The 53,050-nt window shown below is 40.1% G+C and overlaps 3 protein-coding genes and 1 long non-coding RNA gene across 5 annotated transcripts; 3 read left to right on the forward strand and 1 right to left on the reverse strand.

Annotated features, from left to right (window-relative positions):
* Positions 1 to 395: 395 nt before the first annotated feature.
* On the reverse strand, positions 396 to 2,364 carry LOC119742185. The gene is made up of 3 exons (XR_005272831.1): positions 2,143 to 2,364; positions 797 to 940; positions 396 to 610 (listed from the first exon to the last, which is right to left on the reverse strand). It is a non-coding gene; the product is annotated as an uncharacterized LOC119742185 (long non-coding RNA).
* Positions 2,365 to 6,897: 4,533 nt separating this feature from the next.
* On the forward strand, positions 6,898 to 46,836 carry LOC119741092 (probable methyltransferase TARBP1). 2 transcript variants are annotated; one of them, XM_038216761.1, is made up of 22 exons: positions 6,898 to 8,118; positions 8,571 to 8,685; positions 9,147 to 9,216; positions 10,288 to 10,439; positions 10,935 to 11,085; positions 12,144 to 12,276; positions 13,497 to 13,677; positions 14,869 to 15,083; positions 31,701 to 31,903; positions 32,430 to 32,527; positions 32,912 to 33,082; positions 33,724 to 33,881; positions 34,732 to 34,960; positions 36,085 to 36,270; positions 36,962 to 37,158; positions 38,335 to 38,409; positions 39,358 to 39,481; positions 42,775 to 42,888; positions 43,742 to 43,891; positions 45,177 to 45,263; positions 46,250 to 46,437; positions 46,647 to 46,836. In XM_038216761.1, the coding sequence occupies exons 1-22, from the start codon at positions 7,016 to 7,018 to the stop codon at positions 46,819 to 46,821; spliced, it is 4,275 nt and encodes a 1,424-aa protein (XP_038072689.1). In that variant the 5' UTR covers positions 6,898 to 7,015; the 3' UTR covers positions 46,822 to 46,836. The 2 variants fall into 2 exon arrangements, with proteins under 2 accessions (XP_038072689.1, XP_038072691.1); XM_038216763.1 differs by lacking the exons at positions 42,775 to 42,888; positions 43,742 to 43,891; positions 45,177 to 45,263; positions 46,250 to 46,437; positions 46,647 to 46,836 and having other exon boundaries at positions 39,363 to 39,399.
* LOC119741093 (beta-3 adrenergic receptor-like) lies at positions 19,078 to 21,427 on the forward strand. The gene has a single exon (XM_038216764.1). It carries the CDS (start codon positions 19,648 to 19,650, stop codon positions 20,608 to 20,610), a length of 963 nt encoding a protein of 320 aa, XP_038072692.1. The 5' UTR covers positions 19,078 to 19,647; the 3' UTR covers positions 20,611 to 21,427.
* Positions 46,837 to 47,311: 475 nt separating the features above from the next.
* Positions 47,312 to 51,262, forward strand: LOC119741354 (probable methyltransferase TARBP1). Its single transcript, XM_038217103.1, has 6 exons — positions 47,312 to 47,320; positions 47,473 to 47,683; positions 48,469 to 48,666; positions 49,181 to 49,305; positions 49,425 to 49,561; positions 50,460 to 51,262. Exons 1-6 carry the CDS (start codon positions 47,312 to 47,314, stop codon positions 50,620 to 50,622), a joined length of 843 nt encoding a protein of 280 aa, XP_038073031.1. The 3' UTR covers positions 50,623 to 51,262.
* The last annotated feature ends 1,788 nt before the right edge of the window (positions 51,263 to 53,050 follow it).

The following is a 53,050-nucleotide window of genomic DNA, read 5'->3' on the forward strand; positions in this document are numbered from 1 at the left end:
GGTATTCATCATCTGCAGGGTTTGCAGGGTCGACAGGGTCGGCGGGCTGAACAGCGTTGGCAGGGTTGGCAGGATTCTGCACACACACACAAAATAGAAACAAATAAATGTAAAGATTTTTCCAGATGGTGGACAGCCGATGATGACCAACCGACTTATTTTTGGATTATCTGTCACTTCTTTTTGGATCACTATTGTGCATGAGAAGGTAAACAAAATGTACTGACATTTCATTTTTGTGTTCCGCAAGCGTACTGCGATTAATGCTTCAAAGGCAATTCTGGTAAAGAGTACACTACCTGCAAACAACTTCCAGTGTACAAGTTTGTATATGTTGGATAGATATTACACTGTTGTCTTCAGCCATTAGTGTGAAGTCGACATTAAGATAACTTTGCCTTATATAAAAGAGTTGTTTTCTTACTCTGTAGGCCCAGGCCTACTTGTTAATTTTACAGGCAACTTAAATACTGTTCACAGTAATTTGATGTAATTAATATTACCCTGAATCTTGTCCCTCCGGGCTTGTTAGTCGGGCAAACTTCCAGAATGAAGCTATGTCCTCCCCTCGCCTTGGCCTCTGCTACTCGACGAGTTGTCATGCAGGCCCCTAATAAATGATAGAAACCATGAATTTTATGCTATATCAAAATGTACACGAGAAACTACCGACATTTTAAAAGGAAACAGCAATTCGTCTATTTCGACCAAGGTGTATTTTCAACACATTAAAAGTTAATTTCACCATCTTACAGAGATACATGTATAAAAAGGTCATGTATGTTGAATTACTTACAGCAACAACCTTGAAGAGATGTATGGGTTGGTCTTCAAAATAATTAGAAACTTCTTCCCTCGAAGACTGCTGAAGTTAAAAGTTAAAACATGCCACATCCAGCAGCCAGTGCACTCACGTATAGCAAACCTGTGTACTGCCTACCTGGAGAAAGTAACGATGTTTGTTAAGGTTGAGTAATATGTAAAACTAATAAAGTTTGAACACAGTATAAATATGATGTCCCCGTGCTCTTCAACCCACATAATGTCTTATTTTTCACACACAAAAACTAGTCTACAAATGACCCTAGTTTTAGAAAAGGCTTTTATAGTTCGCGTATTTTTCATTGATCTTGTAACAGTGCTGACCTGGCCCTGAACCCTACTCCATACACTTTGGTCAAACTCCCATAAATCACGCCAAACCCTGGGAGCTATACAGCCCGAAAGCCCGGATTGAAACTGTATACACTTGTTATGTACAAGCCAACGAAAGCCAGATGACCGTTTATACGTGTACAGTCCTGGTACGTGAACTTTAGGCCCGACCCTTGGGACTGAAATAATAATGCGCGTTGCTAATAGTATTACAACCGTACACTGTGTCTTTGAGCGGGAATTTTATAACGGACTGTTTATGCTTAAATTTGCGCTAGTTTTAGTTGAGAGAAAATCAAATCAGATCTATAAATTAAGAGATACCCCAGGTAACAATTTCACGGTTGTTGGCTCGGATATCATGGGTATGTCAATACAATATTGTTACAGTTTGATTAATTCATCAATTTGAAAAAAAGGACAAACATAAGCCTATACTATAGTACACAAATCAAAAGTCTTCTCGATATAATGTATACACTTCCAACATTTTGCCATTTGCTAAAACAATATCTGTTTTATCTAAAATTATAACTATCGAACAAATAACTTTCCAACCTAAAATGTTGTTTAAAAGGTCTAACATGTCTCACATGAATTCGAGTAAATCTGATCCACATGGATGATGTATATTATTTCCTTGGAATATTACCAAGATTTTATTATTAAATTGAAAACCAGATGACTTGAACGTTTCTTTCAGTGTATGATCCTCCAAAACTGTTCGCATTGACGAGCCTCCAATCTCAATTGAGGCACATATTTTCACTCTTTATTAATCTACATTTATTCTGATCGAGTCTGAAGAACATTTTCAACATTTATAAAAAAAAACAACAAGATGATAGGCATAGGAAAATCTTCATTTTTTTACAGCGACTTTGTTCGAAAAGTTGTTTTACTTTAATTTGATCCAATTTCTTCAGATTTTTAGACAATGTGTTCGACACAAGAATGAAGCCAAGATACAGAAAATGTCATTCCTACCTTCTAAGAAATGCTGTAGTGAAAATAACTTGCTTGGTGACCATGGCTAATTCACATCAACTGGACGGCGAGTCGGCGACCGTTAACTAGTGAGCTGCTGCTGCTAGATCGCTGACTCGACTGAGCAGAGCGATTCAAATAAGCTATCACGCGGTCTGGACGTGGAATTTCTGCTGACGCGCATGCGCCATGGTAATATTTTCTTTGAGAACAGGAATCATATTTCAAGTAACGTTGGTGTGTGCAATAAATATATACATTGAGTATACAACAATTAATATGAGCGGGAAACAGTCGCGCTTTGACCACGATCTCATCCATCTTAGACCATTATAAAAATATATGGAAACATTATATTCCTACTACGACAAAACAAACATGATGATGTTCGAAATTTCATGAGTTACATTATTAATGCAAGGCGGCACCCAAATGTTAATTATTATCAAATAAAACATCATTAATTAAAACATTATGTCCACTTCACATTCAGTAAATCGTAATCACAATGTTTTTGTCAATACCACAACAGCATGGATCATAACCCACAGCATAATTACAACTTAAATTCAGTGTCAAAACACCTTTATAAAACGTTACAGCAACGTGAGGTTCACAACATAGCAGCAACGCTGTGAAAATACCAAACTGCAATGTCACGACAACATGATATTTACAACTTAACAACGACATTATGATGAGACTTTTATGCAACGTCATCATAACGTCATGAACACAGCAACGTGGTGTAAATTTTTATCTACAACGTCATGACGACGTGAGATTGACAACATACCAACAACGTTGTGAAAGTACCCACATACAATGTTATTACAGCGTCATGATTATAACATCACAGCAACGTTTTGAAATACCAAACTACAACGTCGTGTCAATGTGATTTTCACAACTGAAAAAAAAAACGTTATAAAATAACGTAGATGGAACGTTAACTCAACGTCATGATTATAACCTCACAGCAACGTTGTAAACATTCTAAATTACAACGTTCTGACAACGTAACATTGACAACTTAAAAACAACGTCATGAAAACACCTACATTCAACGAAACCACAACGTCATATTTATTACTTTATTACAACGATTGTGAAACGACCACCATACAACGTCAATACAATGTCATATGATGACTTTCGTACAACGTTGTACAAATTACCGATATACAACATTTTTACAACCAACAATTATACAGTCAAACGTTGTGTCAACGTTGCTTGAATGTCATCGTGACACGTTACCGAATGACAACATTTTTACAACTTTGCACAACGTTGTGGCAACGTGATGTGTTAGCTGGGTTGCAAATACCTACCGATGACGGCATGTCCATTGAACGGTGCGAGCCGTGGTGCATGCATGACCAATACCTGACGATGAGGGCAGTATGTCAAGTTAAAGGTGTATGCAAACTGGCAAATAACTACCGATGAGGGCAGTATCTCAAGTTTACGGCCCATACACAAAACCTGACGATGAGGGCAGTAAGCCAAGTTACACCACACGTGCTTGCGCTGGAAACAGGTCAACTCGTACGCGAACCAACTCGTACGCGAGACAACTCGTACGCGGATTGGTCAACTCGTACCCGAGACAACTCGTACGCGAACCAACTCGTACGCGTGCCAACTCGTACGCGAGCCAACTCGTACGCGAACCAACTCGTACGCGACCAACTCGTGGTTTCGAGGATTGGGTTGGCATGGTTGGGAAGAATTTGGGAATAGTGACGGAAGAATCGGGTAGTCCGTAGTTCAGTGTGTGACCGTTGTGTGTGATTGGGAGTGAACCCGTGAATGATGATAATAAAGTAACTGATTTTCAGTTGTAGTTAGACGAGTGTTGTATCGTTTTGTGCATACCTGTAGCCTTGTCACGTCAAATTTAATTCCATAAATTAATGCAACGATGTACCAGTTGCATTTTTCGGGTTTTTTTTAATCAATGTACCTGTCAGTCAATTAATTGCCACCATTGTCAAACTGACCCAATTGCAACGCTCTGGACTACCATGGATCTGTTCTCGCGGTTCGGTGTCCTAAAAGAACCGGCGGGTTTAGAAGTCGGCATCCTTCATCCTTTGTATCGTAAAACCATCAAAAGAGATCGATCAGACTTGTCAACTGCCTGTCACTCAACTTTCATTGTGGTTCACAACCATTGATCAATTAAAAAGCAGACACGCGGGGACATCCGTAGGCCTAGCAATTTCTATTTACAACTGAAATGCTTGGTATAACCATGGAGGTATGACACATAACACATCAGGGTTCGAAATTAGCGGTATAGCCAGCTAACCAAATGCTTGTCAAAACAGCGGCGGCCGGGGCTAGACAAACTATTCCTTAACCAGGCCCGGGCGTGCGAGTGAAAAATTATTGGGATACGGCAAAGATCAACGAACAGAAAGAAAAAGAAATCATAAAATTCAAAAAGGAAACCCCCTTAATTTGTGTCTTATTATCAACTGTTTTAAAGGGTTAAATTATCTGATCTGTTAATCAAAAACACCGACAAAATTCCCTCAGAATTGCGCTTGAAAATACGCCATTTTGTATCTGATATAAGAAAAAAATGCGGGCTAGTAGAAATGCCCGTGGGCCAGTAGCCCGGCAGAAAAGGTAAAATTATGCTGACCGTACCGTACCGAACCTAATTTCGTCTGTCCATGTGAGCCAAACCAATAGTCTAAACTCACGCGTACGAGTTGGTCCGCGTACGAGTTGGTCCGCGTACGAGTCGGTTCGCGTACGAGTTGGTCCGCGTACGAGTCGGTTCGCGTACGAATTGTCCCGCGTACGAGTTGGTCGCGTACGAGTTGGTTCGCGTACGAGTTGACCTGTATTCCTTGCGCTATGCATGCATGCTATGCCGATGTACTTGTACTTGCATGACTCGCGTGCTATATAATGCTGCTGCTGCATGCGCTAGCTAGCGCTTGCTTGATCGAGTGCAGGGGGCCTGGTCTTGATCTTCTCGAATATTCATGATCCCACGTACGTAGGTTATCATCAATCATGGAACAGAACATACGGTCCTAAATGTTTTCATGTTATGTGTAAAGTGTATCGATAATTGATCCTCGATGTACCGGTGTAAATATGTAAGGCATGTAAGGATTTATTTCAAGCAAGAGAGAACTTAGCCCGACTGCGTCTGGCCGTACAGTACTATCGCAAGCTCTGTAGTACGGCCAGACGCTGAATGCTTCCAAAAAGACTGAATTTTTTTGGCCGCCGATGTAGCGATTTTGCTACATCTTTCGATCGCAATTATCTTTTCATCCAGGGCACAAATTTCCAAAGTTAAGGTTCGTAGTCGTAGAGCAACTCATACCTTTTCGAAAAAACGTTGTTTGGTCTCAATATTTTCATCCATCTGGCCACAAGACGAATTTCAGTCATCAGATTCCACAAATATCGTCCCCCATGCGATCCCCCATGCGATTTCAAAATGGCGGCCGCGCTGTAATGTATGCAATATGCAGGCGCGCCCGCGCAAACTCATGAATATGCATAACAGTCTGTGACGTACGACTTCGTGTTTTTGGACGTGCGTGCGGCGGGGCCGTACGTCCAAAAACACGAGGTCGTACGTCACAGACTGTTATGCATATTCATGATTTGCGCGGGCGCGCCTGCATATTGCATACATTACAGCGCGGCCGCCATTTTGAAATCGCATGGGGGATCGCATGGGGGACGATATTTGTGGAATCTGATGACTGAAATTCGTCTTGTGGCCAGATGGATGAAAATATTGAGACCAAACAACGTTTTTTCGAAAAGGTATGAGTTGCTCTACGACTACAAACCTTAACTTTGGAAATTTGTGTCCTGGATGAAAAGATAATCGCGATCGAAAGATGTAGCAAAATCGCTACATCGGCGGCCAACAAAATTCAGTCTTTTTGGAAGCATTCAGCGTCTGGCCGTACTACAGAGCTTGCGATAGTACTGTACGGCCAGACGCAGTCGGGCTAGAGAGAACTATAACCTTCGCCGCCCCTTCGGTTTTAGCCCAGGTTGGACGACGTCTTCATAAAACATAACGACTGTAGGGAGGTACGGGTAATTAAGGGGCAAAGGGAGTCCACATGGGCTAGCGTTGGAACACATAATAGTGACATGACCGTATATCGTCATATACCGCACACACAACAAATCAACTATTTGTGTGGCCGGTCATGTACGAACATCGGTTCTGGGAACATAGGTATCGGGAACATATATCGGGGAACATACATAGCTGGGTATGCACCCATGTTTCCATAGGAGAGTTAATAATAGTATACAAAAATACCCAAGTTTTTGTAATCCTACAATACAAGAGTGGGGAAGGGGGGGGGGGGACAATTGCATAGGCGCATATTGCATAGGCGATTGTGTACAAAGTGCATGGAGATTCAAGAAAATTTTCTTAGTATTTCCTAACAAAATTGGAAATTTTTCTCCGTCCCATATTCATGTCTTTAATAATTATCTTTTTTGCAATGAATGAGATGATAATATGTCAATATAAAGAAAAACGTGGCGTCAGGTTGAAGCACTTGACCGTAAAAACCTTCTGGAAGTGGACGTAGCCAACCACTGACTAGTAATTTTGTATACATGTTTCAAGTTCTTGAGTTTTATAGAGCGGACCACTACGCCAACAATTGTTGCCGTTTTTAGTCGATACCTGCCATACAAACTGTTTCCTTGGTTAAGATGTTTTCAATCAGTGTTTCTAATTATGTTCAAATTGATCTTTTCCGAACAGAAAGGTGCATTTTCTGGCTTGAATGTCCATCAACGGTAGCACAGGTGTACTGACACATTGTTATGAACGTGGGAAAATAAGCAACTTGGAAGAATGTCTTTCAAAATTGTTAGCTTGCTGAAGAATAGTCAAGCCTTTGATTTGAAGGAGCTTGTGCACAGCATCATTGACTCGGCTGTGGAGCTGCACGGTGGCAGGGACACTACCCAGGCAGAGGGAGATGGCAGAGTGGATTCCACTCTCTGCAAACAGCAGGTGTCGGAAGTGATCCTGTTCTTGCTGGACTCCATGCAAGCTGACCCAGAATGCATCGCTCCGTCGGATCTCATCCGATTGGTCGAGACCGTGGGCTACGGTGCAATAGAGCAGTCTCACTTGCAAGGTCAACAGAGGTCACACAGTGAGGAGATGATGCAGTCGGTTTACAAACTCTTCGCTGCTATATTACTGACTCCTAACATGTCAGGGTATCGGGAGTTAAAATCTAGAATCCAACAGACATGTTTAGAAGGCCTTTGCAGTTACAGTGAGGAACAGCGGTTGCTGGTCAACCTGACATTAGTAGAAAATGATGACGGAAAGACTTCAAGCTCCTCATCAGCGTTTTCAATAAAAGACATCTCGGAGATTCTGTATTACACCTTAAAGACAGCTGGACCATGGGACACCGATTCAGAGTACCCACATGTGGGTGTTGAAGACTCTTGGCTCGAAGACTGCTTCAGGCATCTCTTGGACATCTTGGAGTACAGCGATGCAGCCACTTGCTCACATGCCTCAGGGATCTTGCTTCCAAAGTTACTGAGTTTGTCGAAAGACAAACTTGAGATCCGGCTTTCCTCGATCTGGCAGAGACTCCTCAATGTTTACAGAACTGCAGCAGACGAGAAATCCAAACAGACCTCTAATGTGTACATTGCTCTGTGTGGTCTTTCAGAGTTTTACATCCCTGTTGTATTACCTTCCACCCCTGATCAACAATCTGCCTCTTCTAGCTTGCTCGCTGACGGTGCCTTTTGGAGAGTGGTTCAGGCGGGTCTTGTCCACACGGACCCTCTTGCTCGCAAGCAGGCGTGTTTCCTGATGAAGCGATCCATCGAAAGTGCATCAGTAAATCATGTAACGATCCCTAACGAATCTACAGTGCTTTCAGCAGCTGGGATTGCCACATGCCAAGAACAGTCTTCAGAGCCAGGGTAAGTCTGCATGGGAAAGGAAGAATTGTAATTAATCATTCATTATAACGAACATGATGGGTTCCATCAAAAATGTTCTTATAGTGGTCGTTCGTTTTAGTGATTGTGCATTATAATATAATTTACTATTTCGGGGATATTAGTTATAGCCACATGTTTGTTTCAGCGGTTTTCGTTATAGCGACATTTTGCTATATTTCATTTGTCAATTTTGAAGATAAATACAGTGTAGTTTTAATTACAACAAATTATTAAGCTGATACCCTTCAAGTAAGCCCCTTGTCTAGTTCATATCAAGATGGGCAAAGTATGCCTGGTTCTATACATGTAGATAGCTGGTTCTGGACTCTCATACAGGTGTAGATGGTCAAATTGATGCATTGCAGCAAGGCAGAGATAAACAATATTAATTGTGTTGACTGACATGCAAACATTCCAATTTAATCTTGCAGGTGTACTGCCTCGGAAGCTGCTTCCTTATTCTGGTGGTCTCCAGATTCTCAGAAGAAGCTGTTAGCTGTCTGGGGAGATTTCTTCCTGATGTATGAGACACTGGATGAGGTTCAGGTAATTACAACTCCATCAAATTCATCAAGTTGCAATCAGGCCAATCACCAGTCATTTACAAGTCAATCGCAAGTCGGTCACAAGTCCTAATACCTGGCTGAAGTATTCTGTGAAGATCCTATTAATATGTGACTTGACTTGTCACTGGACTTTTGACTAACTGTACTGTAATTCACAGTAAAGTTTTTCGAGTTTTTGTGATAATGGTACACGTTTAATATACATATAAAATGGTAATAATTTTCACACATCCAAGGGGGTTAGGATTAAACAACTTTGCAGGCATTAAATGTTTTAATATGCCATCAATCTTCAAAGTTTACGGACTTGGTGTGCTCCTAGGCTAAGAACAATTTCACACATATTCCGGTGTAACAGTAAACAAAAGCATCATTTGAAGGCACACATTTGGAAATTGCTATTATTTCCTTTCAGTTTTTGTTTTGTTTTGTGCATTTCAGGTACATGTTGTGACACCTGTGATGCCCAGAATGACTTCTCTGATTCAAGCTGCTTCCACTTTGCATTCAAGTAAGCACTTATCGTAGATCTTCAGTTTTGACAACACAAGGGTTTGTAAAATTTATACAATATACATGCATTCAAGTTATTCCATGGTGCCTTATTTGAATTAATAAGGAGATGGAAATTTCACATTTGGGAGGAAAACGTCTGCAAACAGTTTAAGCCTCAAGCAACTCCCAGACTAGACCTTTTACAAAGTTGTGATCACTTTGTACGAACTGGAAGCTACATTTGTAGATCACCAAGCATGCCAAGTGGCAGTAACTGCTTGACATGCATGATCTAAAAAATCAAAATGTACTCTTGCACTTATAGTTATATATTCCAGTAACCACTGGATTTTACCAATAACCACTGGATTTTACCAAATGAGATTCAGCCCAGTTGATTTATTAAAGTTGTGCCTACATTTTTTTGTAAAATCAAATCTGTGGGAAATATATTAATATAACATGGGTTATAGATAGGGTGGATAGTCGATGTTAGCTCCTCAAGGTAGTTCCCAACTTCCAATACCGAGGGGAGCTAAGTAATACTGTACATTCGGTATTGCTTCGTAAAGCACACACGTACTAGACTGCGCACAGGTAACCTGTGTGACAGTCTACTGCGCATATGTACTCACCATGTGCGTGAATATTCGCACGCGCTCTTGGTAAACAACAAAAATAGCATCTGGTACAATGTACATGATGGTGAATGGACCAGTGGGAATTCGCCTCTCGATTGTGAATTGTATACAGAAAAAATCAGCTGCCATAAAGAATCACATCCCAGAAAAAAGTAGTGTCATGATTCTCATTCTGAGTTTGGAATTGATTCCATTACATGTACGTGTAGTTTATGGCATTTGTGTGTGTATGGGTCATTCTTTAGATATATGGTCATTCTATGTAATTATTGGCATATATGATTTTATGATTCTGATGCACTCCTGCATGCTGTCATCTTCCGAGAGTGATTATGAATAGCAAACTACTTGTACCAACCCAACAAATATAAAAATCAATCTGAAGTCATTCTTCTTGAATGGTAAATTACAGGGTGTAATTCTGTGGTTCTGTTGTGTTCTTCCAGGTGGCAGACGCATTCTGCATCCATCATGGTTGACCGTTCTGTTCTCCCGATGTTTTGTGCATGAAACCAAAACTGTCTCAAAGTGGGGATTACTGGAGTATCTACGGCTGGACATCGCATCCTGTCCTGTGTTGCAGGACATTGGAATGGAGGTACAGTAAAGCCTAGTTTACATATTGACGTAAGTAACGCAAAGTGAAACGCAAACAGGACCCAAACTGCAACGCAGACATATGGACAAATTTTAAAGTGTCGCCGACAACCCAGAGAGATGCAAACTATCTCACAGACAATCGGCAAAGTTGAACCTGGATCAACTTTGGCGACGGTTCCGTGCACTGTCTGCGCAGTCTGTGTAAGCTTAACGTCGATATGGAAACCAGGCTAAGAGAAAAAATATTGCAGAGAGTCCCTTTTATATCTACATGTACTTTAATGCATAAACTAATTTTCTCACAAATCATGACAATTTAACAGATTTTGTACGATTTACATTCTTTAAACCAAAATTATGTGTCCATATCTTTGAATGTGAATGTTGCTTGCCTCCATGTATCTAGCATACTGTCTAGAATGGGCTGGTGAGTTGTGGAATTCAGCATCAATAATCTTTTTTGGTCACGCCTTTTTCCCTTGGATCCTTCCAGTTTTTGTTGGGCACTGTTTTGCCTGTGCTGAATGATGACAGCCTGTATGCTGGCAAGTCCCGGGGTATGGTGGCCCGACCACTCATCGCAGAAGCATTCACAGGATTCATGCATTCATGCATCAAGATTCTTGGAAAACAAGATAGTGAATGTAAGTGGTCTGTAAGCTTTGTATGGGCTCCGTGTGCCAACAAAAGAGGGCGCCCTTTTACCTAGCAAGGACGTCCCATGGGCAGGACATAGCTGGTTGACGCGCACTGTTCCTTGTGTGTGACGCACGTACACCAGGGGATTTGTACTATGTACACACGCAGTGGTACGGCCGTGCGTCGCGGCAAATTTGCAGTCGGGCAAGATGGCGTCAGTCGGTCACCCCCAACTGTACTTTCTTTGCCGGTGAGGGGGTACTTGTGAACGGAGCGGATAGTGGAGATCTGCTTCGTACAAGTTGTGCTGGTACACCATGTGAACTGATTATCTCAAAAAGAGACTCTTAGAAGAATCGCAGCACTTGAGGAAAATGGAAAATATATCTTTTGTTCTTCTCAGGACAACCTCTGTAAGAATATTCTGACAGAGATAGTCACTTTTGATATTGTCTCTGCAAAATCTGTTGTTACCTTGAAAGCTTTCTGCAATTTTGATTTGAATTAAATCTGAGACAGATTCGCTGCGTTTGGAAGTACGATCTTTACCAATTGATGATTTAATATTTGAAGCAATTTTAATAAGTGGAATACTTAACCTGACAAAGTTCTGCTCACAAATGTTTTTGAGAAAATAAATGAAACCTTTGAATAATTTGTCATCACAAAATGTGATTTGTTGGTTGGTGTGTGTAGTCATATTATTACAACATCATCGTGCATTGGTTATGAAAATTACGTCCAGTTAACATACACATTCTACATGTATTCCAGAGGTTTGTTTGGCACACTTACACAAAATATTTGGCACACTTACACAAAATATTTTTAATCATTTTTCATGGCATGGTTTCCATTTATACAAACTCTGCACAAATCAATTATCCGATATCTTTGTTTTTGAGTACAAAGTGCTAAAGTTGGTGTATAAACAAATGAAATCACAGTTAACACTATTAGATGTATTTGCTTCATCTCTGCGAGCATAAGGGTTAAATTGAAATCGTATTGTGAAGAATTGTGTTTTTTTTACCTTTGTTTGTTGTTTTTGGTTTGCGCCTAGCTTTCTTGCGGAAGTTTCTTGCAGCAGTTTCTGGTCAATCCTGGAGCCCCGTTAGTCTGACGTTTGTCTTTGATACATTGACACACCTCCCTGAATGCAGTGCATGGGGACCATCTGAACTACAGCTTCTGAGGTACCTCAATCCCGGCGAAGACCTTTTTTCTAATTTCACTGGTTCACCAGATCCCCCATCACGTCTTTTTCACCATTTCAAGTAGACCGCAACGATACCTGCCGTGCCCACACACATGCCCGATTCTGTTCTTTACTTGGTCACATGATGACCAGTCACATGATGACCAGTCACATGATGACAAAATGACAGCCGTCTATTTTGTATGGCTTCCTTCGTGAATCTGATTGGTTAACATAAATACCACATCCGGTGAAATCAGAGGACTGCCCGCACACCTTTCCGGTGACATCAGATCCGGTGAAATCGCATGGGCAGAAATGAAGCATGATTGCTTTCATCCAGTCGCCCGGTGTAGGGTAAGATCGGTCCGAATTTTCAACACACATCTGTACGATGGCCCAACGATCCGTTGAACCAGTAAAATCAGCAAGGTGTGCACCAGGCTTTAGTCTGGTGAAAATGGCTGTTTTTATATTGGCAGCAAATTTCACAGGTCTCAAAATTGTGTAAGTTTGATTCATGAGAGAGAGAGAGAAGTTGATTAAAAAACTGATTACGTGCATTTATAGTTAATTTAATTTGAACAAAGAAAATGCCTAGAGCGAGGCTTTGAACCTGCGACCTCCGGATTACCGTTCCGGTGCTCTGCCAACTGAGCTATCCAACCCTATGTTGGCACTCCCCATTTAGTCATCATACACCCGATATGCCATCTAGCCAGGGAACACGTCCAAAGTCTTGATGCTAGCAACGTTAGCAATGTGGCAAACCCCAGGGAAATAGCTAACGAGGATCACTTAGAGAGGATAGTGCTTTTATTACCAATTTTTAACAAACCACACAGGGAAACTGACTACATGTAGGTGCATTATAATTAATTTAAGGTTGAACAAAGAAATTGACTGGAGCCGGTTTGAACCTGCAACCTCCGGACTGCCGTTCTAGTGCTCTACCAACTGAGCTATCCAACCCTACATGTTGGCAGCTCCCCATTTAGTCAATATCTTTAATGTATAGATCCAGATATGGTTCAAGAAATTGATCAAGACAACCCTTGCCATGCTTATTGTTAACCTTTCCTAAGTATTGTAAACAAACGTTCAAGTCGTGTATCTGAAGAATGTAAAACTTGGTTAGACACTGAATGATGAATGACTGATGCGTGGTCAATTGTTTTTTTGAATGCGTAATACCAGTATAGTGCTTGTGTGTTGCAGAGAGATGCAGTTTTCCTGTGTCGGCATGCTGCCACTCACTTATCGTAGTGTCGTGCAGTGCCTAATGCTGCAGGCTGTGCTGAAGTTACTTGACAAGACCACAACCAGTCTCCAGCAGCTGTCTGGCCTGTTGGGACTCTTCAACATTTGTCTGTGTAGGGGCAGTCCTCTGTGGAAACAGGTACAAATAACAAAACGTGGAATAGGATTAGATCTAGAATAGAGAGAGGAGGCTATGGACTCCGTGCACAAGCAAGAGAGGGCGCTTTTTGACGATGTTATGAGAGCCCCGTGGATGGGACACACTGTGTGCGCACGCACGTGTGTATTTGCCTGCAATGGGGGACCCCTTATTGTCCCCCTTTTGTTTGTACTTTAAACTTTATAGGAAGACCTCCCATATGTTTTGTACATGATCATAAATTGGGGACTTCTTGGGAATTGGGGACCCTATTGTCCTCTATGGTTCAACGTCCCCTATTGAATGCAGACACAGACTCATGCTGGTTTGTGCGCGGAAGATGCATGACTTTATTCCTGTATGTTATTCTGAATGTGCACAAAGCCATATAGCGTCTTGGCGTGAGCGTCAGGCATTGTCGGCAGTGCATTCGAATATCTCTCTCATGTCTCCCCCTACTCTCCCTTCCGTACCGTTGAGGGCGTGCTTGTGCATTGAGCCCATAAGAGACCTCTTTCCTCCATTGTACATGTACATGTATTAATATTTGTTGTTTTGATTCTCAAGTGTCCATAAAAGACGGTATCCATACATTCACTTGCAAAGGGCTCTGTACGCAAACAAGAGAAGGTGCTTTTTGACCAATTTTGAAATCACCGTGGACGGGACACACTGCGTGCGCATACACGTCTTGGTCTCTCCCAACTATCTCTCTCAACGTATAAGGGTACTTGTGCACAGAGCCATTATTGGAGCCTCAAGTTAGTCTGAACTGTGGCTATTGTTTCATCCTTTTTCATGATTTTGTTAGTGAACCTGGGGTTCAGGAGGAATACGTGTAGTACATGTACGGTTTTTAATTTACGAGTTGGAAAATGAAACTGTAATTGGTTGACTGATGGGATCTGTGATTACATTTCATTGGGTTTTTTTTTCTTTTCCAGTCACTATTTTCAAACATTCTCTCAGAGCGTTAGTAACTGTGTCAAACTTGAAGAAAAAAATTGTTTTCACACACAAATTGAACTTTAACTAGGAAAACATAACATAAGCCATTTGTTTTTATTGGGAGGGTTAAAGGTATTGAAATTTAACATTCACAATTCCATATCTAGCAAAAAAAGAGGTTTTTGTACATGTGTCAAAGCGTGCAAAAGCTTATTAAATGTTATCACCCTTTTAACTTTTGAGGTATGTGAGTGGTTTACAGCGAGCCAGTACACCCAGATATTTGGTTCAAGTGGTGACATGGTGGCTGTTGTACGCTCTGAGGTCGCTACCTTACTGACCTTTGACCTTGGTCTATTGTCAAATGCTTCCATGGATCTAGCGGACAGTGGAGAGTCTTCCAGAGTAGCTTGTCTGGTGCTGCTTGCAGTAGATACTCAGCACACAAACGTAGAAAGGTGAGTCCATATTTTGGCCGTTTCTGGTTGTCTAGTGACGGCAAGTCGAATTTGCTCATACAATCCCTGGACCTTAGGACTTTTCTCAATCTCTTCTACATGTCAGCTTAAAGTTTGAGAAATTGCCTCTGGTTGGTAAGCTGGGTCTGCATTTAGGGTATTTGTGGATGTGGCTTTGGGCTTAGCCATTGATATGTTTTGAAAATTGAAGCCACCTCAGACAATTTTGCCCAATAAGCTATTTGCGAGTCACCTATACCCTACGGGATTTAAATTTGAAATTATCTGGTACATTGACTTGTTCAGAATGTTTGGCACATTTTAACTTTGAATTCTCCAGACCAAAGACATTGTTACTAATCACATGATTCGGGGCAAGTTCTTGCATAGGTAGGTAAGAGACGCTCAACATCAATATATTGTTCACAATGGGTGAGGATGGCACAAAGACACCAGACCATTCCGGAGCTGGGGGTTGCTAGCATAAGGTTGCCTGAATTACGTGATATAGTAACAGTCTCTTTGGTCAGGAGAATGCAATGATAAAACATGCAAAGCATTGGATTACATGTAAGTCAGTGTTCCAGATTTTATTCAAATTTAACTCGCAAATGGCTTATTCTGACACAGCCATACTGTGTGGAGTCCTGCCCACACCCTTCCCCCCTCCAGCACACAAATACCTCCATGCACAAATACAATAGCGAAATTAAAATAAAATTGTGAAAGAACCTAAACATGTAACTCCACTGCTGCTGTAAGGTTCATTTTCAGGTTGGTTCCTAGTTAGCTCCAACCCAGCACTATGGGCCTTATGCACGAGTCGGCCATATTGAATTGAAAGTGAGGTAAAATCTTAATTTTTTTTTAACTTGCGAAGAGAAACGAAAGCAAGTTAATTACTAATTAATTCAAGTCTGCTTCAATAAATAATTTACAATTTGAAAATAAACATTCCGTAATGTTTTAAGCCAGATCTAAAAAAAATGACAGTAAAATAGTCTGGCGCCATCCTATTCAACAGTTAACAATAATGAAATACATTCAGGGAACTCAACAAAAATGGCCAACTCATGAATAAGGCCCATAAGATCTTAAATAATGAAAGGTTTGCGCAAACACCATGTGCGAATAATTTCTCAACTAATAGAATGGTTCTGAAAAGAACCAGAGGTATAAACTCGACGTTCCGGTCAGTATGCTCTGACCGTCTTCAGGAGAAATTATCGCACATGGTGTTTCCGCAAACCTTTCATTATTTGGTATCTTCACCATGCAAAGCCTCAAATCTTCCATAAGATCTTGTTCACATTCAGATGAAATTTGTTTGACTTATTCACATGAAACATTGCATTGAAAGCCTTGCTGTATTCCTGCTTGGAGTCTGCGTCAGTGCTTCTGCATCATTTCCAATACAAAGTCAGCATGGTTTGTAGGATTCAGAGCTTTTGTGAATTTGCAGCTTGAATTCTTGTAACGTCACAAGGTCGTGTTCACGTTCCCTTCTGCATTGATTATGAACTGGCCTTCACTGAAAGATGAGCTTTTATGGTAACTTCCACTGAGTTTCTGTATCAATAACATTTGTGTTGCAAACAGAATATTAAATGTACTTAAAAAAAAGACTGAGCAATTATCCATTTAGATTAATTTTGTTTAATCGTGTTTTGCTTCTAAGGCTTTACCGTGTATCCGTATCACTACAGCAAATCATTGTTGTAGTTGTTGATACAGAAAACAAATTAAATATGGAATGAACAATGTGTAAAGGATCTGTAACGTATAAACAACTACTAGCGGTTGTCAAAAAACACCTACATTTGTTTATGTCTAGTTTTTATGTCCAGAGGCCTAGATAAGACAACAGTAGATCAGTAATTATTTTGCTACAATTTAATAATGATAAGAATAAGTAAGGCATTTATATGGCGCTTTATGTAAAAAAAAAAAAAACTCAAAGCGCCTCACAATAAAACTATAAAACCTATACAAATGTAGGCAATGAAAATACTAAAATAAAAATATAAAAGTTACTTAACCCTAACCGCCCTGAATCTTCCAAAATCCTTTTTGCAAATTGGAGGAATTTGCAGGATTGAGGTTACATGGCAAAAGTGGGTTGCTGATTTCGGAGTACGCACTGTGTCAAGGTCTTGGGCCAGACCTTGTGTTGTTTATGCTCAGCCGTGCATAAATTTAGTCCTTGATTATACTTGACATCCTCCGCACTGCTCCAGGATGTCACTGCCTCTGCCTCAGCCTATTGACAGTCGTAGCCGGAGGATTTTGCAGGATTCAGGCAGTGGTCACCCCTCCATGGACCATATTCAAGAAATAGCGGAGGAATTTGCAGGATTGAGGCTATATACTATTTTTCCATGAGGCCAATTGGAGGATTTTGCAGGATTGAGGCTACATCCTAGCAAAAAGGCCTAGGGAGTTAGGGTTAAAGTACTATAGTGACAAGTACTAAAACATGGAAGCAAATGAAACTAAAATGCAAGTTAATATGCCAGAAGAAAACAATATAAAACCTAAAACTTTAAAAAGCCAAATCAAATGCATTCAAAATATCAATTATTTATAAATACCACATGCACTTTAAGAGTGCTAAAAGTAGAAAACGTCCAATGCAACACAGGGGGAAAATGGCTACAGTAGCAAAAAGGTACCATGCAACACATAACACCAAACCAAAAAAGTAAAATCAATAAAAATTAACCACAAAATGTATATGAAAATTGAAAAAAATGTCTGATATTGCATTATCTTGCTCCCCTTCTCTTGTAACCATGGTAACTGTGAAACGGCATGAATTGCTGTCATGTCTGGGTTTGCGTTTTTGTTCTTTATGTCAATTGGATTCTGCTTTGAGGCCAAATGGCACTTGTGTTTTTGTTAGTCCAAACCTAGAATTGCCGAGCTTAAAGTACACACAAGGGATACATTCGTGCACAGTGATGTCCGCTCTTAACTTCAAGTTCTGATAACATACTCTTTCTGATTTCCTGACATCACAAACAGCACATCCGTGCTGACAATCCACATGTACATGTCGCTGTCCTCAAAGGTAATCCACCTCCGAGACCCAACAATAAGATGCTTCACATGTGCCATCATCGTACTGAGTGCATTCGTCTTCAACCTCTTACAGCTTTTGTGGATCATTCTCGGTGATATTGTTACGGACCCCTTTGTAACCTTTTTCGTGGTAGACCTGCCTGTTCTTACAAACAGATGACTGAACGTGGTCATCTATTTCTTCAGGAACAAGGACATTGTGCGGGCAAGCAACCAGAAATCTCCTGAGGACTTACATGTACATGTAGTTGATATTTTTACAGCAGTAGTTATAATATATGTACAGTAGTTGCAACACAAGTTGAACCAAAAAATTCTAATTATTTTTTTTTCTTTGTAAATCATTTCATTTTCCTTTGATCCTTTCAGTTTTCTCAAAGCGCAGCATAAACTAGATTTTTTATTGCCTCCTTACAATGTAGGAAATACCGTACTATTTGAGCTGTTTCAAATTTACACAGCACTACATGTACATGTACATCTCCTTAATATCTTGAGTGAGGCAATGTATTCTTTTTTAATGATTGTAGACCAAATAATATTAGATGGTGTGGAACTTTGATTGATGTGCTGTAAATGCAATGCAATAGTACACAAACCAATAGCTGCGTTTCTGTGAGAATGAGCAAAAGTTATTTTAAATCTCCACGTACGCACTTGTGTGTAACTGTAATTTGTGGGAAATGAAATGAAGTACACATTTACTGATTATCCATCTGGGCCTGTAATTCATTTATTTTTAAATATACACAGAAATACAAGCTGTGTATACATGTGAATTTAATCTGTTGAGCATTTGTAGGTTTTGTACCACTATTGATGCACCAAGCGTGCGTCATTACATTTGGTGGGTTAAGTAATTAGGCCCTATTTCATGGTTTCCTTCCTATATGTAAAATGAACATTTGGTACACCCATAAAATAGGTATTCATTGTATACATGTACATGTATGTTTGTTCATTGTCTGATTTCAAGAAGATTGCAGTGTGCTTTGCCTCTTCCTTGGTCTTGTTTTTCTAAGGTATATTTGCTCATAAAGGCAGCGAGTTGGCATGCAACAGTTCATATACCGCGACAGTGAAAGAGATTGTTTATGTTCTTCTGGGCCATTAGGCCGCGTTGGTTAAAATGTAAATACTATATTGCCAAATTGTATGCCAATGAGTTTGGAAACAGTTGGCGTCAGGCAGAGTGGTGGTTTTCTCAGATCTGGTGCAGGTTAATTGCCATGCATGGGCAAGGAAGACATGTTATTGCATTTTGATCAATCAACATTAAAAAGGGATCTGTGTTAACCAATCAGAGGCGGACACAAGACATCTGCGTGTAAAAATATTTCTGGATGACGCATCCTCTTGCCACCAAGCCACACCTACATGTAAATGATATTTTAGCAGCTTCTTGTTAATTAGTACAGGAGATAGGCAGGAAACTGATAAGTCCCAAATTTGACACCTCTTTTGATATCGCGCCCATTCCACAATGAATTCTACTTCAGATTTTATTGATTGGGGAGACTACGATTTTTCAACGAGGATTCCGATTTTCAAGTGTAGCATTCTTTGCGTAACAACGATTCTCCTTTTGACACTGAACCCACTTTGTCTTCTCGTACTGAGACGTGTTGACAGCATCCAGGACACCACCAAAGTCTTTCTGAGAGCTCTGACAGCTGCCGATCTTGGAGTTGGGATTTTCTTCGCCCTGCCAATGACATTTGCTGCATTTTACCAGGACTGGCCTTTTGGTGATGCTTTGTGTGGATTGCAAGCCTTTCTCTTACCCATCAGCTTCAATTTCTCTCCTCTGTCTCTGCTCATGTTGACAGTAGATCGTTACATTTCAGTGGTTCATGCACTCCGCTACCCTTCACTTGTAACTGTGAAACGGGCACGAATTGCTGTCATGTCTGTTTTTGCAGCTCTTTTGTTGATATCCATTGGATTCGGCTTTGTAGGTGAATGGTACTTTAGTTACTCTTCAACATTGCTTTCTTGTGCTTCTTTAAGGCGAACTTTTTTTTACTTGGAGTTCATGCAAGTGATATATTATTGCACAATATTTTCTGCTCTGCTCACAATTCTGATAACGTACATCAGACTCTTCCTGATTGCCCGACATCACCAACAGCGCATCCATGCTGACAATCCAGCTGCCCTTGAAGGTAATCCACCTCATCAGAGACCCAACAATAAGATGCTGTACACATTGCTCATCGTTGCACTGAGCGCATTCGTCTCTGTCCTCTTGCCGGTTTTGTGGTTCATTCTAGGTCACTTAGACCACACTGGGACGTTTTTCATGCTTGTGCTGCCCATTCTTACAAACAGTTGGCTGAACGTAGTCATCTATTTCTTCAGGAACAAGGACATCCGCCAAGCAACCAGAAATCTGCTGAGGACTTACTTCACATCTTTGCAGCAGCATTTTCCATGCAGCTCATAAATTGAACGAAGATATCAGATGAGCACAATTCGGTATATTTCAATCAATTTAGCATTCCTATGGTTGACTTTGCAAACCATTCATCCCTCATCTTGCTTTGCATCACCTATGGACTCAACAATTAACATTTGAACTAAGAGAGCTAGGTGACAGATACCTGAGCTTCATTGCTGCAGTATATTCGCATTAGCAGGGGCATTCCTGACACTGTGGGTTGTGTGCATTCAAACAAACATTTGTCATCCAAACTCCGAGTGGAAATTGTCCCAAACATTGGAGCTGTCATGAGTTGGTCTCATAGTGCCATGTACTGGTATACTGTTCCCACACAGAGGCCAAAGTTCACGGATGAAGACTTTGGACTGATTTGACGGCATCCGCTTAGTGCACTTTGCAAGCGTTTCTTGTTTAATCCATGATCTCTCTGTTGAGAAGGAAGAACAAGATAAAAAAAAAATCCTTTTCAAAACAAATTCTTGTTAATGTTCTGAAAGATTTATTTCGAACATATGTTTGGACAACTAGTTGTAACTGTTTTTAATATTTTTTTTTTTTAATATAAAATGTGTGCTTGGCCAGTTTTAAACAAGTACTGGTACGTTTAATTCGGTCAGGGACCTGCACATCCCGTTCATAAATACTGTATCGATCAAAAGGTTCAACATTTTTTTATTTCAGGTTTTGTGTAACACCCCCTTGTTTGTTTTTCTGAGACACAATGTCTGTAAAAGATAGAATATTGTCTAACCGAAGTCAATAAAGGTTGTTTATGTTCTTATTAGCCATTTCAGTCAAGTTGAGACAAAATTAAAGGTCAGGTTTCCAAATCGCAGTCATTTTGTCATTTGACATGTTTGATTGGCAGCAAATATCACTTTTTAATTGCAAAGAGGATAACACAAATTGATTGTAATAGGAAGAATATTGGCTTAAAGCAGCTAATGAAGGTTATTTTCATATCAGCCAAATAGCCAGAGTGTATAAGGCCAGGGCCAAGTTCGTGCAAGGACTATAGTTGACCAATGGTTAACTAATGTTTGCCCGAACTCTGTCTAGTCGACGGTGGTTGACTACGCTAGTCGACTTTTTGGAACCAGCCTACTGGGGTTGGTTGCTTCGCTGGTAACCAATAGCCGCGCGCATTCATAATGCTAGCAGAGAGCCAGGATCCAGAAGTTTTGCGATGACATTTTGACCAGCGTTTGACTAGAGACGTTCGCACTTTGCTATCAGTGCGCAGGCGTAAGGTACGTCACAAATCAACCACTAGTCGACTAATGGTCCTTGCCCGAACTTGGCCCAGGTTGCCAAATTGGAGGTAATTTTGTGATTGATGGCTAAATATAACTTTGTGATTGCAAAGAGGATTCTTTGTGTTCTTAAGATGACAGAAAAACTAAGGCTTAAATGATCAGGGTAGAGCTTGGCATATGCTGCAGTCTTGGTGTTATCCGATTGGAAGGATGCATGCAGGCAAGAAGTATTCTTGCATATTAGCAAGACATCAGCAGACGGGCGATTAATTTGCCACAATTAATGTGTGATGCATTATCTGGCCAGCAGGCAGCGCCCAGTTTTGCAGACCGTAGACCATCGGATGGTGATGACATGTTGTTAATCATATTTTTCAAAAAGAAATTTCATCCTATCCTGAACTAAGAGCGTATTTGAGCAGGAATTTGAAATCCTAAGTTTGCCACGATAGGTTTGGGTTAGTGTATTCTAGCCACAATGAATTCTACTCCAAATTCTACAGATCTGGGAGACTACAATTTTTCAAGAGCACCGGCATCAACAGACAGTGTAGCAGACAGCCTTAGGATTATCCAGTGTATCATTCTTGTGGTAACAACGATTCTCCTTTTGACACTAAACCCACTTTGTCTTCTTGTACTGAGACGTGTGGACAGCATCCAGGACACCACCAAAGTCTTTCTGAGAGCTCTGACAGTTGCCGATCTTGGAGTTGGGATTTTCTTTGCCCTGCCAATGACATTTGCTGCATTTTACCAGGACTGGCCTTTTGGTGATGCACTGTGTGGATTGCAGGCCTTTATTGTACCCACCATCGTCTTTTTCTCTCCTCTGTCTCTGCTCATGTTGACAGTGGATCGTTACATTTCAGTGGTTCATGCACTCCGCTACCCTTCACTTGTAACTGTGAAACGGGCGCGAATTGCTATCATGTCTGTTTGGGGGACACTTTTGCTAATAGGAATTGTATACAACTTTGTGACAGAATGGCACTTTGAGTACCTGGCCACTTTTTTTGTGTGTGTTTTTATTATACCTGAAGAAGAAACTGGGAACTTGAAGTTCTTTCAAGTGATATTTGCGTGCACAGTATCATCCGCTCTGCTCACAGTTCTGATAACGTACATCCGACTCTTTCTGATTTCGCGACATCACCAACGGCGCATCCATGCTGACAATCCAGCTGCCCTTGAAGGTAATCAACCTCTGAGACCCAACAATAAGATGCTGCACACGTTACTCATCGTTGTACTGAGTGCATTCATCTTAAACCTCTTGCCACTTTTGTGGTTCATTCTCGGTGACATTCTTGCGGACCCCTTTGGAACCTTTTACATGCTTGACCTGCCTATCCTTACTACTAGTTGGTTGAACGTGGTTATCTATTTCTTCAGGAGCAAGGACATCCGACAAGCAACCAGAAATCTGCTGAAAACTTACTCCACAGTTGTCCAACGGCATTTTTCATGCAACTCAAATTGAATGAAGAAATCAAATGAGCACAATTCTAATATATTTCAACCTCTTCTAACTTTGAGTTCCTATGGTTCACTTGGTAAACCATGCGTCCCTCATCTTGCTTTGCATCACCTACGGACTTTAAAATTAACACTTCAACTGACATGACTAAGAGAGAGATGATGGATACCTGAGCTTCATTGCTGCCATACGTTTGCGTTAGGGGCATTCCTAACGCTGTGGGTTTATGCACATTCAAATGAACATTTTTCATGCATTACATGTACCCAGTAAAAATTAAAAGCATGTAGGCCTACCATGTCCTAAACACTGGAGCTGTCATGATTTGGCCTCAGAGTGCCATCTACAATGTACATACTGTTCCGACACTTGGTCATTAGCCTGGGGGTTTGGTCGGTGTCAAATGTGGGGAATATTGGTCATTCATTGTGTCATTGTGGTTTTTGGCAAGGTACAATGTATGCACCCCTGTACATGTAGTTGGAAAATTTGTGATAGCAATGCAGTGGTGGCAGTTGTTTGGGTGCTACATGTATCACTTTTTTTTTTTTAAATAATGGCAGCCAAAACATGCCTGTTACCTCATAAAATTAATCTGGTTCAACCTATTGGTGGCCATTTCGAGAAAAAAAAATTAAAAGCGATAACACCCAAAAAACTGCCACTGCTCACACTACAAGGCTATCACACATTTTCCAATTCTAGTTGTGTATACATACATGTACATGTACCTTGCCAAAAATCACTATGAGCATTGCTCTTTTTGATCGTTCGATACCGCCGCCATACCGATGGCGCAAACTTTGGACCTAAGCTGATAGCCTACACAGAGACCACAGTTCACTGATGAAGACTTTGTAATGATTTGGCAGCATCCTCTTCTGTGCAGTTTACAAGTGTTTCTTGTTTAATCCATGATCTCTCTGTAGGGAAGGAAGAACAAGATTTATAAAAAAAACTCTTTTCAAAAACAAGCTCTTCTGAATGTTCTGAAAGATTTATTTGAACGTATACATACATGTAGGACAATTGTTAACCAGGGATTATCAAACCTTGGAAACTGTTTAATTTTTCAGTCAGGGGAATACATGTACATGTAAATGTGTGCTTGGCCAGTTTTAAACAAGCACACATGTACCTTTACTTCGGCTATAGTGGCCTGCACATACATGTACATGTATTTATTCAAATTCATGAATACCTTTTCGATCAATTAGTCAAATAAGTCAAAAATTGACAAAATTCCAACGATTTGTTCAACAATTTTACTTTGTGTTTTGTGTAATACCCCTTTGGCCATGTTTATGGTATTATGTTTCAGAGATCAGTGGAGATTGGCATGCGTGCGGCTTGTACATGTACGGTACTATACGATGTGGGGCAGAACACAGCAGTGCTTTACAGGCAGTTTGAAATCACCCATGTGACCGGTGGTTGTCCAATAGCATTAATGCAGCCAACTTTTGGGTTGCAGTGCCTTTGGTGCACAGGGATATTTATGAGAAGACCTCTTGTCTTGTGCATTTATTGTCTTACTGATATCGGATCTTTTACATCTGAAAGACAGCCTAATCAGTAGGCCTATAGAAAGAAATGCATTCATCAGGGTTTCAAACCTTTAAATTGACAATCTCATTGATACTGAGGAATTACACCTACATTCCTTTTTGTGAAAGGAGACTTGTGGAATATACAGGCCCGTCACCAGCCCTGAACATGGGGGGATGAGGGGGGGCATATACCAACTAGGGGGCCCACTACTTTAGAAAACCCCCAAAATACATACATGTAGGCCCTATACATGTACCGTATGTATGGCTTTTGCCGTGGGGGGGGGGGGGGGGGAGTGCTCCCCCCCCCCCCCCCTTGGCGACGGGCCTGGGAATATAAGGGGTCAAATAAAGTCACATCCAAATTGACTTACAAATGTAGATGCACCCTTTATGATAGGAATCGTACAACAACAATGTATGTCAATGTTTCTTTTATCAGATACATGTACCAGTACATTAGTGAGAGTGGCACTTTTTCATTCTTTGTTTTTCTGAGACACAATGCTTGTAAACAGGTAAAAGATAGAATATTGACTAACAGAAGTCACTGAAGGCTGTTTATGTTCTTATCGGCCATTTCAGTCAAGTTGGGTCAAAATTAAAGGCCAGGTTTCCAAATCGCAGTCATTTTGTCATTTGATTGGCATCAAGTATTACTTTTTAATTGCAAAGAGGATCACACATTGCTTGTAATAGGTAGAAGATTGGCTTGAAGCAGAGTGTGTTCATATCAGCCAATTAGTCAATGCCAGGTTGCCAATTATTGGCAATTTTGTGATTGATGGCTAAATATTACTTTGTGATTGCAAAGAGGCTTCTTTGTGTTCTTAAGATAACAGAGAAACTAAATGATCAGGGTAGAGCTTGGCATATGCTGCAGTCTTGGTGTTCATCCGATTGGAAGGATGCATGCAGGCAAGAAGTGATCTTGCATATTAGCCAATCAAAATTGAGAAGTATCAGTGTCATCCAATCAGAGGCCTAAGCACATGAAGCAAGACATCAGCAGATAGGTGATTAATTTGCCACAATTTATGTGTGACGCGCATTATCTGGCCAGCAGGCAGCGCCCAGTTCTGCAGACCGTAGACCGCCGGATGGTAATGACATGTTGTTGTTCATATTTTGCAAAAAGAATTTCATCCTATCCTGAACTAAGAGCGTATTTGAGCAGGAATTTGAAATCCTAAGTTTGCCACGATAGGTTTGGGTTAGTGTAGTCTAGCCACAATGAATTCTACTCCAAATTTTACGGATCTGGGAGACTACAATTTTTCAAGAACACCAGCGTCAACAGACAATGTAGCAGGCAGCCTTAGGATTGTCCAGTGTTTCATTCTTGTCATAACAACAATTCTCCTTTTGACACTGAACCCACTTTGTCTTCTCGTACTGAGACATGTGGACAGCATCCAGGATACCACCAAAGTCTTTCTGAGAGCTCTGACAGTTGCTGATCTTGGAATGGGGATTTTCTTCGCCCTGCCAATGACATTTGCTGCATTTTATGAAGCCTGGGCTTTTGGTGATGCACTGTGTGGATTCCAAGCCTTTCTCACATCCACCATCATCTTTTTCCCTCCTGTATATCTGCTCATGTTGACAGTAGATCGTTACATTTCAGTGGTTCATGCACTCCGCTACCCTTCGCTTGTAACTGTGAAGCGGGCGCAAATTGCTGTCATGTCCGTTTTGGTGGCTGTTTTGCTTATAGGAATTGTATACAACTTTCTGACAGAATGGCACTTTGAGTACTTGCCCGCAGTTTTTTTGTGTGTTTTTGTTAATCTTAAAGAAGGAACTGGGACTTTGAAGTTCTTTCAAGTGATATTTGCGTGCACAGTATCATCCGCTCTGCTCACAGTTCTGATAACGTACATCCGACTCTTTCTGATTTCCCGACATCACCAACGGCGCATCCATGCTGACAATCCAGCTGCCCTCGAAGGAGGTGGTCCAAGACCCAACAATAAGATGCTCCACACGTTACTCATCATTGTACTGAGTGCATTCATCCTCAACCTCATGCCCATTTTGTGGATCTTTCTCGGTGACATTGTTACGGACCCCTTTGTAACCTTTTTCATGTTTGACCTGCCCATCCTTACTACTAGTTGGTTGAATGTATTCATTTATTTCTTCAGGAACAAGGACATCAGACAAGCAACTAGAAGCCTGCTGATCACTTAGGCCTACTTTACATTTTGGCAGCAACGTTTTTTGTGCAACTCAAATTGAACAAAGAGATCAGCAGTCATAATTTTCTGTCATTTACAATCTCTTTCAATGTTAAATCGTATGATTTGCTCAAAAATCATTCAATGTTGATCTTGTTCTCCATTGCCTTAAGACACCCTACTGATAGGGCTGTGCAGAATGTACCAATTATACAGTGTAAGAATCCTTGTTCAAAATATCAGAATATTCAAATACATGTACATGTAGCTTTTGCCTCTTTGAATATTCGAAAAAAAAAAAAAATACACACACACACACTTTGACATTTATAAAATACTTACTGCAAGATCGATCGCCGCACGAAAACTTTAAGTGGTGCAGTTAACATGCAACTTATGACCAGAATGGCACACTGTTGCAACTGGCAGTTTCGGATATCCGAGTATTCGGTCAAATACAGTGTCAAGTAATTGGACAGCCCTACATTTTTGTACCTAGTTAACACACTTCAATTAAGAAAGAGAGAGAAGGGGGGGGGGGGGAATGATGGACACTTGAAGTTGAAAGTCATTGATACCATCAGGCATGTCAGGTTATTTCTGACTCCATTTGTATTTATTTCTAAACAACCAGAAATCTGTGAAATTTATGTGTAAATAAATAGCCTTTGTTCATGTTGTTGCAAGTACATTTACATGTAGATATGATCGATTGTACGTAAAAAATACTGTTACCAATTATCAATTTAGAATAATCATGTTAATTAATTAGAGCTTCTTGGGATTTACTGTGTATTCATATCACTGCAGCAATTACAGAGCAAATAAAAAAATGGAATGTAAATTTTGTGAATGATCTATTGTATAATGTTTATTTGTTTAATCATTGTCCATCATTGCTCCCACCCCTGCGATGTCCCTTGGCCACCACTTCAAAACCCTGACCCACCCTTCCCCACCCCTTTCCCACCCCTTCTCCATTTCTACACATCTGTCCAACCTCCCCTTCCCTGTTTCGCCCCTTCTCAACAACTCTCCAACCCCTGTCCATCAACCCATGGCCACCGTTTCAAACCCCTGCCCCACCCCTGCCCCACCACCCCTGCCCTACCCCTTGCCAAACCTCCTGTCCCATACATCACCCTGTCCATCCTTGCCAAATGCCAGTCCGAACGGCTTGCCATGCCCAACCTTGCCTCATTCCTACCAATTCTCATCCTTGCCAAACCCCTACACCACATGGCCACCCATTCCCACCCCAACACCTATTACCACCCCTTCCCTGCCCAACCCCCTCCCAATAAATCTCCCAACCCTGTCAACCTTTGCCTCAACCGCCAACCCTGTGACGACCCCTGGCCATTGCTTCTGTGGCAGGGCCCAGTTTTAGTTGTATGTTTTCATAATGTATAGTGTATTAAATAGGAGTAGCTCCCCTTAGAAAACAAAGAAATCATTTTAGTTACTCAAGATCCCCCCCCCCCCTTCAGTAGTGTGACCCCCTGTTTATCTTGTTTTACAGATTTTCTGCCAGAAGTGTCTTAAGGTCTACTAATATACACACTGTGTTGGTTAAATACTTTGGTTTTTAACTTGGTTTGAGTCTTTGTTTTTTGGTTTAAGTTTTGGTTTTTAGTCTTTGCTCTTACTTGATTTTCGTGGTCTTGGTTTTATAATTAACTGGTCATTTTGAAAGTTCTTGTGAATAAATTCTTTTTGTCTTTTTTTTGTTCGAAATCTAGAATTGTGTCCCTTGTCCCTATTAATTCAATCTCCTTGCGCCTTTTCCCTTCAAAGATCCTGAGTTTAGTTTAGTTGTAGTAGTTTTAGTGCGAGTTCCCCATAGTGTGTCATTTTTCCAGGTTACACTTCCAATCCCTGCCTCACCCTTGCCCCACCCCTTCCTGTCATCTAATTGGCCTAGTTTTCCAGGGATATGTATGGACTGTAGAACCTGTACATGTAGGTGCTCACGTGGATGTTCCAGTTGATCATCCTGTTCATCAAAGGTCACCAGGCCAATGACACACTGGCTGTTTTTGAACTACATGTACATGTACATGTAGGTACATGTAGATCAAAAATGTACACTGTAATCAATTTTGACAGCAATGTAGAATGCAAGCTAACATATTTTTGAAAAGTATCCAGATTTTGATGACTTAATTCAGTAGTAAAATTGATTGATTGATTATGTCAATTTCATCTAACATCTGTGTCCTTATGGATCTGTGGGCAAGCAATGTATGAATTTTAAAGTTTACCTCTTGTTTGAACCGAAAGGTTTTAGCAGTCACAAGATTTACAGACTGTTGTCTGAAATCAGACCTTTTACGTCGGAGAGAAAGAAATTATCAGTATAACTTCATCAAATTTGTAGATCTTTTTTTAAAGTTGACAATTTCATAGATTTAAGTAAAAAGAAACCAATTGATAATGTTCATACATGTAGATGTAGCTTTCATTGATATTTTGATGAAAAACAATGTTTCTCTTTGTGAAAGGAGACATGTGAAATATGAGAGATCAAAGTCGCATTCAAACTGACTTATACATGTAGATACAATTATGATAGGAATTGTCTCTCAGTCAATGTTTCTTTTATCAAGAGGATACATGTAGGGTGCATGACACTTTGTCATTTTATTTTTGGAGGCACAATGCTTATTAAGATAGTATATTAGCAAACAGAAGTTAATAAAGATTGTTAATAATTGATGTTCTTATCAGCCATTTAGTCAAGTTGGGCCAAAAGTAAAGACCGGGTTTCCAAATTGCAAGTCAATTTGTCATTTGATTGGCAGCAAATATTACTTTTTAATTGCGAAGAGGATCACACATCGCTTATAATAATAGGTAGAAGATTGGCTTGAAGCAGCTAATGGAGATTGTGTTCATATCAGCCAATTAGTCAATGTCAAGGCCAGGTTGCCAATTGTAAGCAATTTTGTCAAGTGATTGATGGCCAATATTAATTTTTGATTGCAACGAGGATTCTATGTGCAAGAATTAGATAACAGTGTTGTATGTAAATAAAGCTTAAATGGGATATGTACATGGTGAGTCCAAACCCCAAGAATTATATTTCACATTTAAAAAGCTATATAGTACCAAAATAATAATGACTCGAAAGCCAATTTCATAAGCTACTTTTTAATGAAAAAAAAAAAATTACTGAAATTGCTCAATCAGTTCAAAGTATCTCACCATTTAAACGCAATGACCCTAAAACCTGTTTCGTCCAAAAAAATAAAAGAAATTTGTTGTGTATTCCGACTGTTTGGAACAACATAGAAAATGACATAGAATACTGCTTCAACAACTGTAGTACACAATATTTTTATTAACAACCCTGTTTAGGCAAACAATATGATTCATAAAATCCACTTTTTTTAATTGACGGGCCTTCAAAAAGACTTTTTTTTTTAGCTTTTAAACTGAGGTTTTATCGCTGGTGATAAATTGAAGACAATTGTGATGACGATTCTTGAAATCGCATTTTTGGACGAAAGAGGTTTTAGGGTCATTTTGTTTAAATGGTTATATTCTTTGAAAGGATTGAGCAATTTCAGTAATTTTTTTCATCTAAAAGTAGCTTATGAAATTGGCTTTCCTGTCACTTTATTTTGGTGCTGCATATTTTTTTTTAACATGAAATGTTACTTTGGGGGTTTGGGTTGCGCTTTTTTTGACTAACCCTGTATAAAATACAGCTACCGGTAACTTGTGTCTGCTCTTGATATCGTTAAATTTCAGTGGTGCATGCACTCCACTACCATTCACTTGTAACTGTAACGGGCATGATTTCCTGTCATGATTTTTTACAGCTCTTTTGTTGATATCGATTAGATACAACTTTAAGGGCAGAAGGACACTTTGAGTACAGGGTAATAGTTCTTTTTTGTGCTCTCATTCGAACCAAGGATTTCATTCCTCATATATAATGTATACTCGCGTGATACATTCATGTACAGTAACATGCGCTCTGTTCTGATAACGTACACATATCAGACCTTTTCTGATTTCCAGCCATCACCGACGCCTGACAGTCCAACTGCCCTCACAGTAATTAATCCACAACCGAGACCCAACAATAAGATGCTCCACACGTTACTGATCATTGTACTGAGTGCATTCATCCTTAATCTCTTGCCACTTTTGTGGAACTTTCTCGGTAATATTCTTACGGACCCCTTTGCAACCTTTTTCATGCTTGACCTGCCCATCCTTACTAATAGTTGGTTGAATGTATTACATACATACAAGAACATCCGGCAAGCAACCAGAGGCCTTCTGATCACTTATTTTACATTTTTGCAGCCGCATGTTGCATACAACTCAAATTAAACAAAGAGATCGTCACAATTTTCTGACATTTACAATCTCTTGTAATGTTGAATCCTATGATTTGCTCAAAATCATGTAATATTTGATCTTGCTCTACATTGCCTTGAAATCATCACCGAATATTTGAATGGCTTTTGCCCCTTTAAGTATTCGGGGGTGGGTGGGTGGGGGGGGGGGGGGTTGTATGGCCTCGGACCCCCCAGCAGGACGTGCCTCCCTGGTCTTCACTCAAATATCAACCTTGCAGTACAGCTTTTATCTCTTCATATTTATCTAACAGTGGTTCATCACTGCCTTCTAGTCATCCATCTGATGGTGAGTCTTCTCTGCAAGGTATCCTGGCTCCATTGATTACGGTCCTGTCCAGTATCGGCAGCCACATCTATCTACCAATCATTAAGGCTGACACGGCCCTTCAGCTTCTGCATGGTATATTACAGTACCTCCTCCATCCAAGCCCCGATGAAGAATCAACTGATAAGGGTAATGGTTTCAACAGAAGAATTTTTAGATTTTATGAGGATGAGTTTTGTTTTAGGCTTGTGGACTTTAAGTTGTGACAACTGTGCTGCCCTTGTTTCTCATGAGGCTGGACAAATTTGTGTGTGTATGGTAACCTCTTACCTGGATTTTTTGTCGTCAAAGTTTGCCGACCTCCAACTTTTTATTACCACTTTTGGACAAAATTTAAATTAAACTATATTTAAAAAAATTCTTGCCTATGCGAGACTTTGTGTGTTATTGTTTAATTAAAAAAAACAACAGCTTAATTAAACTGTTGGAGGTACCATAAAGTAAACAAATGAAGTTTAAATTTTGTCAGAAGAAAATGCCCCCATAGAAGTGCTTACCAAATGAATCTGTCTTCTGATTTCTTTGTGACTCTCTTCTAACTTTTGTTTCAAACATTTCCTCTTAAACTTGTTAAAACAAAAACCAAATAGTTCTTTTCTGTCAATCTGGAGGAATTTTTTGTCAATATGGAAGAATTTATTTTCCTTGGTTACAGATCAAGTGAGGCAAGAAATGTTCTCTGTGTTGTCCTCATGCCTGGAGGAAATGTATTCCTTCATAAACCGACGCCTTCTTTCATCTGATATAGCCCAGGTAGAGTGAAAAATCTTCACACAAGAATTGGTGTATTTGAATACAATTAACAAATGCTGATAACGTTGATGTGTGATATGGCGTTTTTAAAACCCAAGTCAAAAGTCAATTAGTCAAAAAGATACTCACCATTCAAGAAATAAATTAAATCACTGCAGTTTAAACATTTGTTTGAGGGTGATAGGTTGCAGTTTAATTCCATTGTTAATGGTTAAACAACAGAGTTATTTAGTGTCAAAAGTAGGACTTTTTTTACACGCGCCTTTTTTTCGCAGAGGCTCACAAAAGTGGTCCCGATTCTCAGAGATTGGAACTCACAGGAGACGTTTTTATGAAGGTCCATGATTTTGAAACAGACTTACTCTGATATATTTGTTTTCCAAGTCAGCAGATATCAGCAGGGTTTCACTGTACATCTCCGTCCTGGAGTCTACCCATGCCTTCTTGAAGAAATGCCCAAGATACTCCCTCCTGAGGAATGTTCTTGCCAATGGACAGACCAGATTGACAGAGTGCTGTAAGCTTCTCATGACTCAAAGCATGGAGAATAAAGAGGTATTTAAGATACATGTCTTGTCAGATGAAGGAATGGCGTACCTGCACACACTTGTTGTAATGTATTTAACAGTTGTCGACTATTGTGATTTTAGACAAAGCTAAATAAAAAATAAGAAACCCAAGTGACAGGACCAATTATTTAATGAAGTTTTGCCTGTAGTACTGTCAAGGATATGAAATCCCAGTCATTAAGCTTTGTTTTAGTACATGTAGAACAAGAATCATTCAAATCACTACTTTTCAAGTTACAGAATTTTGAACACTAAAGTTCTGTCCACTGACCACATTTTTTGTGATCCGGGCACAGAAGTTTAAAATGGTGTTTGTGTTCACAATTCCGTAACTTGAAAAGTACATCGGTGATTTGAATGATTCTTGTACTAAAAGAAAGCTCATTGATTGGGTTTTCATATCCTAGATTTTGAAAGTGTTACAGGCAAAACTTTATTCAAAAACTGATACATGTACTGCCATTTGGGTTACGTTGTTTTTACCCACCCTGTAGATTTCATTCCAGCATATGGTACATGTAGATATTATATATTCAATCCACTTTCACCACTGTCTGTCTTTATCTGGCCTCGTCAGCTGTCCCCACAATCATACCATCATATTTGTTTTTCGACATTTTGTTCCAGAAAAATTCCCTGCTGGGCCACTTTCAGGCGTTTGTAGCCTGCCGTCTGCTTCTGTGGTTGTTACAGATGAACCGTGGTAGCGATTTACTCAAATTGCCGTGGGATACGCTGTCACCATTGCTAACTTTCAAAGACGATGCAACTACCCTCAAGGGCATGTAAGTTAAAACTTCAAACATCATTGTAAGTTGCAAGGTCTTTCTGAAACACTAGAAGGCTGTTTGAATTCAACATTTTCAATCGCCAAGTTGGGCAGTGACCCAGATTTATATTGAAACCCTCTTATTAGAAATTGGAACCACTGGAAAATTGATCAAATTAGGTTTTGCCCTTCACCGACGTATAAACACTGTATACTCAGTGTGTGACCTCCCGAGTGAAAGTTGGAAAAAAATCACTCAGATGGGACTCGAACCCACGACCTCCTGCTTTCTGGAAAATTGAAAAGAAAAAAAAAGCATTCATGGATGTTTTTATCTCCTAAATTCAGTATTGTCCCCTCTTGCTCATGCATCCGTGGAATTTGTTGCTGGCATTATTGTGTGAGACAGCAGAAAGTCCCCATAACTCAGTCCTAATTTGCCTAGCAATAACAAACTTCCCCATAACATGGTGTAGGCCAGGGCATGTTTATTCTTGGGATACGAGATGTGTGACATATCCAGGGGTATAACTAATGAGCAGAGTTGTAGTCCATCACATGTCAAATCACTTGTCCAATCACATGTCAAATCATGTGTCATAAAATTATCACAAGTTACATCATATGTCAAATCACAAGTAATATCACATGTCAATTCACAAGTAATTAACAGGGGATGAAAATTGACACAGGAATGCCCTTGTCACACAGTCTGTTGGTATGGTGACTTGAATGGTGATTGAAAAGATCTTGCTTGACTGTCGGTTGACTTGTATAGGCACAGGACTTGAAAGTTAGATGAAGGTTGTCATATCGCCCAAAATCAAAGCTGATCAGCTTAAACTTTCAATCTCCCCCTTCCCCAGGCCCAATGCTAGTGCCACCACATCCCTTCGCAAAATCTCCAACCTGTTATTGTGCACCAAGTGGCAGTGCTTTAGTATACTGCTTCGGGATCGTGGATCAGGCACTGCACTATTTCCTGTTGGCCAATCAGATGAAGCGATTCTCGCTGCTTGTGTCAGGGATCTTACGTTGGTCAAGGGTCCTGATGCAGTGCCAATAATGCAGTGTGCCAAGGTGCTGGTGAACAAGGTAAGTGACTACGTGATCTGGGACCCATGCAGTTTGTGGAACTGTTAGGCACAGAAATTTTGTTAAATACAGAATAACCAGGATACAAGCATTCATAAGATGGAATTTTGCATCGGGGTGATGTAAATCAAATTAGGTTTTGCCCTTCACCGACATATAAACACTGTACACTCATACCTCCCGAGTGAAAGTTGGAAAAAAATCACTCAAGTGGGACTTGAACCCAGGACCTTCTGCTTTTTAGTGCAGATGTCTTACCACTCGACCACCTAGCTAACGTGGTAAGACATCTGCACTAGAAAGCAGGAGGTCGCGGGTTTGAGTCCCACCCGAGTGATTTTTTTCCAACTTTCACTCGGGAGGTAACACACTGGGTATACAGTGTTTATACATCCGTGAAGGGCAAAACCTAATTTGATCAGGTTACAAGTAAAGATGGTCAGATATGTTGGCTGCATTTAACTGGTTATCAGCTGTTGTGTGCTAGCACACACAATTTTGCTTAACAAAAATTTCTTCCCAGTGGCTCCATTCCCAATGGCACCTGTCATTTGTAGGCCAATTACATTGTATTACATTGAGTTTATTCACAGAAGAATCCAATTAACCATAGAGTGCTCAGGCGGTTTTGGGGCAGTGCAGGGAGTATTAGGCAGAGCGGTTTGAGGGGGGTACAGGGACTATGGTTGAAATTTGCTTTTAATATTGTCAACTATCATTTCAGCAATAGGCCTTTATCATACTGCCAGCATTATATTTCAGTCAGGTTCCCTGTATACAATTACTGAAGGATGATGCTTTTGTGCAAAAATGAACCAGACTGTTTTTCCTTCCAGCCTCGCTTCGGTTACGTTGATTTGAATGGGAAAAAAATCTAGGTGGCTGCAACATGGTAAAGGTCTATGAAATACCGAAGTGTGACGTCAATTAGAACCAGAAAGTGAAGTGTAAATGAATGGAGTAATTGTGCGTGTTGGTTCATGGGCTGAATCACGCACTAATGTCTTTCACACACATTTTGAGCGAGTGACGTATTCACTTCGGTACTCCATACCGGGACAGAAGCCATAATTTATTCTGAAACTTCCATGGCTAACATTCATGTTATATGTTTGCTTGCCCAGATTGGTCAGGACACCATATCCCTGTGTCTGGACCTAGTGGATGCTGCCTGGTCTACCTCCCTGGATGAGTGGAGGGGGAAAGCTCAGAAGTTCTGGTTTGTTTACTCCTCGGCAGTGGAGCTGATCTTCCAACAGTGCTTCTTGGTGGCGGAGGAGGGAACAGAGATACATGATGCTCTGGCCAAGGTAATCCAAAAAAAAAATTAATCTAGCTGATTATCCATCTGTATCTAATTGCCTAAAATGTTATGGCTATTTGAATCATGCATTCTTTTCCTTAGGAACTATGTAAGTGGAGTAAGTAAACAGAACATATTACAAACGTTGAATTGCTTTTTAATTTTACCGTATTAGTCTTTAGACTGAGAATATTATTATCTCTCAGTGCCAATCTACAAGTACATGTAAGCTCAAAATTTAAAGGCAATGAACAATGGCAAAAGAAACGACTTTAACTCATTAGCACCTGTACTGCATTGTATTACATTGTGTTTATTCACTACTGAATCCATAAACTCATCGAGTGCAAGTGCGGTTTCTAGCGCTACAGGGAGTAATAGGATGGGAGGTTGGGGGCAGTACATAACAGGGTTAGCATAGTTCGTTTGAATAGGTATAACTTGACTTATGACTGAAGATCCTCCAGTAACTTGTGAGGCTTGACTACAGCTGCGATAGTATTAAATATTTTTCTCAAGTTACGGATTTTGCCTAAGTTTTTATTTCAATATTAGGTTTTTGCCCTTCACCGACATATAAACAATGTATACTTTTATAGTGTGTTACCTCCCAAGTGAAAGTTGGAAAAATCACTCCTGCTTTTTGTTTTAAGTTGTATCATAATAACAATTCCTTGTGCAATTCTTATAACCAACAGGTCATTGGCAACATCTTAACCCTTGGTGAGGGTAAACCCAAGATTGTAGCAGTCTTTGCCAGGCATCTGTGCAGTCAGTGGGCAAGTCAGCTGGACGATGAGGAGGGTAGGACACCAGCCCTGAAAGCCATCACCAATCACCTGCCGTTACTGATACAGATGTGCAGTATGGGATCGAGAGTCAGTAAAGATATCAAGTGAGCCTTGAAGAACTAGTGCTTTTGCTTTTTCAAATAATGTAATATTCGCTTATCCTGCTTTGGATTTCATCGAATATTCGAAATGTGTTGATTCCAAAGTTTTACCTGTGCCAGCCCAATCTGGCTGTCGATCGGAATTCTGCGTGCACCTGTGCTTGTCGAAATTGACAAAGAGTGTATTAACCGTAACAATTAAGCCCCATCCAGTCAAACTCCAAAACCAGGGTTTGTTGGAATCTGTTGGAGTGAGTACTACACTGGTAAACTGATTGTGTTTTACATGGGGTCAGGCATACCACCATAATCAGAGTCCAACAGTTTGGGTGTTGAGTTACCATATGGTGTTGGAATTTGCAGGAGTGGGGAAGGTAATTGGAATGTTTCATTTGCCCAATGAGCAGGGTAATGATGTAGCGCCTTGAGCACCAATACTGGTGGATACGTGCGCTTTATAAATACACACTATTACAATTATTATTTTCCTAGGAAATCACTCAAGGGAATTAGTGTTACAACACGGCATAAAGAAAATAATTTTCGAGGTATTTAGAAGGGCTGTTTTTGACAAAAGAAAGAATTTTGAGCTAATCCCAACAGGAGCTTTCAAATCAAGCGGGTCAAGGGGCTTCACGACAGAATTGTGGCATATGACAAACAGTAAAACCGTGCAACTTGTATGCAAAAGCAACCCCAAAACAAGTGTCAAAGCAAACAATTGTCAAACAAAGCAATTTAGAGTATTAAAAGCATGTGGCAAGATAATTATGATCCAAGCTCGGTACTCGATGTCATTATTCACTGCCATTTTTCCCATTGACACACAATTGACATTGGCTTAGGCAATTCAAGAGCTGCGCTGAGGAAAGGCTGTCATAATTTCACTAATGAACGACGGTATTTACTCACTATTAACAGTGTCATTAAAAGGAGTTATAAGAAACTAGTAAAGATTATAATTTGCCACAAATATGGAATTTGAATTCTCTGGATTCTATTCTTTGGGAACTGAATTGCTATAACTGGGAATTGATTCCTCAAACATGTCAAAGAATTTGCTTTATTATGCCGATTCCAACTTTGGAATCAATTCTACTCAATTTTGACCTGGAATCATCCAAGTCTATACAATGTATTAATTCCTCTTTACTGACGTGGTCTTTCTTTTATATTTAGGCTACAGCAAGACACCAGTGTGTACTTGCTACAACTGAGCAATCTTCAGGCTGTAAAGGACGATATCGTCGCATGGTAGGATTTCTACAAATTTCTGGCCAAAGGAAAATATGTTCAGTGATTTCCCTTTGTGATTACAGTAGCTGAATAAATGCACAGAAGTTTATGGGAGCAGCAGTAACTGACTGATATGATGTCAGTCATCCAGTTACTAACAACTTTTTATTGTCCACAGATAAGTTGAAGAATACATACAGTAAATTATGTTGCACAGTCGGTAGTTTTTAGAATTGTGGACTTTTTCATAACAAGAACTTCAATTCAATTTTATTTGTTCTCTCTATGACTTGGCATGCGCGGTGTATCACATTTACACGTAATACATGGGAAAATGTTCTGTGTTCATGTGCAATTTTTTGCAACTTTACATTAAGATCTAGCTTTTTTTATTCAATGCTTTGTCTTCAAGCAACCTTGAATCCTCAATCCTGATCGCTTGATCCATGGCAACAACAGAGTGATATCATCCAATATACAATCTGTGTATTGTAGACTGCGTATTGTTATTGTAAAATGCATGTGCTATACCTGCTGCACACACGTGTTGAAAAGTGATTTATAGCGTATGCCACAAGTTTGCATGAAGATAAATGCATTATCCCACTCGTGCTTATGGAACATGTAAAATGCACATCTGTGTTCCATATACAACTTGACCTTCGACCTCGTGGCATGTGGATACAGACCCACTACATACACTCTTGTTTTACTATACTCTCGAGGACAATGCTTTGTGTTTCTTTTTGTCCCTGTAATGTAACACTCTCCCATAGACTAAGCACACAAACCTACTACAGAGGACCGTTTTGAACAAAAGACCCAACGCCCGAGGACTGAAAGGATCTGTTGTTCTCCCTTTGTGTGTCGGTCCTCAGGGGTTATGTAGAACACGTACATTAGTGCGTATTCCACTAGCACTTGTTGGATAACTAACGATATCTTTCCTTTGTATCACCATGACAGTGTAGAACAGAGATCTGGCCAGCGGAGGGTCATTCTGATGAATTTCTTGTTGCTTATTGCAACAACCAGATCAACTGAATGTTGCCAAATCATCACTGTCTTCCTGCAGGGGTTGTTGAAAAAGGTACATGTACATCTACAAATGTATCTTTTATTGTTCCATTCGTGTATTCTTACAGTTGCACTTCAAAAAAGTTTCACTTTGTGTTAGTAAAAGTCATTTTTCAAAAGTCAGTCTTCAACAAGTGTAACTATTTATTAGGAGAGAGAAGTTTAACTCATTGGACATGTTGAATACTGAATAGCATAGTAAGTTGTTTCTTTTAAGGATTTATCAACTATTTTCTTTCCTTTGAAATGTTGTTTGTTAGGTTTTGGCGTATGTTTAAACTTGCCATCTTCGTCGAGTTTTGTCAGAGCAGGTCTGATATTGAACTGAGGTTTTAGGTTCATCAAAAAGAAATAAACATATGCTCCTTTTAGTGAGTGATAACCATAGAGCTATATTAAATTACTAGAGCGCTAACTCGTCATTCTGCATGCGGAGACGCTTTGAAGCCGTCCTGGGCGCAGACATTTTGAATTCATGTGCGTGTTTGTAGAACATAATGAAATTAGATGGATTGAATTTTGAAAGTGTACTCTACATGCAACGTGCAAGTAGAAGATACGCAAACAACTTAAGCGCGTCATGACGGTTAAAAAAACGTGACGGCAAAAAGCATCTGCAGCGAATACGCGCACAAGTTGCGCTGTTTGCGTAGAGCAAAACGAAATGCTCATTTGCTGATCGTGCGTTTCGGTTTTGGGCATATTGGCTTCGGTAACGCACCGGTATGGAATACAAACGCAGATATGCAAATAGCCGTACAAAAGCCGTACAAAATTTCTAGGTCTCCATAGGTTTTAGGGCTGAGTCAATTCGAATAATTGAATATTCGAATATTCGACCTTCCAATCGATCGAATATTCGAATATTCGGTTATTTGGCCATTCCAAATTCCCTCAAAAGCAAAAATATGCCACACATGTACATGTACATGTAGTCAACATACGTGAGCACGTCAGCATGCCATGCATGATTTCTTCACAGGTAAGTCCGGTATTTGACAACAATCAGTTGTTCTTCAGTCGTCAGTAATTTAAAGATTAACAATCACCAGAGAAGCTAGAGTGAAGGATTCCTTGTTTGCATGGGGGACGTATTAAGCCGTGAACCCCAAACACGGCGGGTGGCGTACGTCAGCTATTGTGACTCTCCGACCCTTAACTCGCAAACAGGAACCGAGCATATCTAATATTGGAAGCTTCTTGAAGTCTACAAAACGGTGTACTTCCTAGTCACAGTATTGAAGATAAAAAAAATCACTTTTATAGTAATAACTCACACATTTGTCACCAAGAATTGAGGAAATGATTTTATATCATTTTAAATAAACTTATTCTCAACAACCAAAAACTCCAAGAAAAAAACCTATGATATTTAATGTCTTTATTCAATGAAATATGGGTCTTTGAATTGTAAATGCATATTTAAGTTTATGCAAATAATGGGCGTGGGCGCGGCATACACACGCCCCAGCTTGACACGTGCAAAGCAGTATTTCCTTGTTTGCCCACAGGGGATGTATTATAAGCTGTGTACCCAAAACACGGAGGGTGAAATTTCAGCAACCCGCCTAAAGAAAAAAAAATCGCCAGCCGAGCTCCGGCGGGCGCATTGTTGGCGGGCTAATTAGGGCACCGGTGCGCTGACCTGGTTCTTTTGTCTGGCTAAGTGCGTGCTCTGGAGATAACTTTCTAATAGATAGGCCACTAAAAGGTTTGGATGTATTCCAACTTGCAAAATTTTGATACATTTTGTCTAGCTGTGGTTTTCTATGCTGGGAATCAGGGGTACGGTGCGGTGTGGTGAGTTGACCGCAAAGTCTGTCTGGCGAAATAAATGAGAGCTCTTTTGAGTTTGAAATCCTCTCTGTTGTCTGCCCTTTTTCTTGCGTTTTGCTCGACTTGGAGGACATAAGCCAGAGGTTCCCGCTATTATTACTGAAAGTATAATTGCTGAACTAGTTTTTGAAGTGTTTATGTATGTTTTATTTGTGCAAATATTGGGTGCAATTAGCAGACTAATTAACCCAGCGAACAAAGCTGACGGACAGCGAACGAAATTGTGTTCGATAAAAGGGTGATCAGTTGAGAGAACTAGATTATTTTGTACATGTACATGTATATAATTACGGAGGCATTGAGGCGAACATCTAACAGCCATAATAAATTTACCCCTAAAAGTAAACAAGAAATTCTTTTAGAAAAATCCCAGAGTCCGTAACGTAAATGAACCAAGGTTTTCAAAACGTTTTAATGTAATGTTGGGGTTCATGACAAGTTTTCTACAACACCGCCACGTGCTGTGGGCAGCATACTGCGTGCAAGGCGATTCCCTATAACCACGTGCATTCGACACGATTGAACAGGCGATGGAAAACTTTTGGGGAATTGGCTTCGCTGTATCAGTGTAATGTACCGCTTCTTGTGCGACTCTGTGCGAGCAGTACGTCCTCAAAATAAGTACATGAAAACGGAAAATACAAAGGTCCACACAGAAAAAAGAAATCAAGTTCTTTGCATGAGATTGCAGAGGTCTTCTACATCGATGTTGGCATTCCATTTTCGTGATGTCAATAGCCGATCCAGTAAGCCCCTCCCAGCGCACGTGGGCAAATTAACACGTGCTCCTCTCCAATGCCACGCTGCATTTTCCTATGCTGCACACATGCACATGTATAACACCAACGCGCGGGGAAACTTGCCAGGATCGCATCGGGGAAAACAGTGGCGGTTTTCTTTTGAAAATAGGGATTTTAAGTAGGACAACAACAAACAAAAATACGGACAACGGAAACGTTACTACTCATGCTAGAAGTTTGATATGAAAAGGTGTCAGGAAGTGTTTTGTGAAGACATGACAGACACAATGTCTTGTTTATCTTGTCGGAAGCATCAGCGATTGGTGTTGCAGTCCGGCGTTAAAAAAATGGGTTGGCTTTACTGCAAGCACTCCCAAAGCAGAAGTAATATATGTATGGCATTATTGCTTGGCATATATACAAGCTACTTTTATGGGTTTTTTTGGCAGCAACTTGAAACTTAACTTTGAGAATACACTTTTGTTGTTAAAAAAAAGTTTTTTCCACCTTTTTATTTCATTGCATATCACCACCGAATATTCTTATTTGAAAATAAATATTCGAATATTCGATTATCGATCGAATATTCGAATATTCGAATATTCGGCACAGCCCTAATAGGTTTGTGCACATACATGGATGCGCCCAGCAGGCATTACTTTGTACACGAAGTTAGCGCTCTAGTAATTTAATATAGCTCTATGGTGATAACCTACTTTCTCCATTTCAGTTTCTTGAGTTGAAGACTAGCACAACACGCAGTTACACCATGAACACCCAGCTGCACAGACAGAATATCCGAATCTGGCAGACGCTACTGGTTCTTACATCATATGTACGCAAGGTAAGGCTGAGTGGATCTGTGCTGAAGATATTCAACGTCTTGAGTGACCAAAGTTGTCTGCAACAGCACAAACGAAATGCCCGTACCCGTTACAGATTGCCAATATTTCAGCCTTTCTGTTTTGAAAGCAACAATGTAAGATTGAAGTATATTTCTTTCAGTTCAGATAAACTTAGAAATAATATAGTAGTTTATTCATCAATAAGTTTTACCCCTCACTGACATATAGTTTCATAAAGGCAGTGTAATCATAGTTGTCTGAGGGCTTGCTAGAAAAAAATGTCACAAGCTTACTTGGGTGGGACTTGAACCCACAACCTCTTACCTACTAGTGCAGACGTCTAATTACCACGCGACCGTTGAGCTTGCAGGGGTCAGCTGGCCTGGCTGGTTTCGAATCCAATATATAGCAGCAGGTATAGGATGACATTTTTGCATCAGGGAGTACATGTAATATGTATGTATGATATTGTGTACAGAATCCAAGTATTGGAAATCAGTCATGAAATTTGCTTCTTTGTTTTAAGGAAATACCTAGGCACATAACTGTATTCTGAGAAAGTTATACATTTCTTTATTTTCTCAGCTTTAGTGGAAATTACACTTTTGTCTCATATACAAAAATAGTTGAATTCCCAATTGAAAATTTCAAAATTAGAAAAGAAATTAAGTTCGGCAATACTAATATTTAATGAACAATCACATGTATGTCATGCTTATTTGAGCTCCAGTGAGAAGACGTTGCTATTTTAGGGAAGCCTTTCACTTTAACGTACTGTTTGTCTTCTTGCATTTAATTATGACAAATAAAAATTCAAATGACTTCTTATGACAAATCTACACAATCTTTCAGGACCATGCTGGCCAGATGCTAGAGGACGTCTTGACATCAGTAGTCCGAGAGAAGCAATCTTCAGTCCGGTATCTCATGATATGGGTGGCTACCCAGCTACTGATGCTTGTACCAAGCCTGGAGGAGAGAGTATGGGATCATGTACACAAAGTGAGTCTTTGTAACATTCCGAGCTTGGATTTGCATTTACAGACACATTGCAAAGTAAATAGGGCACAAGTATGTGCCTGATTGCCTAATGTGAAACTGCAGCCATTTTAGCACTTGCACTTGTGCATATAATGGGAATAAATGTGTGCTTGGCCGGTTTAAAGAGGTTGTGGAATGCTCGAAGACATTTCCGTCATTTTTCGGGTATATGTTGCCTAAGGTGTGATGAAATAAAAACGACTATTGTGTCTGTCATGAAATGAGTACAAAAGGTACTTTTGAGAGCTATTTTTCAGGTCATGTTTCGACCCGAACGTGCAATTTGTGTAAAGTCGTTGTTTGGGGTAGCAAACAAAGCATAGTAAATCATGACGTAATAAACTGGACTCCCGATGCAGCGTAGTATAAACGAGTCACGTCCGATTTTTTTTTCATTTTACGAAGAACCCAACGACTGTTGATTTCAATTATGCGCTCGCCGACCAACAAATTACTCGATGAATTCAGTTTTATAGACATATAAACTTTTATAGACTTTTTCATTATGATATATATGGGTCTACTCTACAATGAAAAAATATAAAAACAAAACGACTTTCAGCATTCCACAACCTCTTTAAACATTCTGTTACCCGAGCCGAAGACAAGGGTAATTATGAGCATCAAGACTCCAACCAGTCTTAAACAGAATGTTTCATACCGGCCAAGCACATATTTATTCCTATTCATAAATACCTTCTCGGTAAAAAAAATTAAAACTCTTCAGTCCAAAAGTCTAAACAGGTCAAGAATTATAGATTTCCAACAGTTTTTTCAATAAGTTTACTTCATGTTTTTCGAAACACCCCGGTTGCTATATCATGATAGTGCCCATGCCATAAGCAAGTCTTTATATGGAGATTGGTACACATGTCTTGCATAATGTGCGATGACGCACAAAACGCAGCTGTGCCGGTGTATAGTGAGAATTTAGGACTATGAAATACTGATCAACTCACTGACAATGATATTATTGTACATGCCTACATGTGCATTGTGGACGTTCAACATGTTCAACCAAGAAAACTGTAACTAAAAGGCACCAAATTTCAAAGGAGTCAAAATTCCGCGTGACACTAGAAAAGTGTTTCAGACCAGCCAGCCAGTCTTTAATAACCGTCTCTCGACCAATAGGAATGATAAACTGTCTTAGGTATTTATGAATGTGAAATACCAGATTGATATTTTTAATGACTGCCAGTGTGGCTGACATTATTTCCCTTTATTTCATTCGTATGCTAACCAGCTGAGGGAGACAATGGAGAGTAACGTCTGCCCACTATTCATACTGATTGCACATCTGGGTATGGTACAGCCAGACGGACAGCGAAAGGTTGGTTTGAGTTTTGATCATTGTACAAGACCTCATTATGTCAGACCTCATTTAATTCAACAGAGAACAGACTGGTGGCACTGTACGTTTGCTTCTTTTTTCTTTCTTTTTTGGAAAATATGGAGTTGATGAATTAGAAAGTAATTGTTTGCAGAAAACAAACCTTACAGTAACTCCAAAAGTATAACTACTATGTTTTTAGAGTAATGTATGGTCAGAAATTGCACTGATGCTCATACGGGGATACTATACGTTTGTGCACATTCAGAATAAAGTTTAGATGTACATGTACATTTGTACTTTTACGCCATACACACACAAATCAGGACCCACACACAGCATGTGTCCTGCCAACTAGGGCTCTCAAAAGTTTTCAAAAACACCACCTACTTTTCGTGCCTGGATCAGTCCCTAATGTCAAACTATGTGTTAAGTCTATTTGGAGGTTTTGGAGGACTTTGGCAGAATCGATTTAAGTAGGGCCCAGGCATCGTTAATTTATATCAGGCTTCGTCCCCCTTAACAGTTGAAGTACAAAGAATGTGTTACTGCACACACTGGAGGATTTCATAGGAATTTTCTTAAATGCCGCGTAGAATCATTTGCAATTTCCTGGAAAAGAACTGACTAATTTGCTCATGTAGGACTGGTATCAAATACCCTGTGAAATAATTCAACCTAAAATGGTATTGTTTGGGAAAAAAACAAACATTGAAGGCATTTTCAAGATGGGTACCCGGGGGGCATACATGCTTTGGCAATGGAAGCCAGTTACGAGACCCTTAACATTTTGCATATGTTTTTCTCCAAGTGTATAGTATCCACTGAGCTGACGCTTCAACAGGTTTGTTGTTATGCTCCCTACTTTCACTTGTTTTCACTTTTATTTCTCAAAACAAAGAAAGTGCACCAAAAGCTATTGATCCTATGTTCTTAAGTTTCTTACATGTACCTCATATGAAAAAAAACTCCTGCCGTACCTCTAGGAATCCTTCTACCAGCGTGCTTTCCCCGTGGTGTTACCGTGGGCTCTGGTGCAGACATCCTCCATCAGACATCTTGCTCTGCTCTGCATCAAGAAGATGTGGCAAGATTGCGTGGAGGCAGGACTAGGCAGTGTTAATGACGCGTTCCCGCTGCTGCAGTCGTGTATGCGCTTTCTTCAAGATGGCATGTAAGAAATTTATTTTTAGAGGAAGCCGTATATTTTGGAGCAAAATATTTTGGCCGCAGCAAGTTGGAAAATGGAAATGCCTTGTAACATATCCACTGCAAAACACTTGATTTGTGATAAAATGTCTGTTTTTAAAGACTGTGCGTTGTGCCATTTAAATAATGCTGTAACACATAAATTTGTATATTTTTGATTAATTTTTTTTGCAGGTCTGCCATGTCATCACAAAACAAACTAGACAGTTATTTCTTCCTTTTCAAAGTCCATCCTGTGCAAGATTATACCATGGAGGTACGTCATTTTATCCCAAGTTTCAGACAATTTGGACACTTTTCTGAATCCCCAGTTATTGCATTAATTAACCCTTTTGCACATTCTTCATGATTACTATATATATGGGTCCAACACCTTGCCACATTAGAAAAGTGTATGGAACAACCCGGGCACGCTAACAATCCTATCGTGCAGGCCCCCATCAATGGCGGAAGCATTGTGCTAGCTATTGTTCAGATAATCCGTCATGGGGCAGTTGCTTTGCGCAATAGCATGCCAACTGTTTCTCCATTGAAGGGGGCCCCTTGCATGTTCAGTTATCATGTGACCAGATTCTTCTTTACTACTTAACTTTGTTAGTTTCCCCTCCATGGCCAGAAAACCAACCATATGAACCCTGGTACAAAATAAAGTTAGCCAGAACACTACAAATTGTAATTTTAGGTTTCATAATGTCCATTTTCATTGGAATTTCAAGCCCCATGATGAATTACCTGAACAATAGCTAGCACAATGCTTTCCCCCATGTGAAGGGGGCCTCCGCGATAGAAGTGATCCAGAAATTGAAGCACTGAGTTGGCTCGGTACAATTCATACAGTTATGATAAAGGTGAAAATAAAAATCCTCATGTCATATGATCTGGTTAATAAAAGTGTACAAATTTGTACTTCGATACTGAAGTGTAAATTTATTGGCAGGAATATCACTTTCTTAATTTATTTTTTTTTTAATATAATCCATCTTGTGACATTTCCTTGCAGACAGTCTTCCACATTCTCCCTGCCCTGAGCTCCCTGGCTGATGATGAATTCCTGGAACCTCAGCTTTTTGAGAGAGATTGCCCCTCGTTATGGAGCAGCACTGGCAAAGCACATCCTGTGGTACGTCTGTACAACCCAGAGAAGTCCCTGATACAAGATGAATACCGCTTGACTCTGGCTGTACAACCATCATCATTGCAAGCAAGTCCAGGTAAGGGTTGCTTTGTGCTTCCAAAGAAATACAAGCAGAGCAAATTTCATGTCAGCAGTTGTAGTTTAGCTGAAGTATAAACCGCCTATTAGCAGTGATGTTACTTAGAAAGTAGGGGTGTGCATTTATAACAGGTAGTACAGGAACCGGGTACCCTATTGGAAAAAATACGGGTACCCGTTAAAGAAACCCAAGCCAAAAATTCAAATCTGGGAAGTTGCTGTTCAGATTGTTCATAAAGGTCTGCACGATAATACTACCACATCAGTCCGCAATAAGCCTAGCTACAGTGAGCTCTTTAGCTATGTGGTGAAAACTGCAACTTTCGCAAGCATCATAAAACGTAAAATTGGTTTTGGTTTTTCATGTATATCCTGTTTTTCATTTTATAGAAATGTTCCCACTGACATTTGAAACTTCTTTTTTTTCATTGACTGAGAAGTTACCAAGTAATTTGCAAAGTTGGTTACGGGTACTGGATTCCATAATCTGGAACTGGTTCCCGACATTAACGGTTGGGTACTTGGGTACCCGGTTCTGATGCACAGCCCTATTAGAGGGGGGCATGGGGGCCCCTCTGCCTCGAAGTCTGTGGAACCCCCCCCCCCCCACTTGTGCCTCTTATATATAGTTATGCCACAGCCTTTTAGTGGTATAAACAGAAACAGGGAAACAAGACCATCATCTGAACTACAGCTTTGGCCTGAATCGTGTAGGCCCTTTTTCTTCAGTAGGTTTGTTTACTTGAACCAAGTTTGTGTAAGTTATTAATGTTTCTTTCTAAGGTGGCAGCTTCACCAATTCAGCATCTGAAGTATGCGACAAGGAATTGAATGTTCAAAAGAAGATCATACCTTGGCAAGACACAGTGATGCCTGGATTTGATGATGTCATCAGGACAGTAGGACAGGAGGAGAAGGGATCTAGGAGAGGTAGTCTGGTGCTGGTGGCATCACTCATAGACAAGGCACCTAATCTAGGAGGTAAGTCTGAATACTACGTATAAAGGCTCAAGATTAGGTAAGGCCGTGTCCAAAATTGGCATAGTTGGCTATGACTACTGCGATTTGCTGGAGTGCACAAATGAAAAATAGTTAAGCCATAGCCATAATATACATGTACCTGATTGGGCCTTAGTTTGGTTACCAGCATGTGTGGCATATACTTATCAATATGTGGTCTGAGAAAGTTCTCAAGAACATTAATTCTTCTTTTTTTTAAATTCGTTTTTGCTTGCTAGGATCATAAAGGTCCAAATTATAATTTAATACATTATTGTTACAGTTATTCTTACATGCATAGAACTAGAAATCCCTGGTTTAGTGGTGTGTCATGTTTTCTTTTTTCAAGGCATTAGTCGGAAGTTTAATTTCCAGTTCCTACGCCAATTGTCAGTTATTTGTTGTTGAAAATAGTTCTTATCATGAGTTTAATGCCATTGAATTTTAGTTGATTTTCCCAGACTGATTCCTTTTTTGTTGTTTTTCTTGGTCCTAGGTTTGTGTCGTACAAGTCAGATCTTTGGCGTGTCCACATTGGTCGTCAACAATCTTCGTGTAACAGCCGACAAAATCTTCCAGACACTGAGTGTCACTGCCGAAAAATGGCTGCCCATTATAGAGGTGAGTGACAATACACCTGAGCATGTTTTCTTTTGGCAACCGAGATGTTTAAAAGCACAATGGGTGATTTAGATTGGTATTTTGGATTGATGGTTGAATATTCTTTTCTATTTTGCAAGGTCCCAGTGAGTGATTTGGCGTCTTATCTACAAGCAATGAGACACAAGGGCTACACGCTGGTCGGAGTTGAACAGACTGCCAGAAGTCAGTGCCTTACCAAGTATCAGTTCCCAGAGAGAACACTCTTACTGCTGGGGTAAGCTTTCCCTATATTATGCCAGAGTTGTTTGTAGTCAAGCTTGCAATACACCTTTACAGTGGTTAAATCTGATTTAATTCTTGCCTGATCACTTAAGCTTAGAATCAGGGTATTTGGACCAAAAAAATATTTTAATAAGGCAAAAGTATTTGCAAAAAAACTATTGTCGGCATTAAAAGTCATATTGGGTATATAAATTAATTTTGCATACCTGTATGAGGTGTGTGTCCAAACACTCATAATAATTGTTCTATGAGTTCAGAGTGCTTACAGAATGGAACAACCATTGGACCTAAACTGTCCATGTGAAGACTAACACGTATACGTGTCTTGGTTCTTTTCTGTCCTGAGACTTAGTCAATGCATTCGAGTAGCTTCCCCGGATCAACTCGGATACTGGCAGACAGGTTAGCCATGAGAGCTGGGCTAATCAAATGTTTGGACACGTGCCATCATGATCCTCACACAATGTGCTGTAGACAAAACACCCTTAAGTCTATTTTGAGGTCAACTGCTTTTTCGTCATATGCAAAAGTATAGCAATGTCACACTTGAATAATAGAATCGAAAGTCACAAAGAGATCAATGAATAATTATGTTCAGATTTAAAACAATGTTGATTTTTTGGGTCCACCTGACATTTACAAATCTTTCCCACTATCTGGCTGCCATATTTGTTAGCTTTGTGGAATGAACAATGCATGCGCTTGATGTAATTCCACCACAGACCCCGCTCATGCGGTGGCTGCCCCGAATGAGCCCTGTGAATGATGTCAGTTTATCAAATGACACGGGGGCTAATCCGAGTCGCCCAGCTGAGGTAATCAAATGCACTTAATATAAAGTTTGTGCAATGTCCTATTAAAAGTAACCTTCTGTTTTCTTTGCAATGCAGACATGAGCGTACAGGCATTCCTGTGGAGTTGATCCAATTACTGGATGTGTGTGTAGAGATACCTCAACAAGGCATCATTCGCTCCCTCAACGTCCATGTCAGTGGTGCACTACTCGTATGGGAATACACAAGACAGCGCCTGCTTGCACAGTCTGCCGAGTGATTGGGTTCAGTGTCATTTGTAGTCGACCACCTGCACAGATTGTTCTTGCTGAAGCAGTCACAAGCTTGAGAAAACTCTTTGCAATAACTCTACATTAAAAAAAGTGACCATTCTCAGATACCTCAGGGTGATGTCTGTGCTAGTCTTAAAAATCAACAGTTCTTTACACGGATAACTGGCATTGGTCAAGTGGGCAGCAAAGAAATTGCAGTGTCATGGGGATGATCCTGCAGGTTTTCTTTGCGAGGCGGACATAAGAAGCAATATTGTTATATCGTGTGCTTGGATACTGTAATTTCATTGGTCGAGAGCGGCTACGTGTCCATTCTGTAAAAATGCATATACAATGGTTAGCCTCGTTTACAATGTGCGTTTTGCGCGCTTATGTGTAGACCCCACACGCACTCAGGCACTACACTCATAGGAGCTATAGTGCCTTGGACACAGTATGGCATTAAGTACATGAACATGTACACTGTACACATGACTCATTTTTCAATGCATGTGCACAAACCAGTAAATTGTCTGTACGTGGGTGCAGCAGTGGTGTCTGTCTCTGAGTTTGTTACAATGGGCCTTATGCACGAGTCGGCCATATTGAATTAAAAGTGAGGTAAATTCATTTTTGGAACTTGCGAAGAGAAATTACAGCAAGTAAATTACTAATTAATTCAAGTCTGCTTCAATAAATACTTCCCTAATGTTTTAAGCAAGAAAAAAAAATGACAGTAAAATAAGGCTGCATAAATAGTTTGGCGCCATCCCATTCAACAGTTAACAATTTATGAAATACATTCAGGGAACTCGACAAAAATGGCCAACTCTTGCCCATGGGGGTGGGGGTACTTACCGGGTACACATGGATGATCATTGATTGTTCTGTTCCACATGTACATGTATATTATGCTGCTGTTCATGGAACAAAAATGTGCAAGACACCATAGCATTTTGCTACACAGCATATTGCGAAAGGAAAAACAAAGCAAATCTGTTTCTGTATTTATTGATACGAATATAAAGTGAAACTTGTAAAATGCTAAAACACTTGACACTCCCTTCTTTCAATTGAGGGTGAATGCTACCAGCTAGGCTCCACTGCAAAGAGAATTCAATAGCCCGAACACTTTTTGTTTCAAATTTATGACATTTTATGTTCGTACATGTACACCATTTAAGATGCTTGTTGCTAATCAAACAACTCCATCCTTGTGACTTCTTTTATGTCATAAAGGGGATATTTATCATTATAAAAAAAGACAGCTCAATGAAGGCTCAAATATATTTTAAAGTTTCCGGTTGAACATGGAATAATAAAACTGCTCATTGCAATTTGGTTGAAACCATTTACCCTTTGTTTATGAAAGGATTTTGTTTTTGCTTTTAATGTCACTTTACAATAAATTCTACTGGAATATTTATGTCTCAGTTTACCGTCACAAAACTTGGCAGTACTTAGATTTTGATGCATAACTTTGTCATGCGCACAGCAAAAGATTTGACAATATTTTGCTGGTTAAACCAACCCCCCCAAAAAAAAACCATGTAGAATTGCATGAAATCATTGTGCAAGATAAAAGTTAAAGCCCCCTATCAGTTATATCAGTTACATTTCTGCGAGAAGAAACCTACATGTACAAGATGGGATAAAAACCCTTAAAGATAGTTCTATTTCAAAGCATCTTGTGAAATCGGTCTTGCAATCTCTCATTCGGGAGGAGCTGAATGTGACTTAAATGTTGGCCTATCTCTGTTGCTGAAGAAAGAGATGAAGTGTTGCGTATCAAATAATGACAGGTTTGCGGAAACACCAAGTGCGAATAATTTCTCAACTAAGAGAATGGTTCTGAAAAGAACCAGAGGTATAAACTCGACGTTCCGGTCAGTATGCTGAGAGAGTCTCCTGAAGACGGTCAGAGCATACTGACCGGAACGTCGAGTTTATACCTCTGGTTCTTTTCAGAACCATTCTCTTAGTTGAGAAATTATTCGCACATGGTGTTTCTGCAAACCTTTCATTATTAAGTATCTCCACCATGCAAAGCCTCAAATCTTACTTGTTGCGTATCACAAATGGAGAGTTTACATCACTGTGCTCCATCTGATGGTGACTAGCGAATGTCCAGAATATAGGGTCCGATCGTATGACGTCCAAGTACCTCATGACCATCTGGTTCCCCCCGTGATCAGCCACCACTGCAGTAGGCAATCATTTGGTTAGCAACTACACCATGCCTTGTAACAAGACAGGTATACGTAAAATAACCGTGACTTCTTCAAATGGCATAATGGTCACTACTAACATGACTAATGTGCTTCGGGTCGGGTCGGTTTTAAATAAAAAAAAAAATGAAACAGTTCGTAAATTCTTGCTGTGCAATGTTACTGCAGAGTTACTGTGCCTAGTAAGACCAACGGCAACCTACTGTGC

Source organism: Patiria miniata, unplaced genomic scaffold (genome assembly GCF_015706575.1).
Source record: "Patiria miniata isolate m_02_andy unplaced genomic scaffold, ASM1570657v1 HiC_scaffold_5, whole genome shotgun sequence".
Classification (NCBI taxonomy): domain Eukaryota; kingdom Metazoa; phylum Echinodermata; class Asteroidea; order Valvatida; family Asterinidae; genus Patiria; species Patiria miniata.

Excerpts from the sequence above, each read along its gene's own strand:
- LOC119741092 (XM_038216761.1), top strand. The coding sequence starts at position 7,016 with ATGTCTTTCAAAATTGTTAGCTTGCTGAAGAATAGTCAAGCCTTTGAT. Across the intron at positions 33,882-34,731 it reads GCAACTACCCTCAAGGGCAT|GCCCAATGCTAGTGCCACCA; the intron begins GTAAGTTAAAAC and ends CCCCTTCCCCAG. Across the intron at positions 46,438-46,646 it reads CGCTTTCTTCAAGATGGCAT|GTCTGCCATGTCATCACAAA; the intron begins GTAAGAAATTTA and ends TTTTTTTTGCAG.
- LOC119741093 (XM_038216764.1), top strand. The coding sequence starts at position 19,648 with ATGAATTCTACTTCAGATTTTATTGATTGGGGAGACTACGATTTTTCA.
- LOC119741354 (XM_038217103.1), top strand. Across the intron at positions 48,667-49,180 it reads CAAGGCACCTAATCTAGGAG|GTTTGTGTCGTACAAGTCAG; the intron begins GTAAGTCTGAAT and ends TCTTGGTCCTAG. Across the intron at positions 49,562-50,459 it reads AGAACACTCTTACTGCTGGG|ACATGAGCGTACAGGCATTC; the intron begins GTAAGCTTTCCC and ends TTTGCAATGCAG.